The following is a 71,760-nucleotide window of genomic DNA, read 5'->3' on the forward strand; positions in this document are numbered from 1 at the left end:
CGATAGGGAACGGGCCGGTGAAGCGGGCGTCCAACTTCCGCGAAGGTCGAGAGGGGTGGAGGTGGCGAGTGGAGAGCCAAACCAGGTCACCGACGCGAAGCTCCGGCCCCCACCTGGCGGTGGCGGTCGGCCTGGGCTTTGTACGCTTCCTTGGCCTGGTGCAGTTGCTCCACCAAAAGCTGTTGCTGGGACTGGAGCTCTTGAAGCCACTCCGTCACCGCCGGGACCGCGGATGCCGGCAGCACATCTGGAAACAGCCGTGGATGGTAACCGTAACTGGCCTGGAACGGGGTCTGCTGGGTGGACGCATTCACCGCGTTGTTGTAGGCGAACTCCGCCAATGCCAGGTGGTCGACCCAGTCATCCTGCTGATAGCTGCAGTAACACTGGAGGTACTGCTCCAGCACCGCGTTCGCCCGTTCCGTCTGGCCATCGGTCTGTGGGTAGTAGGCTGACGAGAGGCAGACCTCTGTCCCGAGGGTCTGGTGCAATGCTCGCCAGAACCGGGATGTGAACTGAACGCCCCGGTCGGACACCACGCGCTCAGGTAGGCCATGCAGGCGGAAGACATGCTGAAGGTACAGCTGAGCGGTTTCCTTGGCTGTGGGTACAGATGGGCAGGGGGTGCAGTGCACCATCTTGGTGAAATGGTCGGAGAAAACTAGAAGGCAGGTACAGCCACGAGACGGGGGTAAGTCCACTACAAAGTCCAACGAAACCGTGTGCCAAGGGCGCGGTGGAACTGGCAATGGCTGAAGTAGGCTGGGGGGGTCGCCCGGTAGGGCCCTTGGCGCGCCGGCAGACTTCACAACCAGCAATGTAGCGAGCCACGTCAGCCTTCAGGCGGGGCCACCAAAACTCACGACTGACCAGATGGGTGGTCCGATACCGTCCAAAGTGCCCCGCTGCTGGGGCATCATGGGCCATCCGGAGAACCTCCAGCCGCAGTGGCCCTGGCGGGATGTACAGACGGCCGTGGTGCAGCAGAAGGCCCTGATGCAGGACCAGCCCCGGATACTGTGGGCTGGACCCTTCAGCCAGCTCCCGGAGTCGTTCCTGGGCCCAAGCGTTGATCCGCTGCTGTTCCCGCAGCCGAGCCTGCAGTGGCTCCGCCTCCTGGGTGGCCAGGAATGCAGCTGGAGGTAGGATCGTGGTGGGTTCTGCTTGCTGTACCGTGTCTGCGTTGTCTTCAGGTTTCCGGCACAGGGCATCCGCCTTCTGGTTCTGAGAGCTAGGAATGTAGCGTATCCGGAACTGGAACCGGGAAAAGAACAACGCCCACCGGATCTGTCTTTGGTTCAGCTTGCGGGTGGTCTGAAGGTACTCCAGGTTCCGGTGGTCGGTTCTCACCTCCACCGGATGTCGTGCCCCCTCAAGATGGTGGCGCCAGACCTCAAAGGCCACCTTGATGGCCAGTAGTTCCCGCTCCCACACAGTATAGTTACGCTCCGCTGGTAGGAGCTGGCGGGAATAGAAGGCGCAGGGTAAGAGTGGCGCTTCAGGTCCATTCTGTTGAGACAAGACGGCACTGAGAGCCGTACTGGAGGCGTCGGTCTCCACCACAAAGGGTCGAGAGGGGTCAGGATGTTGTAAGATCGGCGCCCTCTGGAAACAGGCCTTCAACCCCTGAAACGCCTCCTCTGCCTCCTTGTCCCAGGAAAACGGCGTCTTTGGGCGCAGTAGCCGGGTCAACGGGGTGGTGCGATGAGCATAATCTGCGATGAAGGTCCGGTAGTAGTTGGCGAACCCCAGGAAACGCTGTAGGTCCTTGCGGTTCCGGGGTGCCGCCCATTCTCGAACCGCTGCCACCTTCCCAGGGTCCATCTGCACCCCATCTGGAGAGAGCCGGTGACCAAGGAAGTCCACAGTCCGCTGATGGAACTCGCACTTGCTGAGCTTTGCGTACAAACGGTGCTCACGCAAGCGCTGCAGCACGGTCCAGACATGTCCCTCATGGCGAGCCGGGTCACGGGAGTAAACCAGTATGTCGTCCAAGTACACCACCACATACTTGTCTAACAAATCCTGGAACACGTGGTTGATGTAGCGTTGGAACACAGCAGGCGCGTTGCACAAACCGAAGGGCATAACCAAGTATTCGAACTGCCCGTACCGGGTCCCAAACGCTGTCTTCCACTCATCCCCGGCTCGGATCCGAATCAAGTTGTAGGCCCCCCGGAGGTCCAGCTTGGTGAACACCTGTGCCCCTTGCACCCGCTCCAGCAACTCCGAAATAAGGGGCAAGGGGTACCGGTCTGGGATGGTAATTTTGTTCAGGGCTCGGTAATCATGGCAAGGGCGGAGTTCCCCACATTTCTTCTTAACAAAGAGCACTGGTGCCGCGGTAGGCGAGGTGGAAGGCCTAATGAACCCACGCTCCAGGTTCTTGCGCAAGAAGTCCTGCAAAGCCTCGCGCTCTGGCTCTGTTAGAGAATATAAGCGACTCACTGGTAAAGGCGCTCCGGGTTGGAGGTCTATGCCGCAGTCAAAAGGCCGATGCGGCGGCAGCTGGTCCGCCCCCCGTTCCTCAAACACGTCCTGGTAGTCCTGGTACACAGCTGGGAGCGTGGGTGCTGCCTGCTCCGTGGGCGCGGCCGCCAGCGTCTCGGATTGAGCATGGGAACATGGGTCTGGGAAGTGCACAGTCCGTTTGACCCAGTCAATCTGAACGTTGTGAGCTTCCAACCAGTCCATCCCGAGCACGAGGGGGAACCGGGGCATAGAGGCAATGTCCAAAGTTCGCAACTCCCGGTGCTGCTGGAGACACAGGACCAGGGGCTGGGTCTCCTGAGTAACGGCTCCCGAACGTAGAAGCCGTCCGTCAATTGCTTCCACCTGGACCGGTTCTGGCTTGTTCCGAAGTGGCACCTGATGATGGGCAGCAAAAGCAGCGTCCATATAAGAACGGGTTGCTCCTGAATCCACCAAAGCATGGGTAAGAATCCAGGGCCCACCTGGAGGGTATAAACGTACCGGAACCATAAGATGTTGCAAGTCTATTGGTGCGGGCCCATTCTGCGCTGTTTGGGACCCCCGGTAGCTAGGGCCATCAGCTACTGGGGGTTGGCGGTTTCCCTGCGGCCGGCGTTTCTCAGGGCAGGACCGAGCGTAGTGTCCACTTCCGCCACAGTAGAGACATAGATTCCCCTCCCGACGCCGCTCCTTCTCTACGGGGGAAAGGCGTGGCCGCACTGCCCCGAGCCGCATAGGCTCCTCCGATAACTTAGTTGTGACCGAGGGGCTGCCGGAAGAAACTGGTGCCGAGAACTGGAGGTGTCGTCGGCCCCGGGCCTGGCGACGATCCTCCAGCCGGTCGTCTATCTGTAGACTCCGTTGAATGAGAGTGTCTAGCATGGTGGGGCGTTCCATCGTGGCCAGCTGGTCCAGTATCTCGTCCGAAAGCCCTTCGAGATACTGGTCCCGCAGTGCCGAGTCGTTCCAGGTCAAATCCTGTGCCAACAGCCGAAACTCCGTGGTATATGCGGCTACCGTGGACTTGCCCTGTTCCAACCGCCGAATCGCCCGGTTGGCTTGACTCCCTTTCAGGGGGTTGCCGTACGCGGCCTCCAGGAGATTGCAAAACCCCGTATAGTCTGCCAGCAAGGGGGAGTCTTGCCTGAGTAGCGGCAACGCCCACTTGGCCGCCTGGTCCTTTAACAAACTAATCAAAAAGTGCACCTTGGTGCGGTCGTCAGGGAAGTTCCGGGCTCGCCCCTGAATATACAGCTTGGCTTGGGCGAGGAACATGGGAAAGCTGGCCGGGGCCCCATCAAATTTCTCGGGCAAAGCCACTGGGTACTTGCCAGGAGCCGGTGGGGCTTCCAAGCGCTGCTGAAGAGCCGTCACCGCATCGCTGAGCTGCTGCACGGTGTGGGTCAAGGCCTGGTTTTCCTGGGCCAAAGCCTCCAGCGCAGCCGCCTGGTCAGCCATGGCCTCTGGCTCTTCCCGAACACACCCCAACGAAGGGGGAGTGCGGGTGTGGCGGGAGCAAACTGTGCTGGTCCCGGGGGTAGGTACCGTGGGTGTAAGCAGAGTCCACACGAAGAGGGGCGAGGTCCAAGGTGGAGAGCCGGGCGGGGAACAGGAACGCTGGAACAGGAGGCTGAGCAGGGAACAGGAGCACCGGATAGTCAGGAACAGGAGGCCGAGCAGGGATCAGGAACACCGGATAGTCAGGAACAGGAGGCCGAGCAGGGATCAGGAACACAGGAAGGTCTGAAGCCAACAACGACGTTGCTCCCGCAACCTGGGGCCAGGCTGACTGGGCTTTTATCCTCTTCTAAGGCCGGGGGCGGTCCCGGCCCCCAGAAGCCCCGCCTCCTCTGGCCTTAAGGCGAGCACTCCTCCTGGGGGCAACCAGTTCCCTTCGCCTCTCTGCCCTAAGCCTCTGCAGATCAGGAGAGGCCGAAGGGTTACTGGACCCTGGAGGAGGCTCACCTGTGGCCACTGAGTCGTCAAGCCCCTCTGGGGCCAGAAGGGCTTCACCTGGGGCCAGCTCCTGAAGCTCTGTCACAGGTGCAGGCTCTTCAGCATCTAGGCCTTGCCCCAGTTCAGCCGGCCCTGGAGGCGGGGACTCCAGTGCAGGCTGGGATTCCTCTGGTTCATCCTCTGAATCCCAGGCCATCACACCTTTAGTCAGTTTATCTATTAGTTCCCTTTCATTAAATTTCCTTAAACTTATTAGTTACAGCTGTAATTCTCTACTTCTTACCCCTTGACATCTTTACACTCCTCAATTTTACAACAGTTTTTAAGAAATATTTTAAATTTCTTCCAGTCCTCTTCCACTGTCTCTTTCCCCTGGTCTCGGATTCTGCCGGTCATCTCTGCCAGTCCCATGAAGTCTGTCACCTTTGTCTGCCATTCTTCCAGAGTAGGTAGTTCTTGCATCTTCCAATACTTTGCCAGAAGAATTCTTGCTGCTGTGGTAGCATACATAAAAAATGTCCTATCCTTCTTTGGCACCAATTGGCCAACCATACCCAGGAGAAAAGCCTCAGGTTTCTTAGGAAAAGTCCACTTAAGGACCTTCTTAATTTCATTATAGATCATTTCCCAAAAGGCTTTAATCTTTGGGCAGGTCCACCAAAGGTGGTAAAAGGTACCTTCAGTCTCATTACATTTCCAGCATTTATTACTGGGCAAATGGTAAATTTTTGCAAGCTTGACTGGGGTCATGTACCACCTGTAAATCATTTTCATTATGTTCTCTTTTAAGGCATTACATGCCGTGAACTTAACACCAGTGGTCCATAACTGTTCCCAGTCAGCAAACATAATGTCATGACCTATATCTTGTGCCCATTTAATCATAGCTGATTTCACTGTTTCATCCTGTGTATTCCATTTCAACAGCAAGTTATACATTCTAGACAAATTCTTAGTATTGGGTTCTAACAGTTCTGTTTCTAATTTTGACCTCTCCTTCTGAAATCCTATTTTCCTGTCCTGCTTAAATGTCTCATTTATCTGATGGTAATGTAACCAATCTCGAACTTTGAACTTTAATTTCTCATAACTCTGAAGTTTAAGCTTCTCACCATCTTGTTCTAGGATTTCACAGTATTTTGGCCAATTTGAATCCATATTAAGTTTTTTCACCGCCTTAGCTTCCATTGGTGACAACCACCTGGGAGTTTTACTTTCCAACAAGTCTTTATATCGAGTCCAAACATTGTATAATGCTTTCCTGACAATATGGTTTTTAAAACTTTTATACACCTTTGCCTTGTCGTACCATAGATATGCATGCCAACCAAAGTTATTATCATACCCCTCCAAATCTAAAATGTCTGTGTCTTCAAGAAGTAGCCAGTGTTTCAACCAGCAAAAAGCTGCTGCTTCATAATAGAGTCTTAAGTCCGGCAGGGCAAAGCCCCCTCTATCTTTTGCATCAGTTAAAATCTTAAATTTTATTCTGGGCTTTTTGCCCTGCCAGACAAATTTAGATATGTCTTTCTGCCACTTCTTGAACCAGTCCATCTTGTCCAAAATCTGTAGGGTCTGAAATAAAAATAACATTCTAGGCAATACATTCATCTTAATAACAGCAATTCGGCCTAACAAGGAAAGTCTCAACTTAGACCATATTTCTAGATCTTTCTTTACTTCTGTCCAACATTTTTCATAATTGTCTTTAAATAAATTCACATTCTTAGATGTTAAGTTCACCCCCAGGTATTTCACTTTTTTCGTTGGTATCTTCGGTTCTCTTTCCTCTGCCTCTTTTTGTAGATTTTCCTTGTGATCTTTCAAAAATCTCTCTTTATCCTCCTCTGATCTTATCTTCACCTTTTTCCCTTTATAGGTAAAAGACAGGCCTTGAGGAAACTCCCACCTAAAAATGATACTGTTTCTTCTTAACAGATACACTAGATCTCCGTATTTAGCTCTAAGGTCCAATAGGTGTTTTGGAATATCTTTAAAAATTTCAATCCTTGAGTCTTCTATCTCCAATGATTTCTGGTAGTGGAGGCTCAATATTTTATCCCTCTCTTCTTTAGATCTGAGTGTAATCAGACAGTCTCTTACCCTGTTTTTTCTTCCCCCTTTGCCGCCTTTACCGAGTCTGAAGGCAGTCACTATCTTAAAATCTTTGTCCTGATCAAGGCCCCAGAATTCTTCAAATTCCTGTGTCAGAAATTCACTCAAATTATTTTGTTCCAATTCTGGTACCGACCTGATCCTTAAATTGGTCTGTTTGTCTCTTAGTTCAATCAAGGACAATTGCACCTTATGATCCTCAAGTTGTTTATTAATTGGCTGTATCCTTTCTTCTACCGCCTGCGCCTTCTCTTTTGCTTCCTCAGCAATTTTTCTTGTCAATTTAGATTCCTGCAGCAGCCAATCAATGGCCTGTGTGTTGGAGCTGATAGTTGTGGTGTTTAAGTCGATTTTAGCTGACAATTTTTCCAGAGCTCCAAATATTTTATCTAATGATGCATTTAATGTCTCTTCAGAGCCCCCACCTTTTGCTCCAGACTGTCCAATTTCTTCTTTTTCTAAAACAGGTGGGGCTACTACTGATTGTCTTCATTGCTGCAGCCTGGTTTTTATCTTTGAGGATTTTTCCTGGGATTTTCCCTGAGGTTGAAGCTGATCCATTACTTTATCTTTGAAACTCAAGGTCACTCTCACGGTTCAGATTCTTTAGTAATGGGAAAATTTCCTGGCCAGCTGTAATGGAAAATCCCCAGTTATATCACAAGCCTCCTCTAGGGGAGCTCCTTGGCAACAATGTTCTTTTCAAAGTAACTTATTTCTATAGGCAGTAGTATACTTCAGTCAAAAGCAACAATTACAAAGAGGGTCCTTCAATAATGTCAGTTCAGTTACAGAGTGATCTCATGTAGTAACAATGTCTTTAAATGGTGCAGAACTTTCCCTGCTGTCTCTGGCAGTCCAATATCAGGGATTAAGTGGTGGTCTTTATTTTTCCCTCACCCTTTTTCCTTCAATCAAGAGGTTTCTTCTCCTCCCCCCCGCTCTGAGAGGGGGGTACTTATTTCAGACATTAAAATTTAGCTCCTTTTAGCTCAACTTCCCGAATTCTTAGCTTCAAAAAAAAAAAAAAGCGTCTTTGCTTTAGTCCTATTTACAAAACCGGAAGACGGACTTCCTTTTTGCGCCTTCCCGCTTCAGTGCCAAATTCAAGTTTGTTGCGTTGATCAAAGCAAACAAATCCTTTGATCTCTCACTTTTAACGAAATCTTACTCACGGGTTGTAGTTTAGAAGCCGAATTTTCAAAGGAAAAAGGTCAGCGCTCTCCGGCATCACCTATGCAGCTTCACTCCGCAGAAGTAGCGATTAACTCTAAGCACAGCGCCGCGCACCCCCGTCTCGTTCCGGAGCTTTTTACCAAGCCCCTTTGCCAAACGGGGGGGGGGGGGGCGCAAAGGTGCCCGCCGAGTTCCACGGTCGCAGGCTTTGCTCTCCTGCGGTTTTTGGAAGGGTCCCCGCTTCGCTGCAGCGGGTAGACCCGATTTCTGCGGAGCTTCTCCCACCTATTCAGATGGATTCCGCCATTGCCGTTGGCGCCGCCTCCGGAAGTCCTGGATTCTGGTTATATAAATGGCCTTGCTTGAAGCTGTGGATTGTGCTCTGCATTAGCAGAGAGGCTCTACTTAGTTGCAAACGAAGCACATTTCAGTTATTAGAGAAACCGGTGTTTCCATGCAGGCTTGTTCAGGAACTCTGTGAACTAGACAGCCGCTGTTTTAAACTGGCCCTTTTTCTGGCAGGTTAAACAATTAAAGTTGACTTGATTCACTTCATCCGCCAACTACCCTTCTAAGCAAACAGAGCAATTACAAATAAAAGGTTCTCCAACCGTGCGCTATCCCTATCTGCAAGCGAGCTCTCCCACAAAGTGGGTGGGGGGACAGGGGATCCCCTCTGCTGTGCTCTGCCTCAACGCCCCAAAGACAAGCCATCCAGCTGGAGAAAAGGGGGGAGGGGTGTACGCCACAGGAACGGCCAAGAACGCTGATTTTTGCTCAGCAATGAGGCGTTAAAGCAGACATACCTTCCTCTGGGTCTCTTCTCTCTCGGGTCAGGCTCTCCCTGTCCACAGCGGCGGCTGCAGCAAGGTCGGGGCACCCCCCCCCCCCAGCCAGCGGATTGGCTGGTTGGAATGTCCCCGGATTTAATTAATGTCCCCGGATGTAGTTGGGACCTCCGATGCTGCTTGCTGCCATGGCGTCAGCCATTTTGCAGTGCAGGAAGTCCCCAGGTGTAAATCCGGGGACATTCCGGGGACACATTTCTGCCGGGGACAGATTGCTGAATCCGGGGACTCTCCCTGGCAACCGGGGACGACTGGTAAGCCTCCTTCTGGCCTTACCTGAGCAGCAAGTGCAGCTTGCCCTGAATCCCCATGGATCCCTTCAGCTGCCATCAAGTTCCCAGGTGTGGATCTCTTGTCCTGACCTGATTTTTAAATAGAATTCCATTAGCCTTTACATTTTTAACTTTGGACTCTTATCTGCAAACCCGCAGCCCCACCTCCCCACCTGAACACTGGGAGGGCCATGTCCCCGGAATTTGTGAAGACAGGGTTCTCAAAAATACCTCTGGCTTGCGGCTCCTGGAGTGTTGCTGGCAACGCCTGGAGTTTCTCTTCAAGCTCCTGGAGATTCACAAGGAATGTTTGAGTTTCCTTAAATACTGTTTCAGCTCCATGCCACACCCCAGCCAAAAGAGCTCCTATCACTGAGAAAAAGAAGGGAGCATCTGTGCATGTCATTCCGTTCAAGTTGCACCAAAGTGGGACTTGTTCATCTGAGCTCCACAGGCTGGTTTTTCTAATTGTTTGACTGGGGTTGTTTGTTGGTTTTTCTTTAATTTGGGCAAGGCCTTTTTATGTGCCCTTTCAATCCCCAAGAGCCAGCACTGTAAATCAGTTTTAAGGGAGACTTACAACCACAGCTGCCGCCACCCCCCAACATCATCAGCAGTTACACATACAGGCTTTTAAAACTTATTTAATATCTTTTTAAAAAAGTTAACCTTGTAATTCCTAAATCATTTTAAACACTTTGAAATACTTTCTAAAATTCTGCTATTTAACATTTATGTAAATGATGTAATAAAGGAACCCAAATGGCCAGATATTTCCCTGTTTCAGTTTTATCCCATAATATATCCATTTTGCTACATGCCAACGATACGGTGTTGTTAGCACAAACGCAAGTGGGTATGAGGCGATTGCTAAAGAACTTTGGGAGACTGTGTCGTAACAAAGATTTGAATACAAATTATTCCAAGACAAAAGCCGTAGTATTGGGGGCACAGCCCAGGAAGCAGAAATGGCTCCTAAATGGACAAGCCATTGAACAAGCCAGGCATTTCAACTACAGTGGTACCTCTGGTTGCGAAGGGCCTCCGTTCCGGAGGCCCGTTCGCATCATGAGCAGAACGCAACCCGCGTCTGCGCCTGTGTGGGTCGCGATTTGCCGCTTCTGCGCATGCGCATGACGTCATTCTGAGCGTCTGCACATGCGCGAGCAGCGAAACCTGGAAGTAACCCGTTCCGTTACTTCCGGGTCACCGTGGGACGCAATTCTCAAAAATACCTCTTGCTTGCGGCTCCTGGAGTATTGCAGGGAATGGCTGGAGGTTTTCTACAAGCTCCTGGACCTTCAGATCAAATGCTTGATCATCCTTAAGTACTGTTTCTGCCCCCGTCTTAGGGCTATTGGGCACCTTCTTCAGTATTTCAACATCCTGGAGAGGACAGACACTTCCTGCTAGACATTTACTCCAGACATTTACAGAAGGCACAGTGGCACTGGTTGAAGAAGTTGGGAATGAGCAGACAGTGCTATTGCTGAGAAGGAGCTCCACCCCAGGGTGCTAAAGAGCTCTTTCCCTAGCCTGCAGGTGCCAGAAGGCCAAGCGCTGGTGTTGCAGTGGTGGTACTTCAGAGGCGTAGGAGAAAAGGCTGCTCTGGATTCTGGGTATATAAATGGCCTTGCCTGAAGCTGTGGATTGTGCTCTGCATTAGCAGAGAGGCTCTACTTAGTTGCAAATGAAGCACATTTCAGTCATTATAGAAACCGGTGTTTCCATGCATGCTTGTTCAGGAACTCTGTGAACTAGACAGCCGCTGTTCTAAACTGGCCCTTTTTCTGGCAGGTTAAACCATTAAAGTTGACTTGATTCACATCATCCGCCAACTACCCTTCTAAGCAACCAGAGCAATTACAAATAAAAGGTTCTCCAACCGTGCGCTATCCCTATCTGCAAGCGAGCTCTCCAACAAAGTGGGGGGGCAGGGGATCCCCTCTGCTGTGCTTTGCCTCAACGCCCCAAAGACAAGCCGTCCAGCTGGAGAAAAGGGGCGAGGGGTGTACGCCACAGGAACGGCCAAGAACGCTGTTTTTTGCTCAGCAATGAGGCGTTAAAGCAGACAGACCTTCCTCTGGGTCTCTTCTCTCTCGGGTCTGGCTCTCCCTCTCCTCAGTGGCGGCGGCTGCAGCAAGGTCGGGGCACCCCCCCCCCAGCCAGCGGATTGGCTGGAATGTCCCCGGATTTAATTAATGTCCCCGGATGTAGTCGGGACCTCCGATGCTGCTTGCTGCCATGGCGTCAGCCATGTTGTAGCGCAGGAAGTCCCCAGGCGTAAATCCGGGGACATTCCGGGGACACATTTCTGCCAGGGACAGATTGCTGAATCCGGGGACTCTCCCTGGCAACCGGGGACGCCTGGTAAGCCTCCTTCTGGCCTTACCTGAGCAGCAAGTGCAGCTTGTCCTGGATCACCGTGGATCCCTTCAGCTGCCATCAAGCTCCCAGGTGTGGATCTCTTGTCCTGACCTGATTTTTAAATAGAATTCCATTAGCCTTTACATTTTTAACTTTGGACTCTTATCTGCAAACCCGCAGCCCCACCTCCCCACCTTAACACTGGGAGGGCCATGTCCCCGGAATTTGTGAAGACAGGATTCTCAAAAATACCTCTGGCTTGCGGCTCCTGGAGTGTTGCTGGCAACGCCTGGAGTTTCTCTTCAAGCTCCTGGAGATTCACACCGAATGCTTGAGTTTCCTGAAATACTGTTTCAGCTGCATGCCACACCTCAGCCAAAAGAGCTGCTATCACTTAAAAAGTTTAAAAAGTTTTTTTTTAATTTCTCATTAAAGAATTATATATATATATCTACTTTTCCATCCCCACTCACCCCTTTTTCTATTTACTTATTACAATGGTTTTGTTCTTTTCTTTCTCTTTTCTGAACAAACAAACAATTTTCAGTAGGATTTTTTGTGTTTTCTTTTTCTTTCTTTCTTCTTTTTCTCTCTATCTCTTTTCTCTGTTCCTTATCTTTTCTTTTCCATCTTGTCTTTTGTCTGACACTATAACTTGAACCACCACAGCGACTTTTGATTTTTAAATAGAATTCCATTAGCCTTTACATTTTTAACTTTGGACTCTTATCTGCAAAATCCCAACCCCACCTCCCCACCTTAACACTGGGAGGGCCATGTCTCCGGAATTTGTGAAGACAGGATTCTCAAAAATACCTCTTCCTTGCGGATCCTGGAGTATTGCTGGTAACGGCTGGAATTTTTCTTCAAGCTCCTGGACCTTCATACGCAATGCTTGATCATCCTTAAGTACTGTTTCCGCCCCCGTCTTAGGGCTTTTGGGCGCCTTCTTCAGTATTTCAACATCCTGGAGAGGACAGACACTTCCTGCTAGACATTTACTCCAGACATTTACAGAAGGCACAGAGGCACTGGTTGAAGAAGTTGGGAATGAGCAGGCAGTGCTATTGCTGAGAAGGCGCTCCACCCCAGGGTGCTAAAGAGCTCTTTCCCTAGCCTGCAGGTGCCAGAAGGCCAAGCGCTGATGTTGCAGTGGTGGTACTTCAGAGGCGTATGAGAAAAGGCTGCTCTGGATTCTGGGTATATAAATGGCCTTGCCTGAAGCTGTGGATTGTGCTCTGCATTAGCAGAGAGGCTCTACTTAGTTGCAAATGAAGCACATTTCAGTTATTATAGAAACCGGTGTTTCCATGCAGGCTTGTTCAGGAACTCTGTGAACTAGACAGCCGCTGTTTTAAACTGGCCCTTTTTCTGGCAGGTTAAACGACTAAAGTTGACTTGATTCACTTCATCCGCCAACTACCCTTCTAAGCAACCAGAGCAATTACAAATAAAAGGCTCTCCAACCGTGCGCTATCCCTATCTGCAAGCAAGCTCTCCCACAAAGTGGGTGGGGGGACAGGGGATCCCCTCTGCTGTGCTTTGCCTCAACGCCCCAAAGACAAGCCGTCCAGCTGGAGAAAAGGGGCAAGGGGTGTACGCCACAGGAACGGCCAAGAACACTGTTTTTTGCTCCGCAATGAGGCGTTAAAGCAGACATACCTTCCTCTGGGTCTCTTCTCTCTCGGGTCGGGCTCTCCCTCTCCTCAGCGGCGGCGGCTGCAGCAAGCTCGGGGCACCCCCCCCCCAGCCAGCAGATTGGCTGGCTGGAATGTCCCCGGATTTAATTAATGTCCCCGGATGTAGTCGGGACCTCCGATGCTGCTTGCTGCCATGGCGTCAGCCATGTTGCAGCGCAGGAAGTCCCCAGGCGTAAATCCGGGGACATTCCGGGGACACATTTCTGCCGGGGACAGATTGCTGAATCCGGGGACTCTCCCTGGCAACCAGGGACGCCTGGTAAGCCTCCTTCTGGCCTTACCTGAGCAGCAAGTGCAGCTTGCCCTGGATCACCGTGGATCCCTTCAGCTGCCATCAAGCTCCCAGGTGTGGATCTGTTGTCCTGACCTGATTTTTAAATATAATTCCATTAGCCTTTACATTTTTAACTTTGGACTCTTATCTGCAAACCCGCAGCCCCACCTCCCCACCTTAACACTGGGAGGGCCATGTCCCCGGAATTTGTGAAGACAGGATTCTCAAAAATACCTCTGGCTTGCGGCTCCTGGAGTGTTGCTGGCAACGCCTGGAGTTTCTCTTCAAGCTCCTGGAGATTCACACCGAATGCTTGAGTTTCCTGAAATACTGTTTCAGCTGCATGCCACACCTCAGCCAAAAGAGCTGCTATTACTCAAAAAAAGTTTTAAAAGTTTTTTTTTAATTTCTCATTAAAGAATGCTATATATATATATATACTTTTCCATCCCCACTTCCCCCCTTTTCTATTTACTTATTACAATGGTTTTTTTTCCTTTTCCTTCTCTTTTCTGAACAAACAAACAAACTATTTCCAGTAGGATTTTTTGTGTTTTCTTTTTCTTTCTTTCTTCTTTTTCTCTCTATCTCTTTTCTCTCTTCCTTATCTTTTCTTTTCCATCTTGTCTTTTGTCTCACACTCTATTTTGAACCACCTCAGCGACTTTTGATTTTTAAATAGAATTCCATTAGCCTTTACATTTTTAACTTTGGACTCTTATCTGCAAACTCCCAACCCCACCTCCCCACCTTAACACTGGGAGGGCCATGTCCCCGGAATTTGTGAAGACAGGATTCTCAAAAATACCTCTTCCTTGCGAATCCTGGAGTATTGCTGGCAACAGCTGGAGTTTTTCTTCAAGCTCCTGGACCTTCATAGGCAATGCTTGATCATCCTTAAGTACTTTTTCCGCCCCCGTCTTAGGGCTATTGGGCGCCTTCTTCAGTATTTCAACATTCTGGAGAGGACAGACACTTCTTGCTAGACATTTACTCCAGACATTTACAGAAGGCACAGAGGCACTGGTTGAAGAAGTTGGGAATGAGCAGACAGTGCTATTGCTGAGAAGGCGCTCCACCCCAGGGTGCTAAAGAGCTCTTTCCCTAGCCTGCAGGTGCCAGAAGGCCAAGCGCTGGTGTTGCAGTGGTGGTACTTCAGAGGCGTATGAGAAAAGGCTGCTCTGGATTCTGGGTATATAAATGGCCTTGCCTGAAGCTGTGGATTGTGCTCTGCATTAGCAGAGAGGCTCTACTTAGTTGCAAATGAAGCACATTTCAGTCATTATAGAAACCAGTGTTTCCATGCAGGCTTGTTCAGGAACTCTGTGAACTAGACAGCCGCTGTTTTAAACTGGCCCTTTTTCTGGCAGGTTAAACGATTAAAGTTGACTTGATTCACTTCATCCGCCAACTACCCTTCTAAGCAACCAGAGCAATTACAAATAAAAGGCACTCCAACCGTGCGCTATCCCTATCTGCAAGCAAGCTCTCCCACAAAGTGGGGAGGGACAGGGGATCCCCTCTGCTGTGCTTTGCCTCAACGCCCCAAAGACAAGCCGTCCAGCTGGAGAAAAGGGGGGAGGGGTGTACGCCACAGGAACGGCCAAGAACGCTGTTTTTTGCTCAGCAATGAGGCGTTAAAGCAGACAGACCTTCCTCTGGGTCTCTTCTCTCTCGGGTCGGGCTCTCCCTCTCCTCAGCGGCGGCGGCTGCAGCAAGGTCGGGGCACCCCCCCCCCCCCAGCCAGCGGATTGGCTGGAATGTCCCCGGATTTAATTAATGTCACCGGATGTAGTCGGGACCTCCGATGCTGCTTGCTGCCATGGCGTCAGACATGTTGCAGCGCAGGAAGTCCCCAGGCGTAAATCCGGGGACATTCCAGGGACACATTTCTGCCAGGGACAGATTGCTGAATCCGGGGACTCTCCCTGGCAACCGGGGACGCCTGGTAAGCCTCCTTCTGGCCTTACCTGAGCAGCAAGTGCAGCTTGCCCTGGATCCCCGTGGATCCCTTCAGCTGCCATCAAGCTCCCAGGTGTGGATCTCTTGTCCTGACCTGAATACAAAAGAAGTGATTTTACATCTCTATTCCAACACGAAACCCAGAGCCTGGCTTCATGCTCCCCCTCATCTGGAATATGGTCACTTCTAGCCCCCTCCCAGCCCAAGGATCTCCTTGTAGAGGACTGCTTGCAGGAAAAGAATATAAGAGCAGCCAGAGATTTTGTAGTCCAGCCTATTCACATAAGCAGACCAGTCCCCTGCAGCGCACACCCTCCTACTCAAAACCAAGTCAGCTCACCACCATAAACTGGGCCTCTTTCTCCTGCTTCACTTCTGAGATATTTCAGGGCAGGCTGGATTAAAGTCGGCTCACATTCCTGGCAAGGCTGTTTTCGTCCACGGAGTTTGTTCTATGAGACACATGAGCCAAATACCCGAGGAGACAGTTTTTTAGCTGCCTGTCATTCATACACTTTATACTGAAAGGATTTCAGGGGCAGATGCTCTTTTTCTGCATGGAGGGTGGGGGTTTCCAAAGGGGCACTATTCAGACCTGCATTCATGGCTTATGAGTCGTAGCCGTGTGACAACTGCACATCATGCTGATGTGTTGAAGGGCTGATGTTGCACTTCCAGGTAGAAGAGCTCGTTGGCATTATTTTAGGCTCTGTGTCAATTGACCTTGTAACATGATGGGGGGGGGGTTCTTATTTTTAGAGTATTTACCTGCAACCTATTATGTGGGAATCTCAAGGTACTTTACAACTAGGTCCGAAAATAGGCAAACGTTGAAATGCAGCAGAATAAACAGGCCTACAGTAAAAAAATATCCTTCAAAGCCCATATTGTCTGGCAGCAGCATCCCCCCAAGTCCATGATGGATAAACACTTTCCCCCCATGGAGCAGAATTGCACCCATGTTGGCAAAGGCCTCCTTTCTAGAAGGGGGAGCAGAGGCTGCCCCCACCCACTGCTCTCTTCTCCCAGGCATCTGAAGAGACAAACGGCTCCCCTTCTCTACCTGTGTGCCACAAGCCTGAATTGCAAGACAGTTCCCACTTTGGGGCAACAGGGAACAAACATGCAGAGGATGAGTTCTGAGGCTCCCCCAACAAAGCCATTTCCCTGGGCCCACCTGCCAGCCTGCTGCTGGCTGGCTGCCCACCCACAGGAAAGTGGCACGATCCTCCCCACCAACAGGACATAACAAGAAGATGGGGACGATAACATAGGACTTCCTAACTTGTGAGTTCTGATGAGCCGCTGCTGCTTCCCCAGTTTAAAGGATGGCGGCTCAGGTGAGCCATTAAGCTAGAAGGAGGAAAAGGACCGACCCCGGGATGGGCTGTCTGCCTTCCTTTTGCCTTCCACCTCACGACATCCTTCCCCAGCCTGGTGCACTCCAGGTGTTCTGGGGCTCCATCTCTCACCAGGCCCAGGCGGTATGGCCAGGGGTCAGGGATGGGGGCAGTTGTCCAAAGCAGCTGGAGAGACTCAAGGAGGGCATTACAGCCTCAAAGCCCTTTCCCTACCTCTCAATCTGGACTTACCTGGCCTTGCCCCTGGCCGCCTTTAGCCAGATCAGCTGTGCTCGGAGCTGGGACAGACCCCTCTGGAGACTTAGAGGCAGAGGAAACAGCCTGGGTCCCCTGGAGAGCACTCTCAAAGGAGATGCCCGCAAAGCAGATCACACTTTTCCTACTCCCAGACTGCAGGCTAGAGAACGTCGCTGCACGCTGGTGACCCATTCCCTGGGTGGTGCACTGGGAAGAAGAAACCTCACCCAGAGATGGGAGGGAAGCACTTTGGCCAGTGCCATGGGGCCTTTCTTCGGCATGCTGCTCAGGGACCTGCAATGGAGCACTGCCCAAGGAGGAGGAAATGTGGGAGGCCTGCTGGGAAGGCTGCTGGGACCCCGACTCTTCCTGGCTAAGGGAAGCAGCTCTTCCAGTGGTATCTCTGGGAACAGAGGGCATCGAAGTGAGCTGGCAATGAGAAGGCTCAGCCAGGTGGGAGCCGGAGGTCTCTGGGGTCGCACCCAGGGATTCGTTGGGCGAACTTTTCCTCTCCATTCTGTGGACACGAAGGCAAGTCTTCTGACCAGTGTACCAGCTGGTTTCAAAGGCTAATTTTTATGAAAGCTTGAAAAAGAAAGAAAACACAATATACAGAAATCAGTGTCAGATATCAAGCATTTTGAAAACATAAAAATGAAAAGAAACAGAAGACGAAAAGCTTTCTTCTTTGTTGCAAAGTAATTCCCAAGAATAAGCCCAGAGTAGGTAGGCCTTTTTACTCCTGGGGAAATCACCGGCAATTTCATGCCAAATGCAGCAGGGGGAAGGGGCACAGGAGCTGCTATGAAACAGGCGATCCTCAAATCACAGCTGTTTGATGCAGGGATGGAATCAATCCTTTTGCTTCAGTAAAAACCTCAAGGGTCGTAGGTTGTGGTTAAGCGAACTGGATGGTGTTACAAAGGGTCTCAAAATGAAACACCGCTTTTCAATTTGAAAACTGTTGAATGATCTTTACCTATCCTGGGAACAGTACATGAAGAACTACATGAAGATGATGTACAGATGGTATACAACACCAGTGCAGTTAGGGAAAATGTACAAAACTAGTTCAAATATATGTTGGAAGTGTAAGGAAAAGGAGGGAACATTTTATCATATGTGGTGGGAGTGTAAGGTAATTAAAACATTTTGGGAAATGATATACAATGAATTGAAGAAAATGTCCCATTTATCATTTGTTTAAAAACCCGAGGCATTTTTGTTGGGGATTGTAGGGAAAGGTCTGCCAAAAAAGTTGAAAAACATCTTCATGTATGCGACAATGGCCGCGAGAGTTCTGGTTGCGCAAGGATGGAAGACTGAAGAAACCCCAACTAAAGAATCATGGCAAGAAAAGTTGATGGACTATGCAGAAGTGGCAAAATTGACATATAAGCTACAGGACAAGGAGAACTATGACTTTAAGGATGAATGGGAACCTTTCACAAAGTCTCTGAAGACGCAACAAAGTGAATTGGACTCCTTGCTAGGTTTTGAATAAGCATCCACAATTTTTTTATATGTTTTTGGATAATATGTCTTGTTATAACTTTGAATATATTTTATTTTATTTTAATATCCTGGGAACAGTACACCGCAGTGGTGGGCAGTTCCACAGACCCTCCTCCTCTGCTCAAAATGCATACAGACCCATCTTTGCGCAGGGAAGATCCAGACAAAAGGAGTCTGTTTTCAAAGTACCCGCGGAGGGGTTTAGACGGCTCCATCCTCTTGCCTCCCCCGCCCCCCCCCCCCCGATCACTGTTTCACTCCGGAAGGCGTCTCAGACCTGGGTGGAGCAGCCACAAATGACAGGCAAAGAGACAAGGTCCTGCCCAGATTCAGGCTTCCTCATGATCGTGTGGAATCTGTACAGGTTTCTCTTGGCGCTTCCACTAGTGATTTATCTGTACAGGATCGGACTTCATTTCAGCCAACCACATCCTTCCTCTTCCCCCGACAGCATACTAGAGTTCATATGGATTTCAAAGCATGCTTTGAGAACTTGTATGCTTAGCTTTAAACTCCACAAAATTAGCCTATGGCTAGGATGCTATTTATCAAGGTCTGTGTCCATTAAGATATGGTCAGATACAAGTATGCTTTCCCCCTTGTTATACAATTATTATTTTTAAAATTGCATTCAACCATTTACTATTTAAACAGCTTATACACCACTTGACTATAATCATCTCTGAAGTGACACACGAGAAATACATTGCAGAAAAAGTTAACATGGATGACATCAGACTTCCGTTAAAAAGACCTGCTGGAATAAAAAAAGGCTTCGGTAGGTGCTGGGTGCTCTGCCTGATGCTCTCAACTGACAAGATGTAGGTGTGGTTGAATCAAATGGGAACAGTGACCACAGTGCTATCAAATTCAACATACACAGTATGGAAGTGGACAATTGCTAAGGAAATCCAGAACAGTCACATTTGACGTCAAAAGAGGAGACTTCCTCAAAATGAGGGATTGGGTAGAAAGGCAGTTGAAGGGGGAAAGTCAAGGATGGTGAGCCCTTCTGTGCTCCAGAGGGCCTGGGTGGCCTCATTCCCCTCTTGTTCTGAGCACTGCAGAGGGAGGCAAACATGTCCTTCCTGGGGGCTGGTCCCTCCCCGCCCTGTTCCTGGAGGGCAGCAGGAGGAGGGGGCTGCTGCAGCTGCCTCCTTTGGGGGCATGGCTCACCTTGCCTGCTCCTGCCCTCCTCCAACACACACAACCTTACCTGCCTCAGCCATCCATGGGGGCTTGAGAGTGTGTGAGCAGACTTTCTCATGGGAGGAGGCAGGCCTTGCAGAGGAGGAATGCTGGGGGCAGGCATTCAAACTCAGCCCTGAAGCTCACTGGGTGACCCTGGGCCAGGCACTCACGCTCAGCCTAACCTACCTCAAAGGGTTGTTGTGAGGATAAAATGGGGGGGGGAGAGAGAACTCTGCACACCAACTGGACCTCCTTGCAGGAAATGGGGGCTATAAATGTAATTGTGTTATTTGTACCCCACCCACCTCACTGGGTTTCCCCAGCCTCTCTGGGCGGCTTCCAACACATATTAAAACAACAAACATTCAAAGCCTCCCTATAAAGGGCTGCCTTCCAGAGGTTTGATAGTTGCTCATCTCCTTGTCACCTGTAGGGAGGGCGTTCCACAGAGAGGCTGCCACCACCGAGAAGGCCCTCCCTCTGCCTGGTTCCCTGCAACCTCGCTTCTCGCGGGGAGGGAACCACCAGAAGACCCTGGGAGGAGGACCTCCGGGCTGAAGGATGGGGGTGGAGATGCTCCTTCGGGTATACTGCGCTGAGCTTCCTGACCTAACATTTGCCTCGCTTAACATAATTAATTAGGAAGTGAAGTTTTCCTCTTCCATTCAAGCAGTACAGGAAGTAAGAACATGCAAACAGGAATACTACTTCTAGAATTCCCAACTCCTGACATAAAACAGCACAAAGGTTGCCTTTTCTTGACCATCAATCACCTGCGCAAAGTCCCTACACCCCCCCCTATTGTGCTTCAATACAGCCCCATCGGTCAGGCCGGACACTGAGGTCCAGCGCTGAGGGCCTTCTGGTGGTTCCCTCATTGCGAGAAGCGAAGTTACAGGGAACCAGGCAGAGGGCTTCTCGGTAGTGGCGCCCGCCCTGTGGAACGCCCTCCCACCAGATGCCAAAGAAATAAACAAGTATATGACATTTAGAAGACACCTGAAGGCTGCCCTGTTTAGGGAAGCTTTTAATGACTGATGTTTTAATGTATTTTTAATCTTTTGCTGGAAGCCGCCCAGAGTGGCTAGGGAAACCCAGCCAGATGGGCCAGATAGAAATAATTTAAAAATATAATTATTAAATTATTATACGCGTTAGAAACAGAATTTGAAGGGGCAGTCTTTTCTGGCAGTGCCAAATGAAGCTGCTGACCCATTTCTAAGTCCTAAAATCCACATTTTCTCTGAATACCTGAAAAACCCAGTGGTGCAGGACCTCCTAGCATGCCATCTGCTGGGGAACATTTCCTAGCACTTGGCTGGGAGCTGCTGCAGCGCTATAGTCAGGAAAGGCTTTCTGTATATCGGTAAGTCCCAACAGTTGAATAGGAACCTTCAAAAACAATGTATGTATTTGTATCTCATATGTTTTAAGCTATTTCACATGTCCACCAAGCACAAGAAAATGTCCTTTCATCTTCTTGACATTTCCAACAAATATTTGGTATGTTTTCATGTATTCTAAATAACTTCTTGGGAGTTAGATACCAACAATACTTAAATATATATATATTTAAAAGTCTATTTCAAGACATAACTCAATTATTATTTTAACTCTTTAGTCCACATATGTTACCACTATTCCAACTGTACAATATAACCAAAAAAGAGAAACTCTTGCCCCTTTAATCATGCACTTTTTAATCTGTTCCTCTTCCATTTAGGATTTCAACAAAAGTTTGTACATTTTTGATATCACATGATGTGCACAACTGTATCTCAAAACCCGTCTTCCACTCTTCCATACCCCAGGTCTTCATTTCCAACTAGACTCTCTCAATCAATCAATCAATCAATCAATCATTTATTTGTATGTTGCCTTTCCAAATTTCAAACCATGTGCAAGGCAGCTTACAAAAAAAATAAAACTTTACATAACTGCAAACATAACAAAACTAGTCGTAAACAATGAAGAAAATATCAAAAAGTACACAACGAAATTGAAAAAAATTCCACATAAATAATAAAGATTCCACGTAAATCATATAATCCAAGCTAAAGAGGAAAAAAAAAATAACATCACCAACAGCAACCCCCCCCCCCCCGGAAAAAGAACCCGTAAACAACACCCCAACCCTCTTTTATTAAGTGTAAAAGAGAAACCCCTTGTTTTAATTTTACAATCTCCCCGTTTTCACTTTAAGAACTCTCAGTAGATTAACCATTTCTCTTTATCCGTCACCCTTTTGTCTATAAAAAGGGTCTTCTGGTGAAACAGAGTCTTTGCGTATAAACTAACTTTATATCTATTTTCAGATTCTTAATACGCCACACACGTCTAATACAGTGGTTCTCAAGGTGCGCATTTACTCTGACTTGATCTACCACAAATATCCAAGCCATCTAACCCTGAAATCCTAACCTTCTAATTCCAAGTCTCTTCTTTCTCAATATCCCCATTCCGTTAACCGCACCAGGCAACAAGCTGTAAAATGCAAGTTTAAAACGCAGGCTTTCCTTTGCATCTCGCAGAACTTTATATGTAATTCGTGGTTTTTTTCACCTGTCCTCCAAACTTCGGTCTTTTTGCCATCCTTTAAATGGGAAATCAGTAGTCGAGCCTTACTTTTTGGTAAAACGTTCGTCTGGATCCCGGAAGTCCTACCTGAGAAGAACAATGGGAGTGTCCGCTTCTCCTTCTGCAAGCAGCGCCACCCGAATTCCCACCTGGGATGAGCCGCTAAAGTGAGCCGCAGGAGAAAGACTGGGGCGGGCGGCAAGTGGGAGGGGGAAGTCGGGCGCCTCTGTCCCGTCAGAAAAGTGCTGCTCCTCCCCGGAGGCAGCCTGCTTGCAGAGAAGGGGGCCGGGCTGCCTCAAAGCCCATCAAGGCCACGGGCTGCTAGCATGACTCATCCCGGCTTTATCATCTGAGGGGAAAGGATGCGTGGTCTTAAATGCTTGGCAACTTGGCTTAGCAACCTTGGGTCAGCTTAGCCTCCCTCACAGAGGGTTGTTTTGAAGATACACTCAGGAAAACACCCGAGGCATGAAGAAGAAGAACGAGGAGAGTCTGGAAAGGGGGGTGGGGAGCGCTCCCCCCCCAGCCGCTCCAGGACGGGAAGTGCATCCCGGGGGAAGCGGGATTCAGGCGGAGGAGGACGTCGGGTTGGGTGGGGGTTGCCAGGAGCAGCACGATGTCCCTCCAACCCCCTCTTCCACTCTCCAGGCAGGCGCCCAACGTGGCCAGCTGGCAAGGGCTCTTTCTTACTCCAGCCTTGGCGTGCAGATCCCGGGTTCAGCCCCAGATCTCTGGAGCGGAAAGGCTCTTGGGCGTGAATATGAAAGGCAGCATCTGTCAGAATAGGGCATACTGAGCCAGTACAGATGAACGTGACTATTGGTTCGCTTCCTCTGCTATCTGCCTTTTCGGGCACAGAGAGAGGCAGGGGAGAGACCCCTTTCCTCCATGTCCCCACCCCAACTCTTAGGACCAGAAGCAAGAGACAGCTTTGCTGAGCACGTGCCCCTTCCCAGGAAGATGCAACTCTGCACTACTGTTCCCTGAATTGCCCCCAAAGCAGCCATACTCCAGGCTCTTATTGTCACAGCCCTGCAGGATCAGACCAAGGCCCATCTAGTCCAGCTCTCAGCAGCCCAGCAGATGTCCAAGGGAAGCCCCAAGCAGACTCCAAATGCAGCCCCACTCTCCCCACTGGGGACACCCACAACGGGTAGGCAGAGGTAGACTGCCTCTGCGGCTGGAGGTGCAACATGGTCTAAGCCTCCATGAATTTGACGAATCCTCTCTTAAAGCCATCCCCGTCAGTGCCTCTGGAAGGAGGAAATTTCAGTGTCACTAGGCACTGTGTCTGGCCTGAATCTGCCATCATTCCGCTTTCTTAAAGAGATCCAGGTTCTGATATTATGAGGAGGAAACATCGCTCTGCACCTTTCCCACATCATGCATACTTCTATGATGTCCCCACTTTCCCCCCTCTCGCAAAGCCCCAAAGCCTCCTACATTGTAAGCCTTCCTTACAGGGGAATCATCAGAAGCACCTGTGCTGCAGAGCTTCTGGCTGAAAGGCGACTCATGGAGATTTGCAATGACTGCTGCAATGCACCCCTAATGATTCAGATTGTATCATTATAGCGTCATTGCCTGTCCATTCCCAACAGCAAGGGCCCCTCGCCAGTTGGCTTGCTTCCTCTGAGGCCGCCTCAGCTCCTGGCAGCCCACACCCCCTGGCCAGCCCCAGAGGCACCATTCTCTGGGGGAGAACAGCTGGGCAAGCCTTGGGGAGGCAGAGATGGCATCCGAGGAGGGAGGGAAGGAAAGAGGGACAGAGGCCAGTGTCTCCCGCGGCACCCCAACCATCATTCAAGGCACCCCAGCTGCCACAGCACACTGCTTGAAAACCACTGCAGAACTGGGATGGGAAAGGTTTCTAGTCCAACTGACTGGTCTGGAGAAGAGGAAAGGCAGCCATGCTTGCTCCTTTGTCTTCTCCGAGGAGACTTCCAGCCTGACTTCTCATCTTGAGGCCCCAGGGAGAAGTGGGAAGAGGAGGAGGAGGAGGAGGAGGAGGAAGCATCCCCAGAAGAAGTGTGCTCCCCACCAGTAGGTGCTTCCACCCCCCACTCCTAAATCTGCTTCCAACAGATACTTGGGGGGGGGGGCATCCTGCACCATCTGGTCAATTCCTGGTGTTAGGAGAATTAGAAGGTCTAAGATATAAACACATACATAAATACCGTAAGTAGTTCCCATCACAAAAGAATATGCAGGTAAACCCATGAACAGCCAGGTAAACCCATCAACAGGTGTCAGGGAAATGCCATCGGAGGGACAGGTGGTGGAAAGGCTCCAGGAGAATAGGAGAGACTCTGCAGCAGAAGAAGGAACCAGCAGGGGGAGAGCAGGAGTTCCGGCGGAAGGGGAGTCGGAGGGGAGGCTCTGGGATACTTCTAGTGAGAATAGTGAAGAGGTAACAAGACCCCCGTTAGGAACTCCCACCCTTCGCCGGAAACTGTCACGCAGAGAGTCACGAAGGCGCATGTCCGTCAAACAGCTTTTATGTTGGAGTAAATTCCGTAGACGCCCACTGTCAGATTCTACCAGCGACTGACGCAGTCATGCTTTGGGGGCTCCGTTAGTGCCTCGGTTTGGTTGACCAGCCAAACCCCAGAGGGATCAAGCTTTTACGCACAAGCAGCTCATTATCCCATCACAGCAATCTGACAGTCTTTGAAAGCAGCTTGTGCAAGCAGAGGGCATCATGAGCGAACCAGCCGGAACCGGAGGAGCAGGAGCTGGAGCTGGAGCAGGTCCAAGCCTGGAAGAAAGGTACAGGGTGTTGGAGGTCCAGCTCGCGCTGCAGACGGCGAGGCTCGAGGAGAGGAGGGCTCAAGATGCGGATAAGGGGAAAACCACCCCACTTGCCAGAAAGGTGCCTGGATTGGTGTAGAAATTTGGGGGGGATCCCAGGAACTATCAAGCCTTTAGGGCAGAGATGCAATATGCTCTCAATCTACTGTTTGATGACTTCCCCGATGAGAACTCTAGAGTGGCGTACGTGATTGGCCATCTAGAGGGAGGGGCGAAGGACTGGGTTCGGCCCCTGATGGCAGCCAATAATGAAATCTTAAAGGACACAATGAAGTTTTTTCGCGCCATGGACTTGATGTTTTCCAGCGAGTTCGAGCAGGGGGTGGTGCGCAGGCAGTTAATGGCGTGTAAACAGGGGAGCCGATCTGTACGTGAGTACTGGACTGAGTTCACCATGCTGATTCACAGATTGGGGTGGGAACTTGCGAGTGAACCTATTCAAATGCTGTTTGAAGAAGGGCTCTCTCCGGCAGTGAAAGATGAACTTTCCCGGGCGCCTAGGGCGGAGTCTATGGATCAGCTGACTAAATCTGCGCTGTCCATAGGAGCGCGCCAGGAAGCTAGAGCTTTGGAAAAGGAAGGAAAGGGGGAACGTTGGAAGGACTTCCGCATTCCAGAGATTCCGGAGCAGCCTTTCCCGCCAGCAGAGCCGATGGAACTTGGAACAGCGCGCGCGCGCGCAGTTTCAAACACCAGTGAAGGGCGGAAGAAGGAGGGAAAGAGCGGCAAGAGGTGCTATCTCTGCCAACAGCCAGGTCACTTTGCCAGAGTCTGTCCGCAAAGGAAGGAATGGCAAGGGATGGCGGGAACTGTTGTTGGGAAGGAGGAAGAAGAAATCAAGGAGCAAGTAAAAGCCAACGCCTGGCTGCCAACATCAGGGCACAGCAGCCAGGCCAGGGAGTAGTGAATGTGCCCACACCGGAACCTCCAAGACCAGCGCTTGTGATAGAGGTGTTGCTGGAACTGTCAAACGGACACCCACTAAAGATAAAAGCGCTATTGGATTCAGGTAGCTCCTGTAATTTCATGAGTAAGGAGTTTGCAGCTGAACACCAGATACAGACTATCCCATTAAGTAAGCCTTTGCAGGTTACCACGATTGATGGGAGGGAGCTGTTGGGAGGAGAAGTGAGCCAACAGACTGTACCAATGATAATGAGGGTGGCACGACACACAGAACTGATAGTGTTTAACGTAGCCACCTTGGGAGGAGCTCCTATTATCTTGGGAATGAGCTGGTTGGCACTACACGATCCGCTAGTAGGCTGGCATCAGAGAGTAGTTTCCTTTGGATCAGCACATTGCCTAGAACACTGCAAGGAGGGAGAGGCTCAGGCAGGCGCCAGGGCCACTCTAGCAGGGATGGAAGTGACGGACAAGGGGAAGGTGCCACCGCAATACGCTGACTTGATTGACGTCTTTAGCGAAAAAGAAGCAGATAAACTGCTCCTGCACAGACCCTTTGACTGTCAAATTACCTTACTCCCAGGAGCACAATTGCCAGTGGGCAAGCTGTATGCAATGTCAGACAGTGAGATGCAGGAGTTAAGGGAGTTCATTGACAAAAACCTCAAGCGAGGTTTCATCAGAGAGTCACGAGCGGTGGGGGGCAGCCCAGTGTTCTTTGTGGACAAAAAAAACACGGGTAAACCCAGGCTTGTATGTGATTTTAGGGCCCTAAATGCAGTGTCAGAACCAGTGACTTTCCCTATGCCTAGAATTGATGACATTCTGACACGGGTGAGAAAAGGGGAAATTTTTACCAAGCTGGACCTTAGAGGGGCATATAACCTAATACGTGTGAGAAAGGGGGATGAGTGGAAGACCACTATGTTCACCCCCTTGGGGGCCTTTGAGTACTTGGTTATGCCTTTCGGATTACAAGGGGGTTCGGCCTGCTTTCAATCATTCATGAATCACGTCCTGGGGCCATTGCTCTACAAGAACTGCGTAGCGTTCTTAGATGACGTCCTGGTGTACTCAGAGAATGAGGAGCAGCATGTGCGAGATGTAAGAGAAGTACTGAGCAAACTGCGAGAAAATCGGCTGTGGGTGAAACTGGAGAAGTGCCAGTTTCATACCAGGGAGGTGGAATTCCTGGGGTACCGGTTGTCTGACAAGGGATTGGCCATGGATCCCAGCAAGGTTCAAGTGGTACTGGAATGGAAAACACCAAAGACCAAGAAGGACGTGCAAAGATTCCTGGGCTTCGGAAACTTCTATAGGAAGTTCATCAAAAACTTTGCCCATTTAACAGCGCCCATCACGGATTGTCTTAGCAGCAAGAAAAAATTTGTTTGGACGGAAGAAGCGCAGCGGGCGTTCGAACACTTAAAGCAGGCGTTTGCGTCGGAAGAGCAACTTTTGCACGTAGATTTACAACAACCAATGAGAGTGGAGACTGACGCGTCAGACCGAGCGGTGGGGGCCGTGCTTCTCCAGCCGGGAAAAGATACGTCTGAATGGAGACCGTGTGCATTCTTCTCGCGGAAGTTGAACAAATCCGAGAGGAACTACACAGTATACGACCGAGAACTGCTCGCCATTCATGAAGCATTCCGAAGATGGCGGCACTTGCTGATTGGGGCGCAGCACAAGGTTCAAGTCCGAACTGACCACAAAAATCTGGAATACTGGAGAACAGCCCGAGTGCTGAACCAGAGACAAGTGAGATGGGCCCAGGAGTTCTCCAAATTCCACTTTGAGATTCGTTACGTGCCAGGCTCCGAGAACGTGAGGGCGGACGCTCTTTCCAGGAAACCTGAGTACTTAGAGGGGGAGGGAGCGCCTGAGGCAAGGCATGTAATCCCTGAAGACCGCTGGGTGTGTGGAGCGGCATTGGTGGGGCAGAGGGAGCTGATAGAGGGTACTGAGAACGATGAATACGCCCAAGAGAAACTCGGAGAACTCAGGAGGACAGAGGAGAACACAGGGGGGTTTGAAGAAAAGAACGGGGCGTTGTATTACAAAGGGGCACTGTACATACCCGATGGGGAACTGAGGGGCAGAGTACTCAAGCAGTTGCATGACAGCCCCACAGCGGGACATTTTGGACAGCACAAAACCATGTGGTTGGTTACCAGGGAGTTTTGGTGGCCCAAGGTGAGGGAGGACGTACGGGAATATGTCAGGGGTTGCGACAGGTGCCAGCGAGCGAAAGGGGAGAGGGTGGCGCCAGCGGGGCTATTACAACCCTTACCCACACCAGAAAGGCCATGGGAAGCAGTATCCATAGATTTTATGACGGACCTGCCAAAATCCAAAGGCAAAACAGCTGTCATGGTGGTGGTAGATCTATTAACTAAGATGTGTCATTTTATAGCCTGTTCACATGCGGTCACAGCAGAGGAAACCGCCAAGTTGTTTGTAGAGCATATTTTCAGGTTGCATGGCGCCCCCTTGAGGGTGGTCAGCGACAGAGGGAAACAGTTTACTTCCAGGTTCTGGAGGAAACTTATGAGCTTACTGCACGTGGAACTCAATTTCTCAACTGCCCGGCACCCAGAAACAAATGGGCAAGCGGAAAGGGCAAACGGGATTTTACAACAATACCTGAGGTGTTATGTAAAAGACAGAGAAAATGATTGGGTAGATAAGTTACATCTAGCAGAATTTGCCTACAACAACGCGGAGAACGTGTCCACAGGGATGAGTCCTTTTCTGGCAAATTATGGGTGTCATCCCCGGGCATTCCCAGGAGAAGGAGGGGAGAGGTGGAGCGTGCCGGCGGCGGAACATTTTGTTGAAGAGATGGAAGCGATCCACCGTCAGCTTCAACTTAACTTAGAGAAAGCCAAGGAAGAATATAAGAAGCAAGCAGACAGAAATAGGAGGGAAGGTGAAACTATAAGGGTGGGAAACCGGGTGTGGCTATCCACCCAAGGACTACCATTCAAGGGAGGGAGTAAGAAATTGAGACCCAAAAGATTGGGACCCTTTGAGGTCATACAGCAGGTCAACCCAGTAGCATTCAAACTCAGACTGCCCAGTCACATGAAATTGCACCCAGTATTTCACAGGTCATTACTGTTGCCGTACCGAGAGGGATGTGAGTGGGGGGAGAGTGAGAGAGAGGTCACCCAAACGCCCGTGATAGAAGAGAGAGAACGCGACATGAACGTGGCAGGAATCATTGATTCCAGGTGGAAGGGGAATCAGGTGGAATATCTGGTAGAATGGGAGGGGGAAGTAGAGTCGGAAAAAACTTGGGTACCAGCAGAGGTAGTCAATGACGAGGTTTTAATAGAAACATTTCATCAGCGTTTCCCAAAAAGACCGCAACCCGTGGCACGATTTAGAAGGGAACACTTTGGGACCACCGATGAGGAAGGAGAGTTTGAAGGGTACCCAGAGTCAGGGGTGGGTGAGGAAGCCGACTCCGACGAAGAAGAGGAAGACGGGGAGAGAGACGGTACGCCGTGGCTAGAAGTGTTTGAATCCTCGGACGACGAGGAGAGTTCCTTCAGGGGCTTTCCGCCCTCACCGCCAGTGGGAGAGGAGGCGGGGGGGGGGGTGAAGGGGGCCCTGGGGGGGAGGTGGATGTCAGGGAAATGCCATCGGAGGGACAGGTGGTGGAAAGGCTCCAGGAGAATAGGAGAGACTCTGCAGCAGAAGAAGGAACCAGCAGGGGGAGAGCAGGAGTTCCAGCGGAAGGGGAGTCGGAGGGGAGGCTCTGGGATACTTCTAGTGAGAATAGTGAAGAGGTAACAAGACCCCCGTTAGGAACTCCCACCCTTCGCCGGAAACTGTCACGCAGAGAGTCACGAAGGCGCATGTCCGTCAAACAGCTTTTATGTTGGAGTAAATTCCGTAGACGCCCACTGTCAGATTCTACCAGCGACTGACGCAGTCATGCTTTGGGGGCTCCGTTAGTGCCTCGGTTTGGTTGACCAGCCAAACCCCAGAGGGATCAAGCTTTTACGCACAAGCAGCTCATTATCCCATCACAACAGGTTTCCTGCCAGACAGGAGTCTGTTGTAGGCCGCCCCTTCTGTGATGTATGTATCGTTTTTCGCTGTATCGAATCGTATCCTTTTTGCTGTATCTTTCTCATTGACTTTAAGAATGGATCTGAATGTATTTTTCCTCAAAATGCTGTCCTTTTCTAAATGTATCCAAATGTATCCGAATGGGTTTTTGTATTTCCCCCCAATCTCATCGCCTAGAGCAGTGTTTCCCAACCTTGGGCCTCCAGCTGTTTTTGGACTACAACTCCCATCATCCCTAGCTAGCAAGACCAGTGGTCAGGGATGATGGGAATTGTAGTTCAAAAACAGCTGGAGGCCCAAGGTTGGGAAACACTGGCCTAGAGAATGTTCCTTAAATGTAACAATCACTTGTTCCAAATGTATTTGATTCAAATGTATTTAAGGCCCCACTTTTCCCATGGTGTCCTGTTGTGTGGTCGGAAAGTACTCTTTATTGTTTGATTTGGGTTAATGTCAGAATAAAAGCGAGTTCCTTCAAAACAACACATTCCTTTTTATCTTACCAATTTCTCACATTGTAAGAAGCGGAAGAAGAAACCATAGAGAGCATTCCTATTTTCCTTCTGATCAATGAAGTCAAACGTTACAATTATCCATTTGAGAATGAGCACCTATAGGGAGAAGACAGATCTCAGTAAGCCAAAGCAAGGCCAAGACAACCAACCCCTTCTGGAATATGGTCAGCGTGTACAACATCTAGCTGAATCATCACCAGGATAACTAAGTCAGGCTGGGGGAAATATCATTCTTCAGAACCAAGACATCATTGCCATGCTTTCCAAGTTACCTGAAAGTCACTACAACACTTGCGAGCACAGAGCCAAGACACAGCTGAAAGAAGAGAATCCTCTGTTCTTACGGAAATGGGAATCAGAGTCTTCAGTAGCCTAGTGCTTATCACTGTGCCTGCAAGACCTTGAAAGACACTGCTGAACAACTTCACTCTTGCTAATTTCTCACAAGTTCGAAGCAGCCCCGGTTCTTGTTAAGGGAGAAGGCAGGGCAATGCAGCTCCGTTGACATACTTTGCTGCCAAGGGGAAAGAGAAGAAGCCAAAACATGTTTTCTTTACCAAGCTTGGCACTGAGTGCGAGTTCAGCAAGTTCTGAATTTCTTCTGGTGCCAAGCCTCTCTCTTGCGCAATCTTTTCCACAGTCTCCAAAGGACTCTGCAAAGCTCCCTGCTTCCGTGAGGCACTATCTTGAATTAGGAAAAAGTCCAAGTGTGATTCAAATCCATTCGAAAAACCGTCCTCATGCATGATGGCCTCTCCAATGGCTTGCTTTACCATCAATTGGCAAGGGAGCCCCATTGAGATGCCATGGCATTTGGAAAACTCTGGAATGCTGAAACATGAGAGCTAATACACTATTCTGCTCCAATATACAAAACAGCCCCTTCTCTAGAGAAAGCTCAAGAAAATACAAACTTTGGGGTTTGTAGATGGTTGTAAAGGTTTCCATTTCACTAGTTGGAAACAGCTTCCAGGCTAGGCAGGACCAAGGTTGCTTTGTAACTGTTCCTGTCTGCCTGCTTGCCATCGTGCATATTTGTAAACCATTTCTGCCAAAATATCTACATCTGCAATAGTAGTTTCTGGAAGCAGACCCTGCAGTAGTGCACACTCCATGAAGTCCATATGAAGAGTGTTACGGAATGGAGGGGGGGGCATATGAATGAAGTCTTACTCCCGAGTAAGAGACGTAGAGCCCGAGGCGATGACCTCAAGGGAACCCTGCCACACTAGGGCTCCCCTCGCCCCGTCCCAACGTTGCACAAAGCACCGCACAAAAGTCCAAAACCCCGAGAAGAAAGCGCCATTTCTGACCCCGTATCCCGATGCTATACACGATTGATGCATTTTATGAATGAACAATGCATTTGTTTTTGTTTTTTTTAAAGATATTTATTAAAGTTTTGAGAGTTATACAGAAAAAAGAAAAAAACAATAGCAAAAACAAAACACAAACACAGAAAATAACAGATATATATATATATATATAAGACAAAATACAAAACTAAAAACTATTTAAAAACAAATAAGGTTTTGTTCCCTTATTTTCTTATAACTTACTTCCCCGACCTCCTCATACCTCCCCTTTCTGTATTCCAGTTTCTAATTATTAATTCAACAAATCCTCTCCCTTAATTTTCATTTAATTTTTAACCTTTCTTTTCTTTTTACTTAATCATTACAGCTGAAAACCACTTACTTTCTAAACCAACATCATTCTAACATTCATTAATTTTGCAGTATTTCCTGAGATAATCCTTAAATTTCTTCCAATCTTCTTCCGCCGTCTCTCTTCCCTAGTCTCGGATTCTGCCAGTCATTTCTGCCAGTCCCATGTAGTCTATCACCTTCATCTGCCATTCTTCCAAGGTGGGTAGATCTTGTGTCTTCCAATACTTTGCGATGAGTATTCTTGTTGCTGTTGTAGCGTACATAAAGAATGTTCTATCCTTCTTTGGCACCAATTGGCCGACCATGCCCAGGAGAAAGGCCTCTGGTTTCTTCAGGAAGGTAAATTTAAATACCTTTTTCAGTTCATTATATATCATTTCCCAGAACGCCTTAATCTTTGGGCACGTCCACCAAAGGTGAAAGAACGTACCTTCATTTTCTTTGCATTTCCAACATTTATTATCAGGCAAGTGGTAAATTTTTGCAAGCTTGACTGGGGTCATGTACCACCTATAAATCATTTTCATAATATTTTCTCTTAGGGCATTACATGCCGTAAATTTCATACCGGTGGTCCACAACTGTTCCCAGTCAGCAAACATATCTTGTGCCCACTTGATCATGGCTGATTTAACTGTTTCATCCTGCGTATTCCATTTCAACAGCAAGTTATACATTTTTGACAAATTCTTAATTTTGGGTTCTAACAATTCTGTTTCCAATTTTGATTTTTCCACCTGGAAGCCAATTTTCTTGTCCAACTTGTAAGCCTCCATTATTTGATAATAATGAAGCCAGTCTCGCACTTTATCTTTTAATTTCTCAAAACTCTGCAATTTCAGTTTATCCCCTTCTTGTTCCAGAATTTCCCAATATTTCGGCCATTTGGACTCCATATTGAGTCTTTTCACAGCCTTTGCCTCCATTGGCGACAACCACCTTGGAGTCTTATTTTCCAGCAAGTCTTTATATTTCATCCAAACATTATACAATGCTTTCCTGACAATATAATTTTTAAAAGCTTTATGAGCTTTAACCTTGTCGTACCACAAGTATGCATGCCACCCAAAAATATTGTTAAAACCTTCTAAATCCAAAATGTCTGTATTCTCAAGAAGCAGCCAGTCTTTCAACCAGCAGAAAGCTGCTGATTCATAATAAAGTTTAAAATCCGGCAGGGCAAATCCCCCCCTTTCCTTTGCATCAGTTAAAATCTTAAATTTTATTCTGGGTTTCTTGCCCTGCCAGACAAATTTAGAAATGTCTTTTTGCCACTTCTTGAAACAGTCCATCTTGTCCACAATTTGCAGTGTTTGAAACAAAAACAACATTCTAGGCAATACATTCATCTTTATAGCTGCAATTCGACCAGACAAGGAAAGCTTCAAATTTGACCAGATTTCTAAATCTTTTTTCACTTCTGTCCAACATTTCTCATAGTTATCTTTAAATAAATTCACATTTTTAGCTGTCATGTTAATCCCCAAATATTTCACTTTCTTAACCACAGTTAGACCTGTCTCATTCTGAAACCTCTCTTTTTCGATAGCTGTTAAATTTTTCTCTAATACCTTAGTTTTTAACTTGTTCAGTTTAAATCCTGCTACTTGACCAAACTCTTGAATTAATTCTAAAACCCTTTTAGTACTAGATTCTGGCTCTTGTAATGTAAGTACAAGATCATCTGCAAATGCTCTCAATTTGTACTGTTTGGCTCCGACCTGTACACCTTTAACCAGCTGGTCTCTTCTGATCATGTTCAGCAAGACCTCCAGGGCTGATATAAAAAGTAGTGGGGAGATTGGGCACCCCTGACGTGGAATGAACAATGTATTTGCATGAGGATGCGCTCTAGCCTATCAGATGGTGTTGAATGTAGCCCTTCAGCCAATCGCAGCAATGCCATGGCTCTGCAGAGGCAGCTCAGCTCCAGCTGTTTTGCACGCTCCACTGAGCGCTGACAAGGTGATGACAGCTCCCGCTGCGAGAACAACGGACTGAGTCAATCGAAACCTCGTTACCCTGTTAATCCAATCAAAACTTGATGTTGTTTAGTCGTTTAGTCGTGTCCGACTCTGCGTGACCCCCTGGACCAGAGCACGCCAGGCCCTCCTGTCTTCCACTGCCTCCCGCACTTTGCTCAAACTCATGCTGGTAGCTTAGAGAACACTGTCCAACCATCTCGTCCTCTGTCGTCCCCTTCTCCTAGTGCCCCCCATCTTTCCCAACATCAGGGTCTTTTCCAGGGAGTCTTCTCTTCTCCTGAGGTGGCCAAAGTCTTGGAGCCTCAGCTTCAGGATGTGTCCTTCCAGTGAGCACTCAGGGCTGATTTCCTTCAGAATGGATAGGTTTGATCTTCTTGCAGTCCATGGGACTCTCAAGAGTCTCCTCCAGCAGCAGAATTCAAAAGAATCAATTCTTTGGTGAATGTAAGCGGTATTGGCTTAGGCATTGATTGGACCTGACTATATCTGACTCCTGCCCATTGTGCAGGAAGTCCCAGCAGGGGGAGCCCTGTCGATGCGAACCAACTCAAGCTCCCCCTGGTGCTCCCGTCGGGGTCGTGTCAAGGCCTTAGTCCCCCAGCCGGGCTTCAGACTAGATCAACACCCCCGGATTCCTTTAACGGAATACCCTTAAGCATGGAGGGGCAGGTGGTGGCCACACCTCCCCTCCCCCACACAAGGTCAAACAATGCCTAACCGCAATAGAATGTCCTGGGAGATTGAAACCAGTAGGAGAACACTTCAATCTCCCAGGACATTCTATACAAGATCTCAAAGTAGCTGTTCTACTACAAAGGAATTTCAGAAATAGACTGGAAAGAGAAGCTGCTGAATTGCAACTTATTACCAAACTTAAAACCATGGAGAGACCTGGTCTGAACAAAGACATTGGATTCTTATCTCATTATACATGACAAAGCCATTTTTCACCTTCTCACCCCTTGCTTTTTCCTGTAAGACCTATTGCAGTCGTTAAGAGTCGTCAACAGGCTCATCACAGCTATCACCCATTCCCACCACCCTTCTGAGTAATACCCCTCCCCACCTTCTCACTATATAGAAGGGTCTGGTGACTTCTGTTTCAGTGTATCTGAAGAAGTGTGCATGCACACGAAAGCTCATACCAAGAACTAACTTAGTTGGTCTTTAAGGTGCTACTGGAAGGAATTTTTTTTTGTTTTGACTATGGCAGACCAACACGGCTACCTATCTGTATGTTGCTTTAAGTGTATATTTGACATTCTTCAGATTGTTTTATTTATGTTTTAATATGCTGTAAACTGCTTTGATTTTTTTCTTGAAAATATAAAGCGCTATAGAAATGAAATAAATAATAATAATAATAATAATAATAATAATAATAATAATAATAATAATAACAATAATGTTCATTGAAATGTTGTGTCCAAAGACTGCAGCCGATGAAGAGATCACCCCTCCCTCAATTTTCTATCAGATTATTTAGATTTGGTAAATAATTCTTATTGCTATTCTTATTGTATTGATTATTATAATTGATTTATGTAGTTCTGACGGTTTAGCTGCCTTGAGCATGAAAATAGAAAGGCAGGATACAAACCTAATCTAATAAAGAGCCCTCCTCCTCCTCCTCCTCCTCCTGAGCCTGGGGCAGGACCGTAGCCTGAGAGAGAGAGGGTTGCACAGTTCCCTGATTCTTTTGGAGGAATTCCACACCACACATTTAAAGCTCTTACACCACTTGAAAGAGTCCAGGCTTTCCCTCAAGAATCCTGGGAACTGTAGTTTGCCAAGGGTGCTGAGAGATGTTAGATCTGTAGCAAACAGAGGTTCCCAGGATGTGTTGGGTGAATCTGTGACTCTTAGTGCAATGCTTCTTGAAATGTGTGGTTGTGACCATTGCCCTCATAACAGCACTGGGGTTCGGATTGTAGTGTGTGTGTGTGTGTGTGTGTGTGTGTGTGTGTGTTGCAGAATGGTTTAATTAGCTCATTCTCCTCCTAGCACATCGTCTTCATTCAACTCTGGCTGTTGAATGAATGCTTTCTTATAATCATTCTGATGTTTAAGTGGGCTTTGGCCTCCTTCCAGACAGCAGCTTGAAAGGGAAGCAGAGGAAAGCTCAAATGATGACAGAAGGCAGGGGCATCCCACAACCAAGAGTTTTGGTTTGGATGTGACACTTTGAGACTTCCCCAAGCCATCCCGAAGCCCCCATTTCACTCTGGTCCATCTGAGTATCTCCTTTCCACCCATGCCTCCCCTCCCCCCCAAATATTCACAATTAAGAAATCAGAAAACAACCCCCACCTCTCTTTCGACAGAACTAGATGGAATGATCAGGCATAGCACCTCCTGCAGAGAGGATAAAACCAAAATGTTTCCAAGGGACACATTTATCAAGCAAGATATCTGCCCATAGCTCAGTCAGTAGAGTGTGAGACTCTGCATCTCAGGGTCGTGGGTTGGAGCCCCACGTTGGGCAAAATATTCCTGCATTGCAGGGGGTGGACTAGATGACTCTTGTGGTCCCTTCCAACTCTACAATTCCATGATATCCTGTGAGGAGTAGTCTGAAGTGAAGGCAGAAGACAGGAGTTGATCATCATGTGAGCTGCGCACAGGTGGGCTGAAGCGAGCTGCTGACCAGTCCTGTGGAGCCTCCTTTTATTGAGACAAATATGCAAGCTAGGCAGATACATTTTGGCCTGTGACCTTTACACACCTTTGGTCCCGAGATCGTGGGGTGGTACAAAGTTATTTTGGCACCTGTTTCCACCGCGTCATTTTCCCCTTGCACAGTGTATGACGAAGGAGACAAAAGGTCTCAGGGACAAAGGTTACAGACAGGACACCGCAGACTGCTGAGACCGCAAAAGGTCAGACAGAGGGAACGATGTTCCAGACAGCCATGACTTTGTCTGTGAGGGGGAGTATGCTACGCACCCCAGGGTCACGCGTGCAGGCAGACTGTGGCTGCCTGCTGGTGGGGAGTGTGCTCCCTCCGGACCCCACTGCCCACTCCGCGATTATCCCTACAGTAGTCAACTGAGTTTTACTCAAAATCAACACAGCCACGTAATTTGTGCCCATCAATTTAAATAGGTCTGCTGTGGAAAGGACTGATGTTGACTACAACCCTGATGTTTTCTGATTATTTTACAGAGCGTTTCCCTCAATACCAAAAAATGGAGGCAGAGACAATTTACTGAATTTCAAAACCACCGAAGCTTTATTGAATGAACGAATCAGTTTATTACAGTCACAAACCAGAATATGGACTTCTACAGAGATAGAGAAAATGTGGAAGAAGAAGAGTTTGGATTTGATATCCCGCTTTATCACTACCCTAAGGAGTCTCAAAGCAGCTAACATTCTCCTTTCCCTTCCTCCCCCACAACAAACAGGTGAGTGGGGCTGAGAGACTTCAGAGAAGTGTGACTGGCCCAAGGTCAGCCAGCAGCTGCATGTGGAGGAGCGGAGACGCGAAGCCGGTTCCCCAGATTACGAGACTACCGCTCTTAACCACTACACCACACTGGCTCTCATATATATGTAGGTTAAAATCAAAATCTATAAGCTAGAACACAGTAAAGAATACAGATGTGAAACTATTAAAATGTGTAGTTTAAGACCTTAACCGCTAATTTAAAATATGCATGTCAATGCTTTATTATAATTAAGGCAGGTAAAATAATTATTACTCTTAATAGTAGTCATTGCTATGAGGCTTCTTGAAGCAATTCAGAATACAATCAACATTAGCAGAACACTTTCCTTTACAAGGACAACTTAAAAAGCAACAATTTAAAAGCAATAAAAAAGTAATATTGCATAGGAAAGAATTCTAAAACAACAGCAACAAGACACAATGAAACAGCAAGCAACAATTGCCACTCCATCATCGCTGAGCCTTGAAACTTGTGTCTTCTCCCCATAATCGAAACTGACATCAAGTCTTATGTCATCTGGAAGAGAATGAAGGAGAAGAGAGATGAATTTCTGCCACCTTTACTGATTCACCAAATTGACCTGGCCCCCATTTACAAGGAGGCTTCCAGGGCTGGGGTTCTATTTATGGATCCTGCCTTTGGTGGCAACGACTCCTTCCAAGCCTGCAGTTTGGCCATCTTTGTGCTGTGGCAGGATTGCACAGCCACATGACCCAGGAGGTCTGCATCAAGCAAGGATGCTGCAGCTACTGAGTGGGCTCTCCTTAGTCTGGAAAGTGCGACTGAGGGAAGCGGCTGGCTCAGGGGGCGTGACCAGCCCTATTTATCGCTGGCGGGGCCGGGGATCTCCCTCTTTTGCCCGACTTGGTTTTTCGCCTGGGGGGGGGGTGCGAGTTGACGTGCATCAGCAGGACTCCCCCTACTGGTGGTTAACCCTTCCCGGACCTCAAGCGGACGGGCTGAAGCCGGATAGTCGGTTAGGACCAATGCCTAAGCCAATACCACTCATCACCTGTAACCAATAAAGTTGTGGCCATATTTAGCCCATTGACCTGAAATAATTGTGGCATGTGTCTTTATTTCCACAGGCCCCAAACGGCTCTCCACAGGAACACAGTGGTGCATCTCATGTATGTGGGGGGGATTCCAACACTCCCCCCCCCCAATCCCCAGCAAAGGAAAGATAAGGGAAGCATTTCCAGCATTTAAAAGAGCCCTCAGCACAATGCTGTTAGGACAGCAGCCCTGCCTGGAGAGCGAAGGGGGCTGCTAGGAAGGTCGTCAAAGCATCAAGGCATAGATGAGCCAAAGAATGCAATGAAAACTCTCTTAGAGTCAGAGTGACTGACAGGAAGACTGACAGAACCCCTGTCTGTTGCAGTTGATGGCTGAAGAGTTGAGAAACGGAGAAGGGGTAGAGAGAGGGGGGTGTATAGTGGCTAGAATTCTGGACTAGGAGGACCTGGGAGATCCGAGCGCAAATCCCCACTCAGTCATGAAGTGCACTGTTTGATGTTGGGTCCAGTCACTCTCATCCTAGCCTGCCTAACAGGTTTGTTGTGAGGGGAGAAACAGGGGGAAAGGCAAGCCATCAATGCCACCTTGAACTGCTTGGATGAAAAGTGGGCTACGAATGTAATAAAAAGCATCCCCAAATAATGATCATGGAAGGTCTAGTCCAACCCCCTGCAATGCAGGAATCTGCAGCTGTACCTTCTGGGAATCGGGCCTGCAACCTTGGTGCTATCTGCAGCTCCCTCTAACCAGCTGAGCTGCAATGAGATTGGAGGGAGAATGGGAAGGCGGGTGGGAAGAGAAGTTAAGCTGTTCAGGAAGGGGTTAAATTCCATGGGGATGCTGGCCGTGTGGGGGACCCCAAGCCCTCGCCCCAGAAGATTAAAAGAAAGAAGCAGAAGACATCCTACTTACAGATTCACGATGCTGGCCATCTCTTCAGCTGAAATCCCCTCCTGTTTAAACTCAACTGCTTTAAAATGCTCACACAACACTAACTGTGAACCTTGCCTCCAACCCTATTGCTACTCCTCTCTGTCTAAAGTATACAGGAAAATAGGTGCACAAAATATACAGAGGAAAATGAAATGATAAAGTGAAAGCATTTGCTGAAATACAGTAGAGAACTCACGCCTCCCGAGTTGAGGGAGGCCTTGCTTTGCATGCAGGAGATCCCAGGTTCAGTCCAGGATCTCCACTAGACAGGGCTGGGACTGCCCCCGTCTGAAAACCCTGCAGCGCTGCTGCCAGTCAGTGTAGGCAGTGCTAGGCTAGATTGACTCTGTCAAGTGCAACTTCCTATGAATGCTCCTCTTATACGATTTCTCGAGACACAAGCAAGCTACCTTATCAACGAGTTGTGAGAGTTCATTCATGACTTTTAACAAACAGCAGAAACCATTTTATTATTTCTATGTGAGTACAGAAATCCTGAATATGAAAGGAAGGAAACCTCCTGCCTCTGCAATAAAGGCAGCTGCACTGCTAGGTGAGCTGTCCCGATGCCAACTGAAACAGACCCTCCAAAGGTGAAAAGGGAATTTTGAGCATCTGAGCACAACTGGGCCGTCTTCTGCGTTAACGTGAAGTGCAGGAAGTGATTGCCTTGAGCAGGGGTAGGCAAGCGAAGGCCCGGGGGCCGGACAGTCCGGGAATCAATGTGTTTTTCCATGAGCAGAATGTGTCCTTTCATTTAAAATGCATCTCTGGGTTCTTGGTGGGGCATAGGAATTCGTTCATTTTCTCTCTCCAAAATATAGTCCAGCCCCCCACATGCTGTGAGGGACGGTGGACCAGCCCACGGCTGAAAAAGGTTGCTGACCTCTGGCCCTTGCTGATTCTACTGAGTCCATCAGTAGATTGTTGTGAAGTGACCTGGCATTTTTAATGAAGTGCAATATAGGCTTGTCTTACATCTTTAACAACAACAACAACAACAACACAGTAAATTGCACAGAAGAATTCCATGTTGCCTGTGGGAGCGGCTGGGTAGACCTCTTTGCAGCTGCATGATCCATGCATTTGATCTATAAGCAACTGGTCAATCTTCATAATTGGCTCTGGCTTCGTGTAGGAGATTGAACGCATTCTTCTAGTTCTCAGCCCTGTATTCCACCCCCACCCCCCTCCTCCTATACTCGGACGGTGCCGACTACTCATCTCTACAGAGTGAAATGTTTATGAGTCCTGCAGATCTAGTCTCAGACGTCAAAGCTCTACCCCAAAGACGGGGGAGCCTGTGACCTTCTAGAGCATACATTTCTTTGGACTGCTATATGCTGAAGTGAACAAATGTTTTGTCTGAAACCCTTGAGAGCTTCTGTGGGCCGCCCTAGAGACCACTGGGCTAGAGGGATCATGGGGATGACTTGTTCCACAACAGCAGATGGCATGCAGAAATTTAAACTGTAGCAAAGGGAGGTAAACTGTCTAGCTAGCATGCACTCCTCTTAGCCAAAGCCCCAAGAATTGCAAGCGTGGAGCCACACAAACACGCCTGATCTCGACACTGTCTTGGGGGAAACTCCTGATGCTGGAAAATTCATGTGCTCAATTTCTGCTCATTGAGACAGGAGCCAAAGAAAGCACACGCAGAGTAGGGGAGCTCATAAAAAAGGTTTCTTTGGGAGGGGGTGGGTTGAGGTTTGCTCCCATGTGAAAGCGAAAGAGCAGGCTTTCACAGAGAAAGGAGCAGAGTAAGGCGGAACCTACTGGGACCCGTGCTTTCCAGGCACGCTGACGGGAGGGATGAGTCCAGCATTGCATTGTTGGGTCGTATTTCCAGTGACAACTATTTATGACAGAGGTTTACAGAAAATTGATCTAAACCCTCTGCTTGTAAGAGGCTATGGGCATTTGAAGAAGCCCATCATAATCTTTACATGAAATGTATCTTTAGAACACCGGTGGCGTCATGTCCCCATTTGTTGCCTTAGTTTCTCCATCAATGCACCACCCACAATTTGCCATCATATTGGCATCAGGTGTTCTCCAGGCCAGTGAATGTCAGCAACCCCTTCTTCTCAAGCTGCTTCCCCAGTTTCATCCAAAATAGAAAGAAATGCCATTTGGTGGCCCAGTGAGAAGCTTTGGGAAGTAATGAAATACATTTCTGAAAGTTACTTATGGATGCACAAGGTCACCACATCTTTGCTTAAGGTGAATGGAAAGGAACATTTCCCCAGGCGGCACACCACTGTCCCCGAATCTCGTCCGCTGCTTGGTCATTTCAACAGATTGTGTGTACATTTCAGAAAGCTTCCCCTTGCCTACAAATGAAGTGCATGATTTTTCAAAAACTTATTAATGCCCCGTGCTTTTACTTCTGGTGTGGTAAAAAATGGCAGAATCTGGCTATCATTTAAAGCAGTGTAAGACGCTGGTTTACGTTTCCCCTCACATTTGGTGACTAGGTAGGGATATGCAGTTTTGTGTTTTGTTTTTTGAAGAGTTGCTAAGGAGTCCTGCTGCTTCCGAGTTTTATTTTGGGGGTTGTTGTTGTTTTTGTTTACAAAAAGGTAGTCCAGTTGTAACCCTTTTCTAGGTACAATTCTGTACATTCTGGTACTACCTGTTCACTCATGGTCCCTCCAAATCCTTTTGTTTCTTTTAGCAATGTGCCCTTGTGTATCTGCACAAGCTTTTCAAAGCCTGCTACCTTTGCTTACAGAATTTCTCCTGAGGGGCGCTTTGAACATGTCCCGTAATACATGTGGATAAAAGGAATCGCCTTTGTTAATTTCAAAAGCCATTTTATTTCTTCCATGATTTTCCTCTCTTGTTAATTTATTTTGTAAAAGCAAGTGGGGTTTAGTCACCAAAGAGGTGGAGTCTGTGGTTTTGCTCAATAGGTCATGGTCATTTCAAGAGCCATAGGGCCTGAGATGGTTCCAGCTCTAATTTACGTGTAAGATTAGGAGTCCAAGAATGTGGAATCAGTACTGCAGAAGGTCAGTTCTGACATACTTCCCCCCTAAATAGTGGGTGAAGTCCTTTTGGAAAGGACTCAAAGGTTTCAAAGTGTCAAGTTTTGCTGTACTGAAGGACTGTCCATATCTAATCTATTAGAACACTGAACCCTCCTCCCCACTCCAGGAATTTTGCTATCCAGTTGCTCATCTCATTTCCATGGAGGACATTCCGAGAAAGAAAAGTGGGTTTGAATTTGGATAATAAAAGTTTCCAGTCGAGTAGATTTATATATTTTAGTGAAGGTAAGCAACTTAAAATGACCCCAGACCCAGTAAAACTCATTACAAAGAGAAGAGAAACAACATTTAAAAGCAGATACAAATAATGAGGCATTATTCTTTTCTCAAGAAGCCAGCAAAATTTCATCTTTCCTGTTTTATTTTAAGCATGCTTTTTATTCAGGTGTTTAACAAACAACAAGGTGGTAAGCTGCTGACTATAGGCAGACCATCCTTTCTCAAGGGCCATTCCAAATGGGATGAGGTACATCCTGGATAGCATGAAGAACAATCCAGCCCTGGGGTGCATAACGTGAGGTCGAGGAATGCCACAATGGAGAGAAGCCCCTCACCAAGAGAGCTGGCACAAGGGCTGAGAATTGTATCCCGCCTGCTTTCCACAGTAGCATTCCTACTACCCTTCTCCTGATTTGGGGCAATGGGAGAGTCAAATCATTCCCCGCGTCTTCTAGTGGCGAGTCTCAGAGAGCCGCTTTGCTAGGGATAGACAGACAATGGTTGGGAACACTTGGGTTCTTCTGAGCCGCTCTAAGGAAGACCGTATGCTGGATGTCCCACCCGCTGCGCTCCACCAAGGTGCCACTATACTCACAGCAGGAGCTCGTAAGAGCGAGTCGGTAGCTAAGATATAAATCAATTGGGACGTTTGGAACCTGCACACCCCAAAACTGGTACTGGATTCCAGCCCACACCCATCCTTTCAATGGTACCCTCCCCCTCAGCTCACCTGGTGGCAGGCATTCTTGAAGAGGTGGTCCACCAAAAGCCAGATCTCCTTGGCTGCTCAGTGGAGTCATCACCATCCTGGGGTACGATATCCAGAAACTGCTTCTCCTGGAGGTCCAATGACAAGGGGGACTGGCATGAGAGCCTGACAGAATGTGTGCCAGTATGCATTCTTTCCTTGCTCCAGCTGGGTGGACAAGTCTTGCCCTCTGAGGCCACAACTAGGGCTGGGCGATAGGTGGCTTTCAACACGGTGATATATCACTAGCTAAACATTGCAATACACCAATATATCACGATGTCTGAAATAAGATGGAGCTATGTAGAGGCATTGGCTGGCTTCACGGTTTCCCCCGCATTGTGATTTCGGCTGCCCCCTGCAGGAGGGCAGGGGAAAGCTGAACCGGCAGAGTCCACAGGGGCTGCAGGAATCTAAAGAAGCATTGTCTGGCTTCACAGTTTCCCCCCACATGGTGTTTTTTGCATAGTACACACACACACATCATGATTCGCAATATATTGCCAGGTCAGAAATTATGAAACCAGTCTCACTATCTAGACTTCAAGCTGATTTGAAAATATATCGCCCGGCCCTAGCCACAGCAAGCATCTCAAGTGGGGAAACAAAAAACTAAAAACAGCAACAGAACATGGATGGGCCTTCATAGGTTGATGGGCTGCAGCCCCAGCCAGCATGATGAGGTGAGGGGGTCACATGTTCACCACCCCTTGTCTAGAGCACATTGCAGAGGCAGGGGTAGAAACTGAGCAACAGCTGGAGCCCCAGCCCACGACTTTGTCTGGGCAATGCAGCACACAGCAGCTGGTGAACAATGCCTCCGGCCTCCTTCCCATCTTCCTCTCCAGGAATGTTCAGGGTGGTTATTTCTATCTCAAGCTACCACATTCAAGAGAAAGAGAAAGAGAGGAGGGGGAGCAAGAGAGCTTTAGGAGCACAGCAGTGGCAAGCAGCCCATCACTGAAAGGAGTTGGCAAGGATGGAGAATTTGATCCCCTCATCCCCAGGGCAGCTGTTGATTAGGACCCAGTTCATCCCCCCCCCCCCCCCGCCAATACTCCCCGCCCCTGTCTTGAGAGAGAGAGAGAGAGAGAGAGAGAGAGAGAGAGAGAGAGAGAGAGTGTGAGTGTATTGGTGTGGGGAATGACACATGCTGTATCAGAGTCTTAGTGCAAGAGTAGCTGGTGCATGCTAAAGAACACAGGAGCCTTGCTGGGTTAGATCAGCATTCTGTTCCCACAATGGCCAACCACATGCCCTTGGGAGTCCATAGGGACACGGGGACAAGAGCACTCTGTCCATCATGTTCCCCAGAAACTGGTAATCAAAAGCATGTGGTTTGTGATAATAGTGGCAAGAAATAGCCCTGACCGGAGCCACTGATCAACATATCCTCCATGATTCTAAATGTCTACAGCTGCCCAAATTGACAGTCACCACGGTCTCCTTGTGGCTAGGATAATACACCCAAGTTGATCTGATTTCGAGAGGAGTGACATTTCCCTGAGCCACCCCAAAGCAGCCACTACCGCTTCCCAAATGCCAGTGCTCAGGTGGTGAGAGTAAGCCAGAGTGGCACAGCCTGTGCAGCAGTTGCTGAGCACAGAGACAAGGAGAAAACTGGCTCTTGGGGCCAGAGGGGGCTGGCGCCTGCATCATGAGACTGGGCTTTCTGCCTCCCGTGCTGCCAATCGCATGCGGACCCAGAGTCAAGCAGCGATGGCAAATTCTGGTTTCGTCTCCGTTCTCCTCTGCCGAGTTCTACAAGGGCCACGTTGAGACTAGGGGAGAGACCAAAGCAGAGAGCTAGAGCCACCACCTGGACTGGATTTGAGTCAGAAGGCAGGCAGGTGTGGGTACCTGAGAGGAAAGTCCGGTTGGTGGGGTAGTGCCTGGTTTGCCCTAAGGGACCAGCTGCCACTGCATGGAGCAGCTGCTGATCGTTGACAAGGGCAACTCCATTTACGTGCCTTCGAGGCACATGCACACTGCCGCAAAGCTGGAAGGGGCACTGGAAGGGGCAAAAATGTCGTCCCCCCCCCCCCAAGAGCACAAAAGCGTCAAAGCGGCATGGAAACAGCATCTCGACTCCCTCCCAGGAGCTTTGGCACCGACCTTTCAGACCTGTGGAGAGTTGGAGCAAGGAGTTTTGCAGGGAGGCTGCTGGTTTTCAAAAGGCCTTTCAAAAGGGCTTCCAGGAGTTTAGAGGGTGTTTGCAGGCTTTTCCAATGCTGCCCCCAATATACGCAATTTCATTTAAACGCACGGCACCTCGGAACGCAACCCCCGTGTAAACCTGCTTTGAGCCCGCTACAAGAACATCTAGAGGATAGCAAACCAACTGTTACCTTTTCTAGGAAGCCGTCTTCTCCCTGAGATCAGAGGAGGAAGGCAAGAGCAACAGACAACCAAGGGTGTTAATGGCACAGGCCCTGAGAAGAGTAAGAAACAGCCCGTTGGCTGAACAGTATCAGTGGCCCTGCGAAAGGGCAGGTGGGAGGACCAGAACCTGGGATGACTCAGTCAAGGCAAACAAAGGGCATGAACAGCACACAGGAAGCGGATGCACAGCTACAGAAGCTGAAGCTGAATGCAGCGGAGGACCCCCAGCCCCCACATTGCTGAGTGGAAGAGCAGCTGTTTTCCAAGCAGGCAAGCAGAGTGGGAAGGGTAGACATCCAGCACATGAACCTGCCAGGTAAATCAACCCCTTTCCCTACCAGGTCAATAAGTCTGGTGACGGGAACTCCGCCAAGCGGCTGCCTCATCCAGCACAAGGCTTCCAAGGAGGTCCCGAAGCAGCTTGGTAGGTAGCTCCCACCGATGGTGAGGAAATAGTCCTTGCCAGGGTCAAGGTGAAGGACAAAGATAGCCTCAATCTTCTCTTCCTTGCTGACGTACACATCCAGGGAAATGTCCACCGTCTCACCTAAAACGGGAGGAGGTCAGGTAGATACACTCTTGGGCACAGCCAAGTTGGCTTGTCTGTAAATTAAAAGTGAAGACGGTGAAGAATTGAACAGAAGGACACAATAGGAGGCTGCTGGATCAGGCCAACGGCCCATCTAGTACAGCATCCTGTTCTCACAGGTGTATGGGGCAAACCTTAACTTCAAGAATTAGGAGAAGAAGCGACTCAGTTCCCACCCCCACCCCACTTTCCTCTCTAGTCCTCCAAAGCAGCAGCTGCACAGAAGATGGTGACAGGATACTGGGGGGTGAGAGAAAGTGATCCTAACAAAAGAATATCAAAAGGGAAAGGATTTTTGCGCCCCCAATGTAACTTTCTTTTTTAGTTTACATTTCATTGAGTTTTTAAAGGTTTGGCTAGTTCTATATGTTCCCCAAGATATTTTTGTGCCTCCACAACATAAAAATACGATTATTTTTTTTAAAAGTAATTTTTGGACGGACTGCTCTCACTGGTTCCCTGCGATGCCAAAAGGTGTTTGGGGACCCTCCAGCATTGCTTGGCTTCAATTCATTTGTCTGTGTGTCTTTGTTTAAAGCTGGTCACACACACTTTTACACTTTGGGCTCAGCTGCTTTGACGTGTGGCCCTTGGAGGCTTGAGCATGGGGCAATGCAGCCCACAAATGTTAAGCCTCCCCTGCTCTACCAAACTCCCAAGGTTTGAGGGAGGAGGGTTGGGAAGAGGAGGGGAAAAGGAAGGCCTTCCCTAGATGAGCCTTGGGGTCCCTTTCCAACTCTACAGTTCTCTGATTCCAGAGAGAGACGCGCTGGGCTCCAAGTATCCCTCGCAGGGCTCAGCACGAAGCCATGCCTTCCAATACTGGCTGTCACTGAGCTTGGGGATAAAGGAGAAGTGGAGGGTGACCTGCCCGTTGTTTGTGATCTGGAACCTCTCCTTCTGCAGCTGCCGGAACTTCACATTCTCAAACGGAAACTGCAGAGCAAAACGGGGGGGGGGGGGAGGAAAGAGAGTGTTTGCCTTCAGCAGAGGCAAGGAAACGTGCTCCAGGGGGGAGTTTGTCCTTGGCCCCGGCCTCTCATTTAGGGGACTGCACATGCCACAGGTCCACGTGGGGCTCTCCAGATATTGCTGCACTTGCCACTGGCCATGTTGGCTGGGGATGATGGGAGTTGTAGTCCAGCATCTGGAGGGCACCACGCTGGCGACCCCTGGAGTCTTTGCCTGTGAGGAAGAGGAAGAGGCTGCCGCTCAGTGGAAGGGCATCTGCCTTGCATGCAAAGGTCCCAGGTTCTATCCCCAGCATCTTCAGGTAGGGCTGGGAGAGATCCCCCGGAAATCCTGGGGAACCGCTCAAGACTGAGCTAGATGGGCCAAGGCCTTCTTTCCCCCCTGGTCTTTTTGCAGCAAACCCTCTTTAAGGGGTTGGAGAGGATCCTATTCGTCCTTACCTCCCTCCAGGGAGGGAAGGAATTCGTTCTCCATCCTGTCCATCAACTGAACAATATCCTCAATCACTTTCCGGTACCGTCGGTCATCCACAACCTTCACCTATCGGGGGGGGGGCAGAGCACATTTGTTGGGGCTATGGACTAAAAAGGGGGGGCATGAGTTAAGAGCAGAAAGGCCTGATGCACCCCCTGTTCCCAGCCCTGAAAGAGGCAAGTACTGTAACTCTGAGAGCTTCCCCAGGATGGCAGCGGCTGTGACTTCCAGAGCCAATGGGCTGAAGCCCAATGCTCCAAGCCAAGTACCACAGAAGCTCCATTGCATGAATGGAGCCAACGGTTAAGGTATACAGTTCAGCCCATGTGGTCTGCCATGCCTGCAGGAGCAGCGTGTACTCAGAACAGTGGAGAATGTAAGCCTAGGGATTTAACAGAGCCAAAACCTGCCCACTCATTGCACCGGAAGTCATTGGCCAAGGAGGAGCTCTGTGGAAAGGGGCCTGGTTGTTGGTCAGGGCCTGCCCAGATTCGAGGAGGTGCCACATAGCAGGCAACTAAAAAGCCTGAATAGACGATAGCCCTGGCCAGGGCAGGTGTTACCCTGTGAGGAAGAGGGAGCTGGCGGGCTTGTGGTCGCTCCTTTTCAATTCCATGTGGCTTCGGTAGCTGAGCTGATTCACGCTGCCTCCTCGCCAGAGGATTGGCTCACACCATGCTGGCACACGGCACTTCCCACTGCAAGGAGACAGTTGGACTGGCTGAGGCAACACACAAGGCTCACACAGTCAAACTTTGGCTCCACACACGGCCTGTGATCTTGACCACGGTCAAGAGCTGGAGATGATGGGGCTTGGGAGTCCAACTTCTGAAGGGGCGGACCTTGCAGGTGTGCAGGCATTTTGCCTCATGGAGAGAGTTGTCAGGAAATCAAAAGCTGCCTTCTACCAGGTCAGAATGAATTTCTGACCTCCCCCAGTTTGGATTCCTACATTGCAGGGGGTTGGACGAGATGACCCTCGTGATCCCTTCCAACCCCACAATTCATTAATTAAGTCTCCTCTGGCTGGCAGCAGCTCTCTGTGGCCCAATCCTTTTTCAGGTGGAGGTGCCTTTCAACTTGAGACTCTGCATACAAAGCATATGGCACACCACCAAATGATGATCCTTCCCCAAAGCAAGGGGCCCCGTTATTCTTGTTCAGACACTATTTTTTCAGTGACCCAAAAGACCCTTTCTGGCACCTGAAATGCTGCCCAAAGGAGCCTGCCGTTTTCCGGCTTCGTCACTACATGTTCCGCCTGTCCTTTTGATTTCCCCATTACCACAGCAAGAGCAATGAAACTAGCAGGCCTAGGTGGCTTCTGACAGTTGTCAAGAACCACAAGAATATGCCACATCCTGGATGGTGAGGCTCAATGGCTACTAGCCATAATGGCCAGAGAACATACTCCACCAAGAGAAGCAGTATGGCTTGGAGGAGGGGAGCGTGCTGTTGCACCCAGGTCCTGTTTGTGGGCTCCCCGAGAGGCATCTCATTGGCCAATGTGAGAACAGGATGCTGGGCCAGATGGACCAATGGCCTGATCCAGCAGGGCTGCTCTCATGCTCTTATGCCCTGGCAGACTCATCTTGAGAGAGCACCAAGTCTCATTCCCAGACTTCCTTGACACAAACAGGATTCTCTGCTTAAACACGCCATGAAACAGGATGCTGATTATCAGGACAAATGTGGGGGAAAGGCTGCTTGTGGAAAAGGAGCCAAAACATTTCCAGAGACTTTGAGCAGGGATGGCTTGAGGAAGACAACATATCACAGCCTTGCATTTCACAACTCGCCTAGCAGCCTTTGGCAACCGGGAATTCCATGCAAGCAAAGTGAGCAGGTGAAGGAGAGCTGGATCTCTCTCTTCCTCCGTGGCTTGGTGTCCATTCTGGCTGCAGAGGAAAGGAAGTCCGTCCAGCCCTCAACTCTAGCCCTCCTCCAACAGCTTGCTTAGCAGAAAGCCATGTTTAAAATATATGTTTTACTAGCCTGCTCAGGAGGATGGAAAGGCAGGACACTACTAGCATCTCAGCAGACTAGGAAAAACAAACAAGCCTTGCAGAAGAATGATTGAGAGGACTTACTTACAAAGGCTCAACTATCAAGCAGGATCTGTTTTAGAGTCGAATTTGTACGTCGGGATGAACTTGATCTCTCCCTCTGTGAAATCAGTAAAAGCTGTCTTTTGGGTACGCTGAATGTTTAGCTAAAGCCAAAAAGAAATCGCTTATCAGCAGAGAAGCAGAAGACCCCCTGTTGCCTGACAATGGAGTCTATTAACAGCCACTGTTGTGCTGGAAGACCAAGGTGAAGTACTAGTAGGTTAAAGGTAAAGGTAAAGGGACCCCTGACCATTAGGTCCAGTCGTGACCGACTGGGGTTGCGGCGCTCATCTCGCGTTATTGGCCGAGGGAGCCGGTGTACAGCTTCCGGGTCATGTGGCCAGCATGACTAAGCCGCTTCTGGTGAACCAGAACAGCACACAGAAACAGCGTTTACCTTCCCGCCAGAGCGGTACCTATTGATCTACTTGCACTTGGACGTGCTTTCAAACTGCTAGGTTGGCAGGAGCAGGGACAGAGCAAGGGGAGCTCACCCCGTCGCGGGGATTCGAACCGCTGACCTTCTGATCGGCAAGCCCTAGGCTCTGTGGTTTAACCCACAGCGCCACCCGCGTCCCTACTAGTAGGTTAGCCAAGTGCAAAAAGGGGGTATACCTGCTGAGATCCTATCTTATACCCAATTCTTAAAGGTACAGGATGCTTGTGCATTTTTGCCCCATGTCATCTTAAATTACTTTGCTGCATCACACGACAGGAAAATCCTCTAACTCAGGAGTAGCAGACACGTGGCCCTCACAATGCTGCAGAACTACAATTCCTATCATCCCTGATTACTGGCCATGATGGCTGGAGCCAACAGGAATTGCAGCTCAGTAACATCCGGCAGACCACAGGTTAGCTATACCTCCAATAGACAATCTTATATGTACCAATAATCCATACAAACTGTTAACAACCACCAGAATACACCCCCGACACTATGAGCAACTGCAAAACCACCCTTTTGCATCCTACGTTGGCTCCCAGGACGTTTCTGAGCACAATTCTCAGTGTTGGCGCCAACCTTTAAAGCCCTAAATGGCCTCAGCCCTGAAAGAGTGTCTCCATCCCCATTGTTCAGCCCAGGCATCAGGGTCCAGCACCGAGGGCCTTCTGGCCTTTTCCTCACTGTGAGAAGCGAAGTTACAGGGAACCAGGCAGAGGGCCTTCTGAGTAGTGGCACCTGCCCTGTGGGACACCCTCCCGTCAGATGTCAAGGAGATAAGTAACTATACAGCCTTTAGGGAAGTTTTTAATGTTTTATGATGGTTTTGCATATGTTGGAAGTCCCCCCCTTGCCTTCCTTGCAGCATCCTTCTCAAAGGGCTAAGGCACGACTACGCTCACAGAGTTTAAATCCACCGTAAGGTGCAGCAATCAGGCCTGTTTCAACACAAAATACCAATGCTCCTTATGCCAAGTGGGAGAAAGGTCGTCAACATGATGAACACACAAACCTTGGAGAGAAAAATGTAAAACAAAAAGCACCAGCAATTTAATTGGACTTAATGGAAGTCTCTGCTGATAAGAACATGTGAGCAACGCAGATTTTCCAGACAGATGCAAAACCTAGAGCAGGAAACCTTAGACCTTTCGATATTGCTGGACAGCAGCTATGCTGGGGCTGATGGGAGTCCAACAACATCTGGAGCGTGTGCTGAGCTAGGAAAGCCCTCTAACTGGGAAACGGCAGAGCAGTCCTACTTATTCCAAGGCAACCCTCCAACTTAATTGGGACTTGCTTCTAATTCAGGTTGCACAAACCGGCAACCTTAAAAAGCATTTGTAGAAGTCGCAGTCATCCTATGTTATAGCTACACTTTGCTCCTAACTGCCTGAAAGTGGTTTCTCTAGCCTAGGCTGGGGTATCCCAGACAAAGGAAATAAACAGGGCAATATCCTAAACCACCACATATAACACAAAGATGTCTCTCACCTGGTCGTAGGTCAGAAGTCTCTGAAGCTCATTTTTAGTGATCAGATGACAATGCTGGAAAAAAGCAAAGCAACCACAGCTACAGGCTAGCTCACGGGGTCGGGGGTCGGGGGTCGGGAGGCAGCCTGCTGCCACTTCCTGCAATATGTAGTAAGACTGATAACTAGGATTGGGCAGTATGATCATATTAGGCTAGTGCTCTGTGAACTAGACTGGCTCTTGAACTGCTTCCAGGCCCAATTCAGAGCATCCCATTTGGCCTTTCAAGTGTTTCAAGGTTTGGGGAAAGGGTACCAGAAGAAGGCCCACTTATGTTTGCACTGCCTCTCCACTGACTAGAATCCCTTTCCCAGGGAACTCCTGCTCTTTCAAGCATGGCAGGGCCTTTTCAGTCATGGCACCCGACCTTTCAGAATAATCTCCCAAAGAGGTTCACCTGGCCCCTGCTTTGATGTCCTTTCAGCAAAGACTTTTAGAATTTCCCCTGGTTCTTGAATTCATGGGCAGGGCGCTTGTGGCCCTCCAAACCCTGCTGTAGTACACAGGAACATGGGAAGCGACCTTATATTGAGGCAGACCATTGACCCATCAAGCTCAGGACGGACTACATGGACTGGCAGCAGCTTTCAGGCAGAGATCATGCCCAGCCCTAGCTGCACACACTGGTGACTGAGCCGGGAACCTTCTCCATGCAAAATGGCCGCTCTGCTTTCGCGTTACTGCCCTTAACAAACTGCAACTCCCACCCCGATCACTGGAGAAGTTGCCCACATTTGCTATAATCTCATCTAATACATCTCTGCCACTCGGTTTATGTTGCTCTCTCCTGGCTGCTCTAGTAGAAACCTTAGTGGTGCAGCTGCAGCAGCAGGGATCGCCGACACTGCACCCTCCTGGTGTTGCTGAAGTGGAACTCTCATGAGCCCGTCAGCAAGGCCAATTCTTAGCAATTATGGGAATTTTGGTCAATCAACATTTGGAGAGCACAATGCTGCCTGCCATAAAGAAGGCTGATCACCGAAGAATTGATGCTTTTGAATTCTGGTGCCGGAGGAGACTCTTGAGAGTCCCAAGGACTGCAAGAAGATCAAACCTCTCCATTCTGAAGGAAATCAGCCCTGAGTGCTCACTGGAAGGACAGATCCTGAAGCTGAGGCTCCAAGACTTTGGCCACCTCATGAGTGGCCAATGGATCCAAACTACAAGAAAGAAGATTCCACCTAAACATTAGGAAGAACTTCCTGACAGTAAGAGCTGTTCGACAGTGGAATTTGCTGCCAAGGAGTGTGGTGGAGTCTCCTTCTTTGGAGGTCTTTAAGCAGAGGCTTGACAACCATATGTCAGGAGTGCTCTGATGGTCTTTCCTGCTTGGCAGGGGGTTGGACTCGATGGCCCTTGTGGTCTCTTCCAACTCTATGATTCTATGAGAAGAGAAGACTCCCTGGAAAAGACTCTGATGGATGAATGTATTGCCAAAAATGTTATTTTTGTTTCAGTCATTGCAAATTCTGGACAAGATGGACTGTTTCAAGAAGTGGCAGAAAGACATTTCTAGATTTGTCTGGCAGGGCAAGAAGCCCAGAATAAAATTTAAAATACTAACTGACGCAAAGGAAAGAGGTGGATTTGCCCTGCCAGACCTTAAACTTTACTATGAATCAGCAGCATTCTGCTGGTTGAGAGATTGGCTGCTTCTTGAGAACACAGACATTTTGGACTTAGAAGGTTTCAACAATGTTTTTGGGTGGCATGCATATTTGTGGTACGACAAGGTTAAAGCACATAAAGCATTTAAAAACCATATTGTCAGGAAAGCATTGTTTAATGTCTGGATAAGATACAAAGACTTACTGGAAAATAAAACCCCAAGGTGGTTGTCACCAATGGAAGCAAAGGCTCAGAAAAAACTCAATATGGAGGCCAAATGGCCGCAATATTGGGAAATATTGGAACAAGAAGGAGACAAATTGAAATTGCAGAGTTTTAAGAAATTAAAAGATAAAGTGCGAGACTGGCTTCATTGTTACCAAATAAGAGAGGCCTATAATTTGGACAAAAAAATTGGCTTCCAGGTGGAAAAATCAAAATTGGAAACAGAACTGTTAGATCCCAAAACTAAGATACTTTCAAGAATGTATAACTTGCTGTTAAAATGGAATACGCAGGATGAAATGGTTAAATCTGCTATGATTAAATGGGCACAAGACATTGGTCATAACATTATGTTTGCTGACTGGGAACAATTGTGGACCACCGGTATGAAATTTATGGCATGGCATGTAATGCATTGAGAGAGAATATTATGAAAATGATATACAGGTGGTACATGACACCAGTCAAGCTTGCAAAAATATATCATTTGCCCGACAATAAATGTTGGAAATGTAAAGAAAATGAAGGTACATTCTTTCACCTTTGGTGGACGTGCCCAAAGATTAAGGCCTTCTGGGAGATGATCTATAATGAAATGAAAAAGGTATTTAAATATACCTTCCTGAAGAAACCAGAGGCCTTCCTCCTGGGCATAGTCGGCCAATTGGTGCCAAAGAAGGATAGAGCTTTTTTCATGTATGCAACAACAGCAGCAAGAATACTTATTGCAAAGTATTGGAAGACACAAGATTTACCCACCCTGGAAGAGTGGCAGATGAAGGTGATGGACTATATGGAATTGGCGGAAATGACTGGCAGAATCCGAGACCTGGGAGAAGAGTTGGTGGAAGAAGACTGGAAGAAATTTAAAGACTATTTGCAGAAACACTGTAAAATTAACGAATGTTAAAATGATGTTGGATTGAAAATAAGTGGCATTAGCAACAAAGTTATTAAGAATATGCAAAAATGAATTGATAATGGTTGGAAATAAAGAGTTATAATATGTTAAGATATAGAGATAAGACAATGAATGAGGGTAAGGATTTGCTGATTTGATTATGTAAAGGGGATACAAAAAGGGGAGGTGAGAGGAGGTCAAGGAAACAAGCAAATGAGTTTAAAGTTATAAAAAACAGATTTGTTTTAATTTTTTTTCTTATTTTCTTTTTGTCTTTTGTCTTTTACATGTTGTATTTTTATTTTTATTTTTTCATGTATTTTTGTACTTATGTTTTTGTAAAACTTTAATAAATATTTCTTTAAAAAAGAGAAAAGACTCTGATGTTGGGAAAGATGGAGGGCACAAGGAGAAGGGGACGACAGAGGACGAGATGGTGGGACAGTGTTCTCGAAGCTACCAGCATGAGTTTGACCAAACTGCGGGAGGCAGTGGAAGACAGGAGGGCCTGGCGTGCTCTGGTCCAGGGGGTCATGAAGAGTCAGACACGACTAAACGACTAAACAACAACAAATGCTGCCTACCCTGAGCTACACACAGGCAGGAAAGTTACAGAAACGTGACTCAATTTGCTTCTCCAGATAGCGGAGACCAGCAAGTTACATCAGCCAAGGCTCTCTCCCTCCAAGCCCTCGAAACGCACTCGTGTTTCATGATTGTCAGCTGCGGCAGACCCTGGTCAGGGGGCAGGAAGCTCATCTGGGCAGCCACTCTTGCTCCTTTGTCGAGTCCAAGTAGAAGAAAGCCTCTGTGCTCAGGTCCAGCTCCTGGAACCGAATGCCCAAGTGCCAAAGAGAAGGATGTGGAAGTGCAGGAATAGGACTCCAATCGGAACAGACGTGCTGGTCAAATATGCAAAGACAACAGGAGTGTGCAAGGGCAGGCAAGATCAGGACCAAGAACAAACAAGTAATACCATCCACTTCTTCCTCAGCTTAGCTATTCGGGGCCCCAAAGGAGCTTTGCTAATGAAGGAAAAAAAGCTTTTTCCTTGTATTTTTTAAGATGTGTCAGCCAGCCTGATATCTAAGCACTATCCCAGTAGCCACAGGCAACCAGAAATTCTTGGAAGGCAAGTGAGTTGGTTGATCTCTCCATTCTTCCTTCACCTGGCAACCTGGTTTCCAGGCTGGCTTTCCGGGAGCAGAAAACCACCTCTCAGATCTGTTGTGCCAAGCTTGTTTGCTAGAAGATTACCCCGTAACACCCTTGTCCTCTTTGCAAACCTCCTAAAAGGCTAGCCTTCTGTGTTTCCATGCTGGCCATGAAGGAATGGGCATTCCCGACTCTGAAAACAGCACAGAAATACAGCCTGTCTAGTAAAGGGGTAAAAAGAGCAAGCTAAACAGCCTCTGTAAAACAGTAGCATCTGAAGCTGCTAACCACATACTGATAAACATATCATAAAAGGAGACATGAAAAACAAATGGTCACTGGGTACTACTAACAGTGGGACACGGGTGGCGCTGTGGGTTAAACCACAGAGCCTAGCACTTGCAGATCAGAAGGCCGGCGGTTCGAATCTCCGTGACGGGGTGAGCTCCCGTTGCTCGGTCCCTGCTCCTGCCAACCTAGCAGTTCAAAAGCACGTCCAAGTGCAAGTAGATCAATAGGTGCCGCTCCGGCGGGAAGGTAAACGGCATTTCCGTGTGCTGCTCTGGTTCACCAGAAGCGGCTTAGTCCTGCTGGCCACATGACCCGGAAGCTGCACACCAGCTCCCTCGGCCAGTAAAGCGAGATGAGCGCCGCAACCCCAGAGTCGGTCACGACTGGACCTAATGGTCAGGGGTCCCTTTAACTTTACCTTACTACTAACAGTACGAGGAAATAACCAAAGCAAAAACTCAAAAACTTTGTTTGAAGTAGTAAGCTTAGCATTATAAGGATGACCCACACCAAGTGTTGGGGGGGGGGTGTCACACCTCCCTTTCCTCCAGCACAGCTTTTAGGAGGAGTTCCAAAGGTTTTGCTTCAGTTTTGGATTAACTGCATCTTGTCACAATGTCTGAAGCTGCACAAACTGCTTCATTTGAACCATGGCTCCTTGAAACAAGCCCATTTCCAATCGTGGGTTTACAAAGCTGGTCAAATGAACCACCTTAGGATCTGGACACACCAAACTGTGGTTAATTTAAAATCCAAGTGGAAGCTTCCCAATAGGCTTGGGGTGGGGGAGAGGTGTGCAAACCTGGAGGAGAGGCTGCCGTCCTGCTCATAATATGAAGCCATGGTTCAGTATGTGGCACCAAGGGAAATTGCCCACCACAACTAATACTTTCAATTACCCACCCATGTGGCCTGAGTGAACAGGACAGACTTTGCCTGGCACCCAACAATAAAGCTGTCATGTAGATGTCGCTTTCTCCAGCCCCAACTCTGATACAGGTTATAATAATAATAATAATAATAATAATAATAATAATAATAATAATAATAATAATAATTTATTATTTATACCCCGCCCATCTGGCTGAGTTTCCCCAGCCACTCTGGGCGGCTCCCAATCAGTGTTAAAAACAGTACAGCATTACATATTAAAAACTTCCCTGAACAGGGCTGCCTTAAGTTGTCTTCTGAACGTCAGGTAATTCTTTATCTCTTTGACATCTGATGGGAGTGTTATTCTAAAGCACCAATGCGGCAGCAAGCAAAGGCTATAGCAGCCAAGTCTGCTGCTTGTGGCTGGAAAGCCAAACAGGAAGTTTGTGACTGTTGCCATGGGAACAAAGGGGCAGTCCATTCTGTACTGAACACCGGATGTTAGCTCAGTGGGTTTGTCATATGACCTGTACAGGATGTACATGGGTGGAGTTTATTCTAACTGCTGATGAGTGCAGACATGTTTTCTCTGTACTGAAGTAAAAGACAGGAATAAAAGATGTAAATAGATTTCTGTCTGCTTCTTTCCCCTCCCTGGGGACACCAAAGGGGAGGAGGAGCAGTTGGTGTGTTTTCCTCACAGCCTGAGGAAAATCGCCGGAACGGACCTCGTATGTTTATTCCTGCCGGGAGTCGCCGGAGGGAGGTCTAAGGAATTCAGCCGGTGCCTGAACAGATAGGCACATACCTCAAGACGGGCGAGAATTCCAACAGGGAGGGCGTTCCACAGGGCGGGCGCCACTACCGAGAAGGCCCTCTGTCTGGTTCCCTGTAGCCTCACTTCTCGCAATGAGGGAACCGCCAGAAGGCCCTCGGCGCTGGATCTCAGTGTCCGGGCTGAACGATGGGGGTGGAGACGCTCCTTCAGGTATACAGGACCGAGGCCGTTTAGGGCTTTAAAGGTCAGCACCAACACTTTGAATCGTGCTCGGAAACGTACTGGGAGCCAATGCAGATCTCTCAGAACCGGTGTTATGTGGTCCCGGTGGCCACTCCCAGTCACCAGTCTAGCTGCCGCATTCTGGATTAATTGCAGTTTCCGGGTCACCTTCAAAGGTAGCCCCACGTAGAGCGCGTTGCAGTAGTCCAAGCGTGAGATAACTAGAGCATGCACCACTCTGGCGAGACAGTCCGCGGGGAGGTAGGGTCTTAGCCTGCGTACCAGTTGGAGCTGGTAGACAGCTGCCCTGGACACAGAGTTAATCTGCGCCTCCATGGACAGCTGTGAGTCCAAAATGACTCCCAGGCTGCGCACCTGGTCCTTCAGGGGCACAGTTACCCCATTCAGGACCAGGGAATCCTCCACACCTGCCCGCCTCCTGTCCCCCAAAAACAGTACTTCTGTCTTGTCAGGATTCAACCTCAATCTGTTAGCCGCCATCCAACCTCCAACCGCCTCCAGGCACTCACACAGGACCTTCACCGCCTTCACTGGTTCTGATTTAAAAGAGAGGTAGAGCTGGGTGTCATCTGCATACTGATGAACACCCAGTCCAAACCCCCTGATGATCTCTCCCAGCGGCTTCATATAGATATTAAAAAGCATGGGGGAGAGGACAGAACCCTGAGGCACCCCACAAGTGAGAGCCCAGGGGTCTGAACACTCATCCCCCACCACCACTTTCTGAACACGGCCCAGGAGGAAGGAGCGGAACCACTGTATGACAGTGCCCCCAGCTCCCAGCCCCTCTAGACGGTCCAGAAGGATGTTATGGTCGATGGTGTCAAAGGCCGCTGAGAGATCCAGCAGAACTAGGAAACAGCTCTCACCTTTGTCCCTAGCCCACCGGAGATCATCAACCAGCGCGACCAAGGCAGTTTCAGTCCCATGGTGAGGCCTGAATCCCGATTGGAAGGGATCCAAATGGTCCGTTTCCTCCAGGCGTGCTTGGAGTTGTTCAGCAACCACCCGCTCAATCACCTTGCCCAAGAATGGCAGATTTGAGACTGGGCGATAGTTGGCCATTCACCACCCCGCAGAGCCCATCGCCCAGCCCTTCCCGGCTCGCTTTTATCAGCCAGGATGGGCAAGGATCAGGGAGACAGGTGGTCGGTTTCACTCGTCCAATCAGCCTGTCCACATCCTCGGAGGTAACAGATTGGAATTGATCCCATGTAACAGGACCAGACAGAACTCTAGCACTCTCCCGCCCTGGCCCTGCTCCCACGGTGGAGTCTAGCTCCTTCTGAATCTGAGCGATTTTATTCGCAAAAAACTTTGCAAAAGCATTGCAGGAGGTCTTGGGGTCCCTACCAGGCCCCGGTGGTACAGGTGGTTCTGATAGATTGCGAACCACCTGAAAAAGTCTCCTGCTGCTGTTTTCTGCAGATGCAATGGAGGCGGCGAAGAAGGCCCTCTTCGCCGTCGCCATTGCCACTTGGTAGGCTCGACGTTGAGCTCTAACCCGTGTCCGGTCTGATTCAGAATGAGTTTTCTGCCACCGGCGCTCTAGCCGTCTCAACGATTGTTTCATCACCCTCAGCTCCGGGGAAAACCACGGGGCTGTCTGGGCTCCATGCAATCGGAGAGGGTGCTTCGGAGCCAGACAGTCAATAGCCCTGGTTAACTCCGCATTCCAGCGTGCCACCAGGGAATCAGCTGAAAGGCCATCAACTTGGGATAAAGCATCCCCTACCACTCTCTGGAAGCCAATTGGATCCCTTAAGTGGCGGGGGCGGACCATCCGAATCGGTCCCACCTCCCTGCGTAGGGGAAGGGTTGCGGAGAAGTCCAGTTGCACCAGGAAGTGATCTGACCATGGCACTTCTTTTGTTTCGCTTTTAGTTAATGTCAGATCACCAACATCCGTAGAGGTAAACACCAAGTCTAAGGCATGTCCGTGGCTATGAGTTGGGCCAGACTTATTCAGGGACAGCCCCATGGAGGCCATGCTTTCCACGAAGTCCCGAGCGGCCCCTTGTAAGGTCGTGTCGGCATGGATGTTAAAATCCCCCAGGACAACCAAGCTAGGTGTCTCCAGGAGCATATCCGCCACGACCTGAAGCAGCTCGGGCAGGGAATCCTTGGTGCAGCGGGGAGGTCGGTACACCAGTAGGAATCCTGTACTGCCCCTATTGCCCAACTTCCAGAACATGCACTCAGAAAACTGGGTCTTCCCAATAGGACGCCTGGTGCAGACTAATGACTTCCTAAAAATCACTGCAACCCCCCCTCCCCGCCCACATGACCTGGGTTGCTGTGCGTAAGAGAAACCTGGTGGGCAAGCAGCGGCAAGGACAGGCCCATCTGCTTCATCCAACCAGGTCTCTGTCACACATGCCAGATCAAATCCTCCATCCACAATCAGGTCGTGGATGGCAGTGGTTTTATTCATCATTGACCTGGCATTGCACAGCAACACTTTCAGGTCATGTGGGTTTCCCTTGCTGATTACTGTATCCTTCCGGTCAGGACCAGACCTGGAGGCAGGGATAGTCCTCAAACAACGACTAAACCTGCCTCCTCGGTAATGACATGGTCTGGTCTTAGCATAACTCCTCCTCCTGCCCGTGATCACTGAGATCGGGTGTCCCAATACATCTCCCCCTGTGGAACCTGCCCCACCCAATCTATTGGCTGAGGCCCACTCCCAGGCAGCCATGACCCTTCCCCTTAAAAGGCAAAATACAAACTATATAATAATTTAACAGAATAATAATAATAATAATAATAAAACAAAACAGAACAGAACAGAACAAAACAAAGCAAGAAACAATAGCCCTGACTAAATGCTTATCCCACCCCAAGCAAAAATAAAGTAATGAAATAATATAATATTATAAAAAACAACAACCACCATTTAAAGTGCTGCAAATTAAAAGCGATTAAAACATTTAAAACCATTGTGTCCATTGCTGCTGGTAGCTGCTCTAAACTGTAGTGGTAGTGCAGGCCCCGCCCCCTAGGCCGGATGGAGTTGGCAGGAGAGGGAGCGGTCCTCCCAACACTCACGCAAGCAGCAGCAGCAGCAGCCGTGTCCCGGAAGCCTCTCTCAGGCCTCTTATGCTGTGGTGGTTCCACTGGTCTTTGCACTTTGGCATGATCTGAGCTGAAATTCTGGGTGTTGACATATTCCTTCTCTCTCTTGGCGAGGACGTGCTGGATGAGTCCCTCTCTCTGTCCGGACTGCGGATGTGTGGAAGGCACAAAGAGCTGGCGCATAGTGTGGGTCATTGGGGTTGCTTCTTGCTCATGCTCTCCTTGTCACGGATACGCCTCAGGGAGATGAGAACACAACTCAAGTAGTCCTTCAAAGCAAGGAGGCGGGAGGGCACAGTACACCTCTAAGGCAACTTACAGCCTGCTTGGTGGCAGCGGTGGGGGTGGAGGCTCCCCATTTGCTGATTCTGCAGGTTTCTTTCCTTCTCCATGAAGTTATCCTCGAATCCCAGAATTCCCGAGAGAGGAAAAGACTTCTGAGGTTAGAGAGGCTTGTCGCCGGAAATCACCCCCCCCCCTCCATTAACACGTGTAACGCACAAGCACCACACTCACACATGCACGCAGCTCCCCTCCCTGACCCCAGAGATGTCCCTTTAGAGGGCCATCTCTTAACAGCCTTCCGTAAATAAGGAAGCGCTAGTCTGACAGCTCTTCTCTACAGCGCTCCGCATCGCCCTATCTTTATTGTGAGTAGACCGGCCGCCTGAACTTTAGGTCAAACGGCGGCCGCCTCAGCCAATCAACATTGCCGAACAGCGCCCCTTGCGGCGGCCACGCTGGTACTGCAGGCTGCAAGCGCCTTTTCCTCACCTTTTGACAGCTCTCGATACAATGTTTCCGAGTTTAATTGACCGTGACTGATGTAATCAAAATGTAGCAAGTAACTTCCGAAAGGCGAAAGTACTTTGAACTTCAAGGACAATATTCTTTATAAATTCACCAAAAATCAGCCGTACATCGGATTTTCACCGGACCACTTTTATTTTGCTACATATTACAAGGACTATCAAAGGGGGGTGACCTGATGTGGGGCAGCCATAATCCCTTGACCGAGCGGTCACGTAGTCAGCGGCCCTTCTCAGCGGACGTGACTACCTTGATAGCCATCATGATGGGCTCAGACAGAAGGCTATCAAGGACACAATAAACTGCACCCTTTAGTGTATTCCATGCGGACTCGCACAAAAGGACTCTGACCGGATTCCCCTCAGGGGGCAGGAAACTTCGCCCTTCTCTTTTGTTCTTGTAAATAACTCATATGGGGAGGGGAGAGGAGGCTCCGACCAGGTGTCAGGTCACTCAGATTACCTGTGTAGCCCCTCCTCGACTCCTCCTAATATTAATGTAATCATGATGTAAATGTGATGTAATTCTGGGGGTGTAGCATAGGGGATTAGCAACTAATAAAAGTTAGGGTCTCCCTTTGTTCGGGGCTTCCATCTTGCTTCACCTCGTGGGCGGTGGGAGTCCTGTCGCGACAGTCTTTTCTTGAATAAAGACCGAGCCTACTGGCTGCTGTTTTGCTCTGAATTGCTCTGGTCGGTGTCTTCATTTGTCCAAGAGAGCCCTCGGACTTTCCTGTAACAGGCTTCAGAACCGTTTGGGGAAGTTTCGGGAAAGGAACTTAGAAAATACTTAACTGCAGGAAAATGTTCCTGCCTCCCCACAGCACCACATTTGCCGGACAATTGCCTCTCAGCTTATGCATGTTTAGGAAGGATTGTGGAGGCAAGAGGTCCTCCCCTCAAGGCCTTTTCCTCTAAAGGAGGTAGACTGGTCTTCTCCAATCCTCTGGCCACTGCTGAGCTTTCCAAACTTGCTGGCATATTGCGTGTAGCACCTTAACAGCATCATCTTTAACAAAATTTAATAGTTCAGCTGGAATACCATCACTTCCACTGGCCTTGTTATTAGCAGTGCTTTCTAAGGCCCATTTGACTTTGCTCTCCAGGATGTCAGGCTCAAGGTCAGCAACCACACTACCTGGGGTGTATGAGACATCCATATCTTTCTGGTATAATTCCTCTGTGTATTCTTGCCACCTCTTCTTGACGTCTTCTGCTTCTGTGAGGGTCTTTCCACCTTTGTCCTTTATTATGGTACTCTTTGTATGAAATGTTCCTTTCATAGCTCCAGTTTTCTTGAACAGATCTCTGGTTCTTCCCATTCTGTTGTTTTCCTCTATTTCTTTGCATTGCTCGTTTAAGAAGGCCCTCCTGTCTCTCCTTGCTATTTTTTGGAAATCTGCATTCAATTTCCTGTATCTTTCACTATCTCCCTCGCATTTTGCTTGCCTTCTCCAAGTCCACCTTTCCTTTTGAAGCAAAATGTCATTGAAATGGGGGAGAAATGCCCTGCATGAAGTCTTGGGTTTGCAATTTGGGGAGAGGGAAGACTGTCTGCGGCGCTGGGGAGCAGGCAGGCTAGCGAGGCCCCCTAGATCTAGAGGCCCATGGCTTCTGCCTACTTAGCCTATACATAAATCCGGCCCTGCCTATGTCACAGTGAGCACAGGCCCATCGATCACGTGCAAGGCATTCTGCATGTTGGGAAGGAGCCTCCTGTTCTGGGCCAGGTGGAAGAGTGACACCAGCAGAAGACTGGGTGGTGGGGTCGAAGCTGATCCCGGGGAGCACGTGAGGAGTCAAGGCTTCCCGCATGAAGGCCTCGCTTCCCCTAGAAGTCCCTGCCTCCTGGTCTGTGTTCGCTTTCTTCTTCAGGTACAGCGCCAGCATGTTCTGGATGGTGCACCTGCTTTCGGGGGAGAGCTTGTCGAACTGGTCCACACTAGAAGAATAGCCATGAGACGGGTGAGACTCCTGCAAGGCGTCCCCAAAGTCAGGGGAACATAAGCGCATTTGAAGAGCCTTGCTGGCTCAGGCCAAGGCCCATTCAGTCCGACATCCTGTTGGCATGTAGTTGGTCCACCACAATTGCAAGATTATTGCATCCTTCAGGAATGGTGTGTCCAGCTCCATCTGAGTCATCATCCAGGCACGCTGTGGAGCTGCATGGATGAGAGATGGGCATCTTCGGCCAGTCAGGGCTGAAGAGCTGGCAAGATCCCCTGTACTGAGCCGGAAAGCAAACTCTTTGGCCTCCGAGATCTCTCCCGACTCTCAGCAGCCCTCACTGTGAGCCATACTAGAGGAATGTTGTCCTGCTTTTGCTGAGCTACAACACAGGAGCGCACCCCCAGGGGGCCATGATGTGGTAACCCTGGCGAAGCATTGCAGAGCAACTGAGAAAGCAGAATGATGTTTGCGTGGACAGTCCATTAGAAAGCTGCACTATTATTGCATCGATAGCACATTGCAGAATACGGCCCCCCTCCAGGCAAAAACATCCGTCTGGCGGGACAGTAGCTTTCATTTCGGAGGTTGTGGTTTTACATCTTCCTATTTATTTATTTATTTATTTATTTATTTATTTATTTATTCAAAATTATTTATTTATTTCATAAAATTAAACGCTGAAGAAGTGAATACCAGAATAGATCAGAACTCACTCCCAAGGTAAGGGGAAGAGACATGGCTAAGATGGCAGGACAGCTTACTCTATGGTGTTAACCCCTTCATGCACTAATTAGACTGAAGCATGATGGTTATATGAGACTGGTTATCCCGCACAATATGCTCTCACACAACCCATGCCCTCCAACTGAAAACCCATTTCCTGGACAATATCAACATTGTGTTTTGTGCCTGTGAACTGCACAGTGCATATTTTTATTAGAAAAGAAAACAGCCCGGTGTTTCAGCTTCTCAGAGTTGTTTTATTCAGTGCGCTGCTACAGCTTGTCACACCCAAATCCTCCAAAGGAATCTGCCAAAGTGCTTTTCCAGGCAAAAGGGGGCAGAGGGAGAGAAACCAAGAACCTCAAATTCACTAGACCAGGGGTGGGGAATTGTGTGGCCCTCTAGATGTTGTTGGATTCCATCACCCCTGACCGTCAGCCATGCTGCCTGAGGCAGAAGGCCATTGGATCTGGCAATATCTGGGAGCCCACAAGATTCCCTGCCCCCGCCCTACACAAACAACCAGGCACTCAGCTGTGAGGCACACCTCTTACCGGAGGGAGGGTCACTCCAGAGGCAGCTGTGGCATGAGGGTGCTGGATCATGCCTTTGTGGGCCCATCTGAGGATTAAAGAGGACCCCCTAGGAAGCGTGCTTGGAGATCTTCCTTACCACGTGGCTCTCTGGCAAAAACACAACAGTACTAACGGCCATATGGAACCACACCTCAAAGCTGGATCAGACTTCCCAGATCCTGTAGCCTACATCAGGAGGAAGACTGGGGCAGAGGGGCCTAGAGTGGGAGTCAGAGCTGCTCTTAGGGCTGCATGTCTGAAGCATGGGCAGAAATCTTTGGGTGTGAGGTTGCATGGGGCTGTCTCTTTGTGTTTTGGTGATGCCAGGCCGCCAGCCAGCCAGAGGCAGGCAACCAACTGGCTTCAGGGGCAAGCTCCTTTGCAAAGCCAGTCTGATTTCACCAAATGCAATGGCAGAGTGACCATTCGGCCCGTGTTCTGCTTCGCTGTGAAATGGCGTGTGTTCCTCAACCCAGAGAACCTCTTGTTCAACGTCAAGCTGGTCTAAGGAAGAAAAGCATAAGAGTCAGTCTTGAATCCCCAAACACATGTGCTGGGAGATGCCTGCACACCGCACACGTAAAGCACATCTCCTCCCACCCACACCCAAAACGTCCTGGGAACAATGGTTTGTTAAGGGTGCTGGGAATCGTAGCACTGTGAAAGGAAAAGTAAGGTTCTTAGGATGCTTTGGAGGGGGTGGAATGTTGAATACACAGCGGCCACATGGACGGATGGACACACCCACACCCACACACCCCAGCATAGCTTCAGCGTTTAGCACCAAAAGTCTTCAGCCAGATGTCATGCAACCCTTTGGCAGGGGCAACTTATCATTTTATTGATTTTCCATAACAAAGAATTAAAAAGGCGGCCAATCTTGCAAAGGAGTGTTGCCATTTAAACTGCAGGTGTGACGTAGGAACCCGAACAAAGAGAAGGAACCAGCTACCCAGAGTCTGCTTCCGATTGCCCTTGTTCTCCACCTCCCTCTTTCCTAATCAGCCGCAAACAAGAGTTCAGATTTGAAAGCCTTGTTATCACCTCATTCCCTTCAATTAGCCAGCTGCTCTGGCAGATGACATCAGTTCCTTCCCGCTCCCAATATTCCTGCTCCTAACCTGGTTAGCCATAGCCCGGAAGCTGAATCTCAGGGGAACGCCTTTGGGCTGGGAAGGGCTCCTGGCCTGTGAGATGCGCTCAAAATGTAAAGATGCCTTCTTTCCAGGGAGCCAAGGGAGAAGGGGGGAATTTGAAATACCTCCCAAACTTCCCACGTCAGAGATGCAGGAGTTGCATCACCTCCAACTTCCTCAGGGATGAAGCAGCTACGAAAAACGAAGCATCCCACCTGGGCACGGTTTCTGAGAGAGCAACAGCAGAAGACCCAGACTCTGGCAAGATGAGCATTTGTCCAGTGGATTCTGGCCGCTCCATGAGGGCAGACAGGGGATGGCTGCGGTGGCCGCCAGCCCCTTCCCACTCCATCTCAGATACAGAACACATTTGCTCTGCCACTCCTTGGCTCTGGCGCCACCTACTGTTGGCCTCCTTGCCTTCCACCCTCCCAGTCCCAATGAGCACCATCCACCCCTGCTCCAGAGGCGCAGAGCAGTAGTTAGGTGATCTTGCGCCCCGGCAGAACTGTCCAGATTGCGCCCCCAGCCAGGGACAAGTTAGCTCTTCTTTCTGCCTCTCCTCCACCCCACCCCCCAACCATTCAATTCACCCTGGAAGTACAAGTATCAAAAAGTAAAATGTTAGAGGCTTCCCCCCACCCCATAGCAATATAATTGGATTCAGCTAGCTGGTCAGTCTACTTTCGGTTTCACTCCTGGCTCCTTGTTAAATTAATACTGCATCAGAAACTTCCCAAGCAGATATCCAAAGTTCTTTGGCATTTCTCCAGTTGTTAATGAGATGTCTCTTCTAGTCCAGGGGAGTCTTTTCATCTTCTTCCAGGAAACTAAGAGTCAAAAGCCTTGATTTTCCTTTTTTTTCTTTTTCCAGTCATTTCCACAGTTAGTCATTATTAGAGTTATTAAAACCTTATTATATTAACAAATTTTTTAAGTCTCCCTTGCTTTCCTGGTGACCTTCAGCTTAAACACAAACTGCTCTGGAGTGAGAAAAACCCTTCACACTCCAAAAGCCCAGCTGGAGGGACCTGGAAGTGTGCGGGGAAGAGCAGTTTTGTAGTGGGTTTGTTGCACAGGAGCACCAAGTTCACTAACTGGCTGATTCAGATTGAATCCCATTCAAAAAGAGTGCAATGGTGTGTGTTTCAGCCAGCCATCCGGCTGCTGCAACTATTCCCTGGGTGCCACCACACTGTCCTGTCTGTGTGTTTGGAAGGGAATGGGAGCTATGCTCCCCCCAGAGACACTCCACTCCTTCTTCCTTAGCTGTGCTGCTCAACAGTTGAGGCAACCTTCACAGTTCTGGGATGCCGAGGAAGCGAACCAATAGTCATGTTCATCTGTACTGGCTCAGTTACAGATAGGTAGCTGTGTTGGTCTGCCATAGTCAAAACAAAAAAAAATCCTTCCAGTAGCACCTTAAAGACCAACTAAGTTAGTTCTTGGTATGAGCTTTCGTGTGCATGCACACTTCTTCAGCAAGGTATCTGAAGAAGTGTGCATGCACACGAAAGCTCATACCAAGAACTAACTTAGTTGGTCTTTAAGGTGCTACTGGAAGGATTTTTTTTTGTTTTGTACTGGCTCAGTATGACCTATTCTGACAGGTGCTGCCTTTCATATTCACGCCCAAGAGCCTTTCCGCTCCAGAGATCTGGGGCTGAACCCGGGATCCCTAAAGAGGGCTGCCTTCAGTTGTCTTTTAAAAGTAAAATAGTTGTTTATTGGTTTGACATCTGCTGGGAGGGCGTTCCACAGGGCAGGCGCCACTACCGAGAAGGCCCTCTGCCTGGTTCCCTGTAACCTTACTTCTCACAATGAGGGAACCGCCAGAAGGCCCTCGGCGCTGGATCTCAGTGTCCGGGCTGAACGATGGGGGTGGAGACGCTCCTTCAGGTATACAGGACTGAGGCCGTTTAGGGCTTTAAAGGTCAGCACCAACACTTTGAACTGTGCTCAGAAACGTACTGGGAGCCAATGCAGATCTCACAGAACCGGTGTTATGTGGTCCCGGCGGCCACTCCCAGTCACCAGTCTAGCTGCCGCATTCTGGATTAATTGCAGTTTCTGGGTCACCTTCAAAGGTAGCCCCACATAGAGCGCGTTGCAGTAGTCCAAGCGGGAGATAACTAGAGCATGCACCACTCTGATGAGACAGTCCGCGGGCAGGGAGGGTCTTAGCCTGCGTACCAGGTGGAGCTGGTAGACAGCTGCCCTGGGCACAGAATTAACCTGTGCCTCCATGGAGAATTAACCTGTGCCTCCATGGTCCAAAATGACTCCCAGGCTGCGCACCTGGTCCTGCGCACCTGATCCTCTCAAGAGAGGAGAGTTTCCTGAAGAGTCAGGCCAGCTGCTCATCCCTTCTCCCTGCAATCTCCTTCTCCACCTCTTCCACATGATTCAGCAGACGCTTTTCTTCTTCTTCTTCTTCTTCTTCTTCTTCTTCTTCTTCTTCTTCTTCTTCTTCTTCTTCTTCTTCTTCTTCTTCTTCTTCTTCTTCTTCTTCTTCTTCTTCTTCTTCTTCTTCTTCTTCTTCTTCTTCTTCTTCTTCTTCCAGGAACTGGCGCAGTTGTCTCAACTTCTCCACAGTCTTCAGCCTCTCTGCTCACAATTAGGATTGGGATTTGAATTGAACTGCTTCCACCCTCTCAGCTCACAAGTCCTCAGGCTTCTCCTTGACTGCTTTTCACATAATAAACAACAATGGGAAATAAACTCCATTTAGCTGCATTCAAAGGTGAACTTACCTAATTCGCCATTCTTGGGAAAATATGGAGACCAAAACAGCATTCTTTTGAAATTCACACCTCTGAATTTCTCAAGGTTGACCCAGCCAGGTAATGTTCACAAAAAATGAATTTATGAGGGTAAAGCACGTATCAACATATTTATACGAGAAGGTAGCCACCCTAGCATTTTTTTTTTTAAAAAAAATATTTATTACTTTTAAAGATTACAAAAAAGGAAAAGAAAAGAAAAAAAAAGACAAAAGAGAAAAAACAAAGGAGAAAAAAACAATACAATATATAGACAATACAAAACACAACTGTCAGGACTGCCTCCAGGTCCCAGCTCACAGAGGACCAACGCCCAGTTGATTTAATGTACAAAAGTCTTTATTGAAGTTTAGTTTCCATTTCAAACCCCAGAGCGTGCAGCCCTACGTCTTGACTTCAGATCGGCGAAGTCCCCTCTGAATCACTACCCCTTCCGCACCAGTTTAAGATCCTGGCCCGGCTCCACCTCCTCCGCTGTTCTTTCCTCCTCTGGGTCCTTCTGCCCCCTGGGGTTTCCTCCCTTCTGGACTCTTCTGACGCTGACCCTCCTGAGTCTTGCCCTTCCTTCCGGCGGGCTTTAGGACCTGGCTCCCCATCCGGGCTACCTGCTGTGCCGCTCGCCTGTACATTTGAACTTGGCGCGCGCGCCCAGCCGGTAACCTTCCTCCTGACCGTTCCCCCGCTCTCCGATGTGGGCGTGGTCAACCCTGACTCATCTCCTCTCGCTGGTGGCGAGAACACTGTTCCCGATTCCTGGGACTCCTCCCCCCTACTGTGCTCTGGTGGGGAAGCTGGTCCTGATTTCCAGCTGCTGCTCAAGGAGTCCCCGCTGGCCCCTTCCTTCTGGGGCTTCCCCTTTGGCACCCCCCTCGCCCTGGCCATGGGCGCTCCCTTCTGTGAGTCTTCCGATTCGCTGGTGAGACTCGTGGAATCTCTCTGACCACTGTCACTGCCTACTCCCCCCTCGGATTCCTCCTCCTCGCTCTCCATTTGCTCCCTCTCCTGTGTCTCTGCTCCTGAACCCCTGACAACAACCTAAACCCATTAAACTAAACACATTAAACTAAACTAAACAAAAACGAATCCCTAACCCTAACCCTAAATAAAACAAAACAAAAACAATTTAAAAACATACACCACACCTTTTCCATACTCTATCTTTCATTCCCTTGTTTCCTCGACCTCCTCTCACCTCCCTTTTTGTATTCCACTTCTATTAATTGTTTCAGCAAATCCTTTCCATCTTTCTCTATTTTCTATCATATTATAAATAACATATTTTTTAACCTTATTTTCCATTAAAACTAAAATACTTATATATGCTTAACTCTTTATAACATTTCTGCTAAGGCCATAAAATATCATTCCACCATTTTTCTATCACTCATTAATTTTACAATATTTCTAATCTTCTTTCACCATCTCCTCTCCCTGGTTTCGGATTCTGCCAGTCCTTTCCGTCAATTCCATATAGTCCATCAACCTGGAGATCTTATGTCCGAGGCTCTTAACTCTTTTCCAGGTCCCTTCTGCAGGTCTTCTTCATATTCTTTAATGCTAAAGAGCAAATCTCGGGAAAACTCCAACCTAACAATACTTTTATTCCTTCTGGACAGGTCAGCCAAATTTCCATATTTGAAGCTAAGATCCATAAAGTGTTTCAGAACATGTTTCAGGATTCCTCCAAATCCAAAGGCCCCCAGAACTTCAATCTCCTCCAGACCCAAGTCCATGTCAGTTAATCCCTGCATAGAGGGATCTTTCCAACTTTCCTTCTTCAGTCCAAGCCGGGATCCGATCCTCAAAATCTGACTTCTTCTAGATTCAATCATAAAAGGCCTCAATTTGTAGTCCTCAATTTGCTTCTGTAAGACTAAGGATCCCGCTTGTATTACTTTAGGTTCAACAACAACAGCTTTCTCCTTCTCCTCCACAATTTGTCCTGCCAAAGTAGATTCCTGTACCAAGTCCTGAATTACTTCTGTGTTGGTGCTCACTTTTTGTCTCAAATTAATCACTTTCTCTTCCAAGTTATCAATTTTAAAAGTCATGTCATCCGTCTTCTTATGAAGCTGTTCCAGCGAATAGCTTATCTTACATAATACAGTCACTATGGCTTCTCCTGTCAACATTTTAAAATGGTCCAAGGTCAATCTCTGGTTCTCACAATTCCTTATCTTGCAGCTGGCGATTCCCCAGTTACACTCCTGTAACAGTTTCAAAAGCTCCCTCTAGAGGGAAACAGTCTCCACTTGTATCAATCCTTTCAAACACAACTCAAACCATAAAAATAGTTTCAATTTTCAGTTACTTTTCCTCCTTTTTAAACACAGAAGAGGGCAATGGAAACAGTATCTTTCTCTTATTTAGCTAGCTGTCAAATATGTTCTGTTCACAGTTAATGAACTCTTTTCTTTCCAGGTTCAGAGCAGTGGTAATTTGATTTTTCACTCTCTCCTGCAGGCTCGCTAGGTCCAAAATTTCCCCCCTCTTCTCCTGCTTCCAAGGTTTTTTTTGTAATTTTAACCGATGGAAATTTAATCCTTTGGCAAAAGCTTTCAAAGACTTTAGCTTGTAACGTCTTTGCTTCAATCTATTTACAAAAGCAGAAGGCGGACTTCCTGTTTAAGACCTTCCCGCTTTGGTGCCAAATTAAGGTATTTAAAGATCCAATTTTCCGTTCTACTCACGGGTAGTTGTTTAAAGTCCAATTGTCC

General features: G+C 48.7%; 1 pseudogene across 1 annotated transcript; it reads right to left on the reverse strand.

The window, feature by feature from the left end:
- Positions 1-7,149: 7,149 nt before the first annotated feature.
- On the reverse strand, positions 7,150-51,921 carry LOC309361250 (inositol polyphosphate 5-phosphatase OCRL-like; annotated as a pseudogene). Its single transcript has 8 exons — positions 51,877-51,921; positions 49,941-50,044; positions 48,396-48,530; positions 47,788-47,898; positions 47,157-47,322; positions 46,136-46,344; positions 45,764-45,787; positions 7,150-7,176 (listed from the first exon to the last, which is right to left on the reverse strand). The product of its transcript is annotated as an inositol polyphosphate 5-phosphatase OCRL-like (transcript).
- Positions 51,922-71,760: the final 19,839 nt, after the last annotated feature.

Source organism: Podarcis melisellensis (assembly GCF_964234715.1).
Source record: "Podarcis melisellensis genome assembly, chromosome: W".
Classification (NCBI taxonomy): domain Eukaryota; kingdom Metazoa; phylum Chordata; class Lepidosauria; order Squamata; family Lacertidae; genus Podarcis; species Podarcis melisellensis.